Raw genomic sequence first — 71,503 nt, forward strand, 5'->3', positions numbered from 1 at the left:
TTTTCCCTAAAAGTCGTCTTGTCGAGTCTCATTGTCTGCAACTGTTTTTCACCTAGCACACAGCTTACAATGGCTTGTGTCCTTTATCATTGGTGCTTTTTTTGCATATCTCTCATTCATTTGTTCTGTATCTCTCCACATCACCGTCTATATCTCTCCTTTCCCTCTCCCCTGACTCTCAGTCTGAAGAGCGGCCTCAACCCAAAACGTCTACCCATTCCTTTTCTCCAGAGATGTTGTCTGACCCGCTGAGTTACTCCACCACTTTGTGTCTATCTTTTGGTTTTAAACCAGCATCTGCAGATGTGCTTCTGACACAGTTGTCCTCGCCCTCGACAACTTCTCTTTTGACTCCTCTCACTTCCTCCAAGTTAAAGGTGTCCCCATGGGCAATCGCATCGGCCCCAGTTGTGCCTGCCTTTTTGTCGGTTACGTCAAACAGTCCTTGTTTCAGGCATACAATGGCCCCATCCCCCAGCTCTTTCTACGCCACATTGATGATCGCATCGGGGCTGTCTCCAACACCGTGCAGAACCCGTGCATTTCATTAACTTCAACACAGGGGCTGCACAGTTGCACCGCATTAGAGTTGCTGCCTTATTGTGCTGGATTCCCCCTGACTACGGGTGCTGTCTACTATAAGCCTACCGACTCCCACAGTTATCTGGACTGCTTCCTCCTTCCCTGCCTCTTGCAAAGTCTTTATTCCCTATTCTCAATTCCTCTGTCTCTGTCGCATCTGCTCCCGAGATGAGGATTTCTATTCTAGGGCATCCGAGATATCCTCTTTTTTTAGTGAACCCATGTCTCCTCTGTGCCCGTAGTTCGGCCCTTAAGGAATAGCAAAATTAGGCCATTCAGCCCACCAAGTCTACTTCACCATTCAATCATGGCTGATCTATCTCTCCCTCCGAACACAATTCTCCTGCTTTCTCCCCATAACCTCTAACACCCATACTAATCAAGAATCTATCTCTGCCTTAAAAATATCCACTGTCTTGGCCTCCACAGCCTAATGTGACAAAGAATTCCACAGATTCACCACCCTTGCCCACACAGGTGAGTGGTCCTCACCTTTCACCCCTCCAGCCTCCGCATCCAACACATCATCCTCCATTTCCGTCACCTCCAACGTGATCCCACCCCCAGTCACACCTTCCCATCTCCACCCCTTTCTGCCTTCCGCAGAGACCGCTCCCTCCGCAACTCCTTGGCTCACTCGTCCCTTCCCACCCAAACCACCTCCTCCCCAGGTACCTTCCCCAGCAACCGCAGGAGATGTCCCTAGACCACCCCCTCCCAGGAAATTGGGATGCTTTTAAAAGTGTGCTGACAAAGATCCAAGGCATGAATGTCCCTGTTAGAGCGAGAGAAATTGAGGCTCTGGTCAAGAGTAAGAAGGGGGCATGTGGCAAGAAAAAGCAACTGGGATCAAGTGTATCCTTGGAGGAGTAAGTAAGTTACTACATCAGTAAGGGCATTCAGTATAGGAGATGGCGCATTATGCTGCAGTTATATGGAACGTTGGTGAAGCCACAACTGGAGTGTCGTGCACAGTTTTTTGTTACCCTGCCATCATAGGAGCCAGTATAGAAGGAGGTCCCAAAGCAGTTGTGCGGGACCCTGGTGAGACTGCACCTGGGAGTATTGTGTGCAGTTTTGGTCTCCTAGTTTGAGGAAGGACATTCTTGCAATTGAGGGAGTTCACCAGGTTAATTCTCGGGATTGCAGGACTGAGATATGATGAAAGAATGGATTCACTGGAATTTAGAAGGATGAAAACATATAAAATTATTCAGGGATTGGACGGGCTAAATGCAGGAAAAATGTTTCCGATGTTGGGGGAGTCAAGAACCAGGGGTCACAGTTTAAGAATAATTTTTTTTAGGACATTTAGGACCGAGATGAGGAAAAACATATTCACCCAGAGAGTTGTGAATCTGTGGAATTCTCTGCCACAGAAGGCAGTGGAGGCCAATTCACTGGATGTATTCAAGAGAGAGTTGGATATAGCTCTTAGGGCTAACGGAATCAAGGGATATGGGGAAGAAAGCAGGAACGGGGTACTGATTGTGGATGATCAGCCATGATTATATTGAATGGCGGTGCTGGCTCGAAGGGCCGAATGGCCTCCTCCTGCACCTATTTTCTATCTTTCTATAAGAAAAATGTAATTGAGCTGGAAAAAGTGCAAATAAGATTCACGAGAAAGTTGCCTGGGCTTAAGGGACTGAGTTATAGAGAGAGGGTGAGCAGGCTAGGAGTTTATTGCTAGGAGCACAGGAGGCCAATATGTGATCTGATAGAGGTGTCTAAAATGATGAGGGGAACTGATAGGGTGAATGCTTTTACTCAGAGTAGGGGACTCGAGAACTACAGGACATAGGTTGAAGATGGGGTGGGGGGGGGGGGGGGGGGGAGAAGATTGGAAAAAGGGACTGGAGGGGCAACTTTTTCCCACTTAGTGGGTGGTGGGTATATGGAACGAGCTGTCAGAGGAGGTAGTTGAGGCAGGTACTATAATAACATTTTAAAAGATATTTATACAGGTACGTAGATTGGAAAGGTTGCAAGGGATACGGGCCAAATGCAGGTACATGGGACTAGCTTAGATGAGCATCTAGGTTGGTGTTAACGAGTTGGGCTGAAGGGCCTGGTTCCATGCTGTATTACCATGTGACTGTCTTCACCCAAGGCAAGAAACCAACGTCTTTCAGAGAATTCATGAGGCAATTCACCGATGTACATCTCAGGGAGGGATGGGGAGAGGGGTGGGGGGAGAGAGGGGAAAGAGTGGGGAGGGAGAGTGGAGGGGAAGGGGGAGAGAAGTGGAAGAGTGGGGAGGGAGGAGGAGAGGGGTAGCGGGAGTGATGGAAGAGGGACAGAGGGATAGGGGGAAGGGGGTGGGGGGAGAGAGGGAAGGGGGTGGGGTAGAGAGGGATGGGAGAGGGGGAGGAGAGAGTGGGAGAGAAGTGGAAGAGTGGGGAGGGAGGGAGGGGTAGAGGGGTAGCGGGAGTGGTAGAAGAGGGACGGGGGAGTGGTGGAAGAGGGACAGAGGGGAAGGGGTGGGGGAGAGGGGAAGGGAGCGGAAGAGAGAGGGGTGGGGAGGGAGAGGCGTCGGGTAAGGGGATAGAAGTGGAAGAGTGGGGAGGGAGGGGTAGGGGGAGTGGTGAAAGAGGGACAGAGGGGTAGGGGTAAGGGGGTGGTGGTAGAGAGGGAAGGGGGGTGGGGGAGAGAGGGATGGGTGGGAGAGGGAGAGCGGTGAGGAGAGGGAAACAGAAACATAGAAATTAAGTGCAGGAGTAGGCCATTCGGCCCTTCTAGCCTGCACCACCATTCAATATGATCATGGTTGATCATCCAACTCCGTATCCTGTACCTGCCTTCTCTCCATACCCCCTGATCCCTTTAGCCACAAGGGCCACATCTAACTCCCTCTTAAATATAGCCAATGAACTGACCTCAACTACCTTCTGTGGCAGTGAATTCCAGAGATTCACCACTCTCTGTGTGAAAAATGTTTTTCTCATCTCTGTCCTAAAGGATTTCCCCCTTATCCTTAAACTGTGACCCCTTGTTCTGGTCTTCCCCAACATCCGGAACAATCTTCCTGCATCTAGCCTGTCCAACCCCTTAAGAATGTTATACGTTTCTATAAGATACCTCCTCAATCTTCTAAAATCTAGCGAGTACAAGGCGAGTCTATCCAGTCTTTCTTCATATGAAAATCCTGACATCCCAGGAGTCAGTCTGGTGAACCTTCTCTGTACTCCCACTACGGCAAGAATGTATTTGAGCATTGGGCATTGTGACATCACACGATGGAACGTTCACCAGGGGCTGGGGCTCCTGCAAAGGCATATGTAAATGAATCCATTCCAATTGGACATATGTGAACATTGGGCATTGTGACATCACATGATGGAACGTTCACCAGGGGCTGGGGCTGGGGCTGATTCTATGGGTGAGAAGCCAGTTTATTTTTGAAATATTATGGTAAGTAAAGATCTATTAAAAATAAGTCTAATAACTTTCTAATCACAATGCCCAATGCTCGCAGATGTCCAATCGGAATGGATCCATTTACATGTACGGTTTCCGGCTGCATTTCTTCCTTTGATTCACTGCAACTCCGAAACCAGACGAAGAATCGCCGACATCTTTTCCATTTCGGTAGAGATTTCACGTTTCTTTCTAAGTATCCGCTCTTCATTACATTTCGTCGTGTTTAAGTACACGTTTTTAATCAAATCCTTTCCCTCCCCCCCCCCCCCAATATTTCAAAAATAAACTGGCTTCTCACCCATAGAAGCAGCACCAGCCCCAGCCCCTGGTGAACGTTCCATCGTGTGATGTCACAATGCCCAATGCTCACAGATGTCCAATCGGAATGGATTCATTTACATATGCCTTTGCACCAGCCCCAGCCCATGGTGAACATTCCATTGTGTGATGTCACAATGCCCAATGTTCACATATGTCCAATCGGAACTTAAGAGCAAAGATTATAGAGGAGCAAGATAGACCACTCCTCGAAAAACGCGTAGTATGACGCGTGTGATTGTCGACGCCATTTTTTGAGGCATTTTATTGGGCTTCCCCCACACTGTCATGGCGTCCTTATCTAAATCAAAGATTTTATAGCAGAGATCTTTGATCTAAATCTTCACATCACTGCTCTGCTATCAATTGTTCTAATCGTAAATCTAAACGACCCGACCTGTCGTTCTTTAGGTTCCCCAATAAAAAAGAAAGGTGAGAAAATATAATTATTATTTTCAGTCGATATTCTGTCGTGAAAATGTTATTTTCTGTTCTCCCATCAACGGCCATTGGGAAACTAGGTTTGTCGGTACATTAGAAAGTTATTAGACTTATTTTTAATAGATCTTTACTTACCATAATAATAAAGACAATTTTAACACTTCTGTACGTTTTTGGTTTTGTTCTTGTAAGGGATTGGTCTCCAAAATATGGCCAGTGGGACACATTAGGCCCAGTGACCACGAGATTTTTCGAGCTCAGATTCGAGTCCGAGAACGCGGCGGCTGTTACCCGTTATATCCCTCGAATTGTCACAAGCAAAGATCACAAGCCCGCCTTGAAGAAGGGTGCAATCAAATATTATACAACTCTGCTCTATCATCTTTGGGTGCAATGGTGGGCCGGGGGGTTCAGCGGCGGCCGCAATCAAAGATACGAGAGGAGCTCTGCTCTATAATCTTTGGTCGGAATGGGACGGCTGCGCGTTATAATGTGCTATCGTTCCACTCCCTCTCCCCCTCTCCCCCTTCTCCCTCTCCCCCCTTCTCCCTCTCCCCTTCTCCCTCTCCCCCTTCTCCCTCTCCCCCCTTCTCCCTCTCCCCCCTTCTCCCTCTCCCCCCTTTTCCCCTTCTCCCTCTCCCCCTTCTCCCTCTCCCCCATCTCCCTCTCCCCCCTTCTCCCTCTCTTCTCTCGATCTCTCTCTCCCCTCTCTTCTCTCGATCTCTCGCTCCCCTCTCTTCTCTCGATCTCTCTCTCCCCTCTCTTCTCTCGATCTCTCTCTCCCCTCTCTTCTCTCGATCTCTCTCTCCCCTCTCTTCTCTCGATCTCTATCTCCCTCTCTTCTCTCGATCTCTCTCGATCTTCCTCCCTTCCCTCTCTCCCTCCCTTCCCTCTCTCCCTCCCTTCCCTCTCTCCCTCCCTTACCTCTTTGTGAGAGTTGGCAGCTCTGCTATGCTTTGGGTCCAAAAGAGGATAGAAAGAAAATACTTAATGGTCTTTGTAAGAAGATTTTAATAAGCTCTTCTACATTTAAGGTAAATTGACATATTAGAGGCAAAAAGCATCTTCAACATACAGGTCTCTCCACACAACTGAAAACAATTGCATTTAAGTGATATATCATCCATTGTTCAGGCATGTAGTTATGATCATCTTTTTTCTTATTAGTTAATCCTAAATGATATCTCCTGTAATTTCAGATGTCAACAGTGGGTCCAGAATACTCGTCGACAAGATCTCCTGCACCGAACTGCAGAGTATTTGTCAAATAACTGCCGTCTTATGTACATTGTGTGAAATTGTGATTTGTTAACTGCACAAAACTAATGCAAATGGCGATATATTATTATTGTATCTACGTTGGACATTTTGCTCTTTGGTGTCAGAACGCGGGGTGGGAGATTGCAACCTTCACGTGGTCCGCCCTGTTTCGACAAATGCAATCAACCCGGTGTGCACAGTCAAATAAGATCAAATAGAATAAGTTGTCCTACAACTGTAGGCTGTGCACGCCATACGCAAGAAGAAGAAGAAGTAGTGTCAGAACGCAGTCTGAAGAAGGCTTCCGACCTGCAACGTCACCTATTCCTTTTCTCCAGAGATGCTGCCTGACCCACTGAGTTACTCCAGCATTTTGTGTCTATCTCTGTTTAGATTGGGCTCGTGGGTGGAGATTGCGGCTGGTCTGGTGATCTAGAACGAGGGCCAAAGTCTCAGAATATGGGTCATGATATTTAGTAATGAGACAAGGAGCAGTTTCTTCACTCAAGGACTGGGAATCTTGGAATTCTTGATCGCGTGAGATGGTGGAAGTCGAGTCCTTGAAAGGAGAGATATTTTTTTTCAAATACGAAAAGGATGAAGGATAATGGAGAGAATGTGGGAATAAGGTGTTGAGTTGCAGGATCAACAATAATCTTACTGATGGTGGTGTGAACTTAGATGGCTTATCCTTGCTTTTATTTCTTACAGAGATACAGCGCGGAAACAGGCCCTTTGGCCCACCGCGTCCGCTTTGACCAGCGATCCCCGCACACTAACACCATCCTACACACACTAGGGACAATTTACACTTATACCAAGCCTACAAACCTGTATGTCTTTGGAGTGTGGGAAGAAACCGAAGATCTCGGAGAACACCCATTCAGTCACGGGGAGAATGTACGAACTCTGTACAGACAGCACCCACTGTAAGGCAGCAACTTTACCGCTGCACCACCATGCCGCCCTTAATCCACTAGGGCACTAGGTTACAATAAACTTCCTACATATTCCAGGAATGCATCCCATAAAAATGGGAGAGGTTTAAATGCATTGTAAAATCTGCTCTCAGTTTCCTAGATCGGTATTGCTCTAATGGCCTCTTTGTATCATTTTCTTTGATTTAAACCATCCATTGTTCTGCATTTAGATTTTATTTTTTCCCCTGTGGATCACAAGGCACTGTTTGTTTCAGGGGGTGACTCTAATCTCCAGCGTAATTTGACAAGACAGCCAAGAGGGCAAACACAGGCAGTTCAGAGCTGCTGCCTGTATCGCATGAGAGAACAAGAATGAGACCAACTTGTTTTTTGCAGATCATCAACCCCTGACTGATGTTATCAATGCCGATGGTGACTCAAGGAGACTCAACCAGGTGGTGGTTTACAAAGGTCCATGCCCATTGTTCCTCATGGCATACCACCAGCCTCAACAGATCACCTAGTCATAGAGTCTCACAGCGTAGAAGCAGGCCCTTCAGCTCAACTTGCCCACGCTGGCCAACATGTCCCATCTACACTAGTCCCACATGCCTGCATTTGGCCCATACCCCTCTAAACCTGTCCTAACCATCAAATAACCTAACAGAACTGTCATATGAGGAAAGATTTAAAAGACCAGGCTTGAATTCACTGGAGTTTAGAAGGATGAGGGGATATCTTATCATATTGTTTACAGTGTACTATGTTTACAGATTCTGTTGTGCTGCTGAAAGTAAGAATTTAATTGTTCTATCTGGGACAAGCTAGATGCAGGAAATTGTTCTACATGACAATAAAACACTCTTGTTAGATGCAAGGGGGTCTTATAGAAACATATAAATGAATAAAAGGACTGAACAAGCTAGATACAGGAAAAATGTTCCCAATGTTGGGCGAGTCCAGAACCAGGGGCCACAGTCTTAGAACAAAGGGGAGGCCATTTAAGACTGAGGTGAGAAAAAACTTTTTCACCCAGAGAGTTGTGAATTTGTGGAATTCCCTGCCACAGAGGCCAGTGTAGGCAAAATCACTGGGTGGATTTAAGAGAGAGTGAGATAGATCTCTAGGGGCTAGTGGAGTCAGGGGATATGGGGAGAAGGCAGGCACGGGTTATCGATTGGGGCTGATCAGCCATGATCACAATGAATGGCGGTGCTGGCTCGAAGGGCCAAATGGCCTCCTCCTGCACCTTTTTTCTATGTTTCCAGAACACTCATCCAGCAATCCTCGAGCCCACCAGCTCATCCCATAGTCAATTCATCAGCTTTTCCATAAGAACTTCCATCAGTTCTTCCAAAAGAATGACAATCAGACAATCTCGATTACCCTCAGCCCATCAAGCAGCCCCTTAATTCACCCAGAAGTCTGAACTATTGAATGCTCACTGCATCTCTTTCCATGTCGGCAAGTTAATATCCAGCTGCATGAACCATGTGAAAAGGGAATAAATAGATGCATGTGGTGCAGTGATTTGTGCAGCACTATAGGCCTGGAGACCAAGAGGAGTTCACCATTGAACGGAGTTTGAACGGGGGGCTTGAGGCCCCCGACCGAGGAAGAACAAAAGGAAGGGACTTGAACTTTATTTCGCCTTCCATCACAGTGAGGAATGTGCAGGAGTCACTGGTGAATGTCCGTATTAAAATGTGTTTTTGAGTGCTGTTGCTTTTAATTGTATGACTGACCTGGCCAATGAAATTCCTTGTATGTTGCAAAACATACTTGGCAAATAAAATCTGATTATGATTCTGAAAAGCCTTTCCCTTCCATACTCTTTCCTCTCTTTGATCTTTTTGCAGTTGACTACCTTTCTGTACTTGTTGCAAGAGATTGTCGCGGCATCCAGCATCCTCAGAGAATGTAGAATTAAAGGCAGAGGCAATGCCAGTTTTAAAGATGGTTATTTGCCTCAAGATTGGATTATTGTACTCCAGAATCTCCCCAGAGGCTCTGGGAGACACAAGGTTCAAGAGGGAACAGAAAAAGCCTAATTAGGAAGAATATTAAGAGTAAGATTTTCAATTAAAATACTGTAATTGATGGAACCTTGCCTTTAAATTGGTTCTTGGATGAAACCCTGATGGTTCTCACATTGTCTCTTTAAATTTACTCTCCTTTTCACACTTGCATTAAAACACACAGCCACCGCCATTCACAGTGATACTGCCTGGCAGTCTCATAATTACAGTCAACACAGCCACCTTGACAGCCACACAAAATGATGTAAATAAAAATTGTTTTCCTTGTTTAAGAAGTTCAATTTAGAATTATTTGAAATTGTGGGGGTTGGTACAAAATACTGCTGACCCACAAATGTGTTGCTATGAGACATTCACATTTAAAAAATCCATGTCTCAAAAAAAGCAAGAAGGTGCCCATGTTATTTGACCAACTTATCAGATGAATTTAAATATGTAGGTATGTATGCATTAGTTTTGCTCCTAATTCCCTTTTCCAAATCCTTAATATATATGGTAAACAGTTGCGGCCCCAACACCAAGCCTTGCGGCAAAAAAATACCTTCGATTTTCCAGCATCTGTAGTTCCTTCTTAAAGACAGAGACTGTGCACGGTAAGGGAATGAGGAGGGAGAGGGGGAAGAGTGTGGAGGGAGGGGGAGAGTGGGATGGGAGGGGGAAGGGGTGGGAGGGAGAGAGGGGAAAGAGTGTGGGGGGGGGGAGGGAGGGGTAGCAGGAGTGGTGGAAGAGGGACAGGGGGAGTGGTGGAAGAGGGACAGAGGGGTAGGGGAAGGGGTGGGACAGGGAGGGAAGAGAGAGGGGTGAGGGAGGGAGAGGGGTGGGGTAAGGGGAGAGAAGTGGAAGAGTGGGGAGGGAGGGGTAGAGGGACTGGTGGAAGAGGGACAGAGGGGTAGGGGAAGGGGGCGGGGGGAGAGAGGGAAGGGGGTGGGGTAGAGCGGGAAGGGGGGTGGGGGACTGTGCACGGTAAGGGAATGAGGAGGGAGAGGGGGAAGAGTGTGGAGGGAGGGGGAGAGTGGGAGGGGGAGAGGGGTGGGAGGGGGAGAGAGGGGAAAGAGTGTGGGGGGGGAGGGAGGGGGAGAGGGGTAGCAGGAGTGGTGGAAGAGGGACAGGGGGAGTGGTGGAAGAGGGACAGAGGGGTAGGGGGAGGGGTGGGGGGGAGAGGGAAGGGAGGGGGAGACAGGGGTGGAGGAGGGAGAGGGGTGGGGTAAGGGGAGAGAAGTGGAAGAGGGAGGGGAAGGGGGAGAGAGGGAAGGGGGTGGGGTAGAGAGGGAAGGGGTGGGGGAGAGAGGGATGGGAGAGGGGTGAGGAGAGGGGGAGGGGGAGGAGAGAAGGGGGAGTGAAGTGGAAGAGTGGGGAGGGAGGGGTAGAGGGACTGGTGGAAGAGGGACAGGGGGTGGGGTAGGGGGCGGGGGGGGATAGAGGGAAGTGGGTGGGGTAGAGAGGGAAGGGGGGTGGGGGAGAGAGTGATGGGTGGGAGAGGGAGAGGGGTGAGGAGAGGGAAACATAGAAATTAAGTGCAGGAGTAGGCCATTCGGCCCTTCCAGCCTGCACCACCATTCAATATGATCATGGCTGATCATCCAACTCAGTATCCTGTACCTGCCTTCTCTCCATACCCCCTGATCCCTTTAGCCACAAGGGCCACATCTAACTCCCTCTTAAATATAGCCAATGAACTGGCCTCAACTACCTTCTGTGGCAGAGAATTCCACAGATTCACCACTCTCTGTGTGAAAAATGTTTTCCTCATCTCGGTCCTAAAAGATTTCCCCCTTATCCTTAAACTGTGACCCCTTGTTCTGGACTTCCCCAACATCTGGAACAATCTTCCTGCATCTAGCCTGTACAACCCCTTAAGAATTTTGTAAGTTTCTATAAGATCCCCCCTCAATCTGCTAAATTCTAGCGAGTACAAGCTGAGTCTATCCAGTCTTTCTTCATATGAAAGTCCTGACATCCCAGGAATCAGTCTGGTGAACCTTCTCTGTACTCCCTCTATGGCAACAATGTCTTTGAGCATTGGGCATTGTGACATCACACAATGGATCGTTCACCAGGGGCTGGGGCTGATTCTATGGGTGAGAAGCCAGTATTTTTTTAAATATTGGGGGCGGGGGGGGGGGGGGGGGGGGGGGGGGGGGGGGGGGCTGTGGCATCACACTCACATTAACCACCCCCCTAACACACAGGTGGGGGGAGGGGGGGGGTGAGAAGAGGGGAGAGGAGGAGGAGGAAACGGGACAGATTTGGGAGAGAAAGGAGAGCGGGGTAGGGGGTGAGAGAGGGGGATGGGGAGAGAGATGTGGGGGATGGGGAGAGAGTGTGGGGGAGGGAGAGGGGTGGGGGGAGAGAGGGGAAGAGTGGGGAGGGAGAGTGGAGGGGGTGGGAGGAGAGAAGTGGAAGTGTGGGGAGGGAGGAGGAGAGGGGTAGGGGGAGTGATGGAAGACGGACAGATGGATAGGGGGAAGGGGGCGGGGGGAGAGAGGGAAGGGGTGGGGGAGAGAGGGATGGGAGAGGGAGAGGGGTGAGGGAGGTGAGAAGTGGAAGAGTGGGGAGGGAGGGAGGGGTAGAGGGGTAGCGGGAGTGGTGGAAGAGGGACGGGGGAGTGGTGGAAGAGGAACAGAGGGGTAAGAGGAAGGGGTGGGGGAGAGAGGGAAAGGGAGGGAAGAGAGGGGTGGGGGAGAGAGGGATGGGTGGGAGAGGGAGAGGGGTGAGGAGAGGGAAACATAGAAACATAGACAATAGGTGCAGGAGTAGGCCATTCGGCCCTTTGAGCCTGCACCACCATTCAATATGATCATGGCTGATCATCCAACTCAGTATCCTGTACCTGCCTTCTCTCCATACCCCCTGATCCCTTTAGCCACAAGGGCCACATCTAACTCCCTCTTAAGTTCCGATTGGACATCTGTGAACATTGGGCATTGTGACATCACACAATGGAATGTTCACCAGGGGCTGGGGCTCCTGCAAAGGCATATGTAAATCAATCCATTCCGATTGGACATCTGTGAGCATTGGGCATTGTGACATCACACGATGGAACGTTCACCAGGGGCTGGGGCTGGTGCTGCTTCTATGGGTGAGAAGCCAGTTTATTTTTGAAATATTGGGGGGGTGGGGGGGAAGGATTTGATTAAAAACGTGTACTTAAACACGGCGAAATGTAATGAGGAGCGGATACTTAGAAAGAAAAGTGAAATCTCTACCGAAATGGAAAAGATGTCGGCGATTCTGCGTCTGGTTTCGGAGTTGCAGGGAATCAAAGGAAGAAATGCAGCCGGCAGCCGTCCATGTAAATGGATCCATTCCGATTGGACATCTGCGAGCATTGTGCATTGTGATATCACACGATGGAAACTAATCAAAAGGAAGAAAGGCAGCCGGACGGACGGCAGGCGACAGGCACACAGTTTTATATGATAGATAGATAGATAGATAGATAGATAGATAGATAGATAGAAGAAAGATAGAAGAAAGATAGAAGAAAGATAGAAGAAAGATAGAAGATAGAAGAAAGATAGATAGAAGATAGATAGAAGATAGATAGAAGATAGATAGAAGATAGATAGAAGATAGATAGAAGATAGATAGCAGATAGATAGCAGATAGATAGCAGATAGATAGCAGATAGATAGCAGATAGATAGCAGATAGATAGCAGATAGATAGCAGATAGATAGATTCTTGATTAGTACGGGTGTTAGAGGTTGTGGGGAGAAGGCAGGAGAATGGGGGAAAGATAGATCAGCCATGATTGAATGGCCGATTCTCCTCCTATCACTCGTGAACTTATGAAAATGAATTGTAAAATAACTGAGACAACCTTGTGTTATCAAGCTTTATTTCACATTTGGTCCCAGGAGTGGGAATAAAATCCTTCATAAACCCTCATTCTCTCAATCCTTTAACAATTTATCAATAAAGACTTAAAATGCAAGACATTAAAAATGATTGAAATGACCAGACATGACTTGGAGTCAAACACAAGGACTTCATCTTCTTTGAAAAGCGGATGACTCGGAGAGTGTCTTCCCATCCCTGGTCTCGATCGTCTTAACGATAAGGGATTTGTTTGCGAGACTCTGCTCCAGTCCACCACGGAGGGAGGTCTCAAACTGCATCGCCGGATAGGAGTGACCTGTGGACACATTCTCATTTTAATCGTATGGAAGGAGAGGGAGCAACGATTGTGTCGGAAAGCACAAAATCTACTAATTTATTAATTGAACATCAAGTTGCCAGCAATAGAGGAAGGAACTGCAGATGCGAGTTTACACCAAAGATAGACACAAGATGCTGGAGTAACTCAGGCAGCATCTCTGGGGAGAAGGAATGGGTGACGTTTTGGGTCGAGACCCTTCGTCAGTCTGTGTCTATCTCTGATGGAGTTTTCCACTTATGAACACACAGAAGTTCGTGGACGTTTTTATTATAAAGGTTGTTGCCCTGCCAATTCTGCATGATGTAGTCAAACAGAGGGAAGAAACAAAGAACTGCAGCTGCTGGTTAATACACCAAAGGACACAAAGTGCTGGAGTAATTTAGCAGGACAGGCAGCATCTCTGGAGAGAAGGAATGGGTGACGTTTTGGATAGAGAACCTTCTTCAGAGATTAATGGTTGGCCAACATCTGCCATTGAACCAAGAAGGGAAACTTTGTCCTGCCTTTGTGGAATTGGGTTAGATTGGTCCCATTACTAACTTTCAGTGAAAGGGCACAGCCTTGACCCATCATTTGCTCAAGGCTCACACAAAGAGACAACATCTTGTACAACTGCAGCATAACGTCCCAGTGTCCCAGATGGAGAGAACTGGATTTCTGCTCCCATTCCCCCACACTTCCAAACGGACAAACAAAGAAAAAAAGTTGAGAGGCACAGGCCCACTGAGTCAACACCGACCAGCGATCCCCGCACACTAACGCTATCCTCCACGCACCAGGGACAATTTACATTTATACCAAGCCAATTAACCTACAAACCTGTACGTCTTGAGTGTGGGAGGAAACCCACGGGGAGCACGTACGTGCAAACTCCATACAGGCAGCACCCAGTCACTGGTGCTGTAAGGCAGCAACTCTACTGCTGCGCCACCATGCCGCCCACATATATAATGTCGAGACAGTGTTCCCTCAGATTAAAATGCTCGTTAAATCCCTCCAGGTCTCACTTTCTAAGCTCAGGGGGCAGGGGCCCTTCCTGTGAACACACAGACTGCCCAACCCAGCCCTGCCGTAGATCTAGTTACAAGATGTTGAGAGCTTTGGCCACCCGGCAACTGAAATACAGCCACAAGATTTTCTTTTGAATTGAAAACACATTCAGTACTTTACTTACTTTTTACCGATTGGTGATAGGTGACATTCACTGGTTTTGACAACCTGCATTCAGAAAGGAGAGGAACAGTGATTGGAAAGGAAATGTACAGTGGTAAATAAAGACACAAAAATACAGTGGAGCCCATAGCTTGTGCAGCATTCAAGTGTACGTAGAATAGCCTTAAATGTCTTGGCTTCTCACCTTGCAACCCATAAATCTGCTGAGTTCCAGAGCAAGCAAGTACAGAAAAGAGTGGCAGCGCGACTCTGTGTCACAGCGGCCCCTACAGCCTGTCTGTCTTTTTTTTTAATTTTTTGTCTAGTTAAATGTAGTTGTTTGGGTTTTTTAATAGTGTTTTTAACTGTGTATATGTGGGGGGCGGGGGAAGGGGGAATTTTTTTTTAAATCTCTCCGCTGTACAGGAGACCCGACCTTTTCCCTGTCGGGTCTCCGTTGTCGTTGGGGCCTAGCACCGTGGAGGGGCCTAGCACCGTGGAGCGGCCTCCAGCCTGAACGACCTGGGGGCTCCAGTCACGGAGCTGCGGTCTTACCATCGTGGGGCTGGCCGGCCTCGGAGCGTGGGGAGCACTGGTGACTCGCTGCTGCGGCCCGACCACGTAGCTCGGAGGCTCCAGCAACGCAGCCGCAGGTCCGGTGGACTGTCGGGGTATCGGGAGCTCGCGGGTCCGGGTGAGAGAACGCTTTCCGGAGCTCCCGTAACGCAACTTCTCCAGCCCGTGTCGCGGGGTTGGAACTACCCGGAGCGGGGCCGTACATCACCCGGAGCGGGACCGTACATCGCCCGGCGCGGCTTAATGGCCGCAGGATATTCCAGCGCCCACCTGGGGCTCCAACTTTGTGACATCATCCGGAGCGGGGCCGTACATCGCCTGGCGCGGCCTAAAATGGCCGTGGGACTTATCATCGCCTGCCTGGGGCTTCGACATCGGGAGAGAAATGGAGAACAGGGGAGAGAAAAGACTTTGCCTTCCATCACAGTGGGTTCACTGATGGATGTTTCTATAAATTGAATTGTGTGTATGTCTGTAGGATATTGTCTTTGTTTTTATGGCTGTGGAAACGGAGTTTCGTTTGAGCCTCACTGAGGTTCAAATGACATGTAATAAATATAGTATTGTATTGTATTGTAGAAATCAGTCTGAAGAAGGGTCTCGACCCGAAACGTCACCTATTTCCTTCGCTCTCTAGATGCTGCCTCACCCGCTGAGTTTCTCCAGCGTTTTTATCCACCTTCAAGCAAGTATAGAAGACAATTCCTGGCACATTTCCAGTTGGGTAGCGGGAGAATCTCTGGAAATACCGGATGTTCCGTTGCTTTTTATTTGTATGACTGGCTTGGCAAATGAAATTCCTCATCTGTTGCACAACATACTTGGCTAATAAAGTATTATTGTGACTGTGATATTAGGTATAGCTAATACCTGAACTGAACTAAACACCTCTGCTGTTAATACCCAAATATCCTCAAGCAACTGATTGTTTCAAATTTGTGCCCTTCTTATATACACTTGGAAACAATTCCATCTCATCCAGTGCTACAGGTTGCAAAAAGGTAATGCTCCACTTTAATCAATCTAGAAGTTGGGGTTTCATATATGTTTTCCGAGCTCCAACATTGCTCAGCAGGTGAAACATACACAAGTCCTTTCAGCAGGGAGCGAGGAATGCAGCCCAGAATAATCATGGACTTGGATTCCAACAACTAGGGCGGCACGGTGGCGCAGGTGCTGCCTCACAGCGCCAGAGACCCGGGTTTGATCCGGGTTATGGGTGCTGTCTGTACATTATCCCTGTGACCGCGTGGGTTTCCTCCAGGTGCTCCAGTCTCCTCCCACATCCCAAAGATGTGTTGGTTTGTAGGTTAATTTGCTTCTGTAAATTGGTGTGTGTGTGTGTGTGTGTGTGTGTGAGATGGAACTAGTATGTGGTGATTGCTGGTTGGCACAGATTCGGTGGGCCAAAGGGCCTATTTCAACGCTGTGTCTCTAAACTAAACTAAACTAAATTAAGATCATTGCCACAGGGTTTCCTGTCAGCTCATATTGATACAATATGGTACTGCCAGGCTTACAGACACAAAAAGCTGAAGTAATTCAGCGGGACAGGCAGCATCTCTGGAGAGAAGGAATGGGTGACGTTTTGGGTCGAGACCCTTCCTCTTTCAGTGGCTGGTTGCCTTGCCCAGAATATCATGGCAGTGGTTGCGTCCCAGTCCAACTTGCCTGCTGGCTGCGAATTAACTCCAGGCAGCTACATTCATTACTACTTACAATATTGTGTGAAAATGCTCAGCTTCACACTACATTGTCACAAAACAGCCCAAACGTGGGGTCAAGGAAAGAGCGTTCACGTCGCAGCAACTGTTTCCACCAATCTTTCCACCACCACGCACAAGAAGCAACAAGACAGACACCATTGTCTGCCGATGCAGAGAACTGTGTGCAGCTCTGGCTGAACAACTTCTAATCTTGTATGTGGACTCGATAAGAAGAAGAAGCCCAAAGGTGGAAAGACATTCTTGCCATAGAGGGAGTACAGAGAAGGTTCACCAGACTGATTCCTGGGATGTCAGGACTGTCTTATGAAGAAAGACTGGATAGACTCGGCTTGTACTCGCTAGAATTTAGAAGATTGAGGGGGGATCTTATAGAAACTTACAAAATTCTTAAGGGGTTGGACAGGCTAGATGCAGGAAGATTGTTCCCGATGTTGGGGAAGTCCAGAACTAGGGGTCACAGTTTAAGGATAAGAGGGAAATCTTTTAGGACCGAGATGAGAAAATCATTTTCTACACACACAGAGTGGTGAATCTGTGGAACTCTCTGCCACAGAAGGTAGTTGAGGCCACAGTTCATTGGCTATATTTAAGAGGGAGTTAGATGTGGCCCTTGTGGCTAAAGGGATCAGGGGGTATGGAGAGAAGGCAGGTACAGGATACTGAGTTGGATGATCAGCCATGATCATATTGAATGGCGGTGCAGGCTCGAAGGGCCGAATGGCCTACTCCTGCACCTATTTTCTATGTTTCTATGTTTCTAACCCACATTTGCACGTCATTAGTTGGACTAAATCCCACAGCAAGAGACACTCAAGTAAACAAACCTGCTCTCTTCGCCTTCAAGCAGTTTCTTGTAAGTGGCAATTTCAATGTCCAGGGCAAGCTTGGTGTTCATCAATTCCTGGTACTCGCGCACCTGGCGGAGCATCTCTTGGTTACCCTTGTCAATGGCATTCTGCAGTTCAGCAATGCGGGCTTTAGCGTCAGCAATAGCCATTCCTCCACGCTCTTCTGCCTCAGAAATTGCGGTCTCCAGCTGCTCTCTCTGTAACATACGGAAAGTTGTTAGTCCCCCGAGTGAGCCAACACCACCACTTGGGAATTAGTAGGTTAAAAGGAGAAAGCATTCGATCAGGACGCATCCCCACGGTTTGGGAACAGCTCCATCCAAGACCGCAAGAAATTGCAGAGAATTGTGGACGTAGCCCGGACCATCACACAACCCGACCTGCCTTCCATTGACTCCATCTACACCTCACGCAGCCTCGGCAAGACCAGCAGCATCATCAAGGACCAGTTGGAACCCGGCCACTCCCTCTTTCCCTCCCCCCCCACCCACCAAGCAAAAGGTATAGAAGTGTGAAAACGCACACCTCCAGATTGAGGGACACTTTCTTCCCGCTGTTATCAGATAACTGAACCATCCTCTCACCAACTGGAGGGCAGTCCTGAGCTACTATCTACCTCATTGGAGACCCTCGGACTCTCTTTGATCGGAGTTTACTGCACGCTATCATGCACTACACGTTATTCTAAACGCCGTACCCCCCCACCCCCTCTCGCGTTGGGGACGGGACCCAACGGGTCCCACTTGGTACAATGTTTACACATTCTGTTGTGCTGCAGCAAATACGAATTTCATTGTCCTATCTGGGACATATGACAATAAAACACTCTTGACTCTTATTCCTCTTTATCTTAATTCTTGACATGGACTTCACGTTTGCAAAATTGCTTTGATTATGAATTATTTGCCCAAATGCAATGTGTCACAATCTCACTTGTATAATGATAGGAAAACCTTAACTTAGAGTCAAAGAAGATGAAGGAGCTCTTTACAAGCACACCTGACAAGTGTGGAATCAAACATATGTAGCCAGGGGTGGCTCCTGGTTGAGTTTGTACTGAGTAAACTGCTCAGTCAAGGGATGACAGAGAGAGTACACGAGTGTTTGTATCAGAGCTTCCCACAGTGGAGACTGCAGGCCCTTTTTTGTTTGAAATGTTTATTGAGAGATGAGGGTTAACCGACCTGGCTCACCACAACCAATGTAAGTGCGGCATGGTGACGCAGTGGTAGAGTTGCTACCTCACAGTGCCAGCGACCCAGGTTCGATCCCGACTACAGGTGCTGTCTGTATGGAGTTTGTACATTCTCCCTGTGACCTGCGTGGGTTTTCCCCTAAGATTTTCGGTTTCCTCCCACACTCCAAAGACATATAGGTTTGTAGGTTAATTGGTTTGCTGTAAATGTAAAAATTGCCCCTAGTGTGTGTAGGATAGTGTCAGTGTGCGGGGATCGAAGGGCCTGTTTCCGCACTGCATCTCGAAACTAAACCGATTATCCTTTCCATTCAGTGGGGAGTTACAAACCCATCATCCAAAATAGCCCGTTGATTTAGAGACACAAGGACAATTGGGACTTGATGAACCAGTCAAGGGGAAGGAGATTGAATAGGAGGATATTTACAATAACAACAACAAACATTTTATAATTATCTTACTTGTTGTTTCAAAGCCTGGATTTCAGAATTTAGTCTTCCATTTTGTCTTTGCATATCTGTGATCTCAGTCTTCACAATACGAATCTCATCGGCACATTTCCCAGAATTTTTCTTCATATCGGTGAACTACGTCAGAGAAATATCAATACAAAGCTTATTATCATCCGACAAACAGCCTAAACTGCAATGGCTGGTGTGCCCATTGCTCTGGCAGTTCTCGTGAACTGCATACAACGACCTAACATTGTGGAGGAAGGAACTACAGATGCTGGTTTAAACCGAAGACAGAAACAAAATGCTGGAGTAACTCAGCGGGACAGGCAGCGTCTCTGGATAGAAGGAACAGATTACATTTCGGGTTGAGACCCTCCTTCTGAAACCGCTGAGTTGCTCCAGCTTTTTGTAACTCGCAAACATTGATATGTTTGTTTCACTCTTTATAGATACCAATGGCCCCAGTTTATCTGGAGATACCAGGAACTGCAGATGCTGGAATCTTGAGCAAAACACAAAGTGCTGGAGGAACTCTGGGTCAGGCAGCATCTGTGGAGGGAAATGGACAGGCGATGTTTCGGGTCATGACACTAATTCAGACTGAGGCCTGCTTGAGTCGGTCCAGTACATTGTTTGTTCCAATTTATCTGCTGATTAAGTATTTGTTGAAGAAGGAACTGCAGATGCTGGAAAATCGAAGGTAGACAAAAGTGCTGGAGAAACTCAGCGGGTGCAGCATCATCTATGGAGCGAAGGAAATAGGCAACGTTTCGGGACGAAACCCTTCCGGGTTTCGTCCCGAAACGTTGCCTATTTCCTTCGCTCCATAGATGCTGCTGCACTCGCTGAGTTTCGTCTACACTGGACTTGACAGGTAGAAGTGGGCGGGGACTCAAAGGCTATGTTTCATTCATCTCTGTCCCCGACACCGCGCCAGTGAGAGAGATGTCTTCGCCAACTAACGTTAACTTGTGCAGCAAGGACCCGCAGATGCTGGTTGAAACCGAAGATAGGCACAAAATGCTGGAGTAACTCAGCGGGACGGGCAGCATCTCTGGAGAGAAGGAACGGGTGCGAAGAAGGGTCTCGACCCGAAACGTCACCCATTCCTTCTCTCCAGAGACGCGGCCTGTCCCGCTGAGTTACACCAGCTTTTTTGTGTCTACCACCAAGTATTTGTTCAATGTTGATTAAGGTTTTCAGGTTAATTGGCTTTGGTTTAAAAAAAAAAATTATTAAAAAAATTGTAAATGTAAATGGTCTCTGGTGTGTAGGATAGTGCTCGTGGGCTGGTGCGGACTCGGTGGGCCGAAACGCCTGTTTCTGCACTGTATCTCCAAAGTCTAACGGTAAAGGTCCTTACAGAGGGCCCATTGGTAGCACGAGACAACTCTTACCTTAGTCTCACATGTATACATGTTGTCTTGGCGCATTTTGTTCACCATCCCTTCATACTGAGCCCGCACATCGTCGATGATGTGGCTCAGATCCAGGTTGCGGGAAGTGTCAACTTCCAGAGTGACAGCAGTGCTCTTGATCTGGGATTGCAATTCACGGATTTCCTGGGTGGCAAAACAAAGAGATGTCGCTCAGCTACGCAGTCTCTACGTCCTGTTTTAGCAGTTACAGCTATGGCTTCATCGGAAACACTAAAAAGCCAAGCGTATTTATATTGTACACATGCAAGAAATTATGTCAATAAGATCAAATGGAAAAAAATGATTTGAAAGTCATTTCATATAACAGGAGCTCTTTGCTGCTGTAATGTATTTACACTGATCACATGGAAACAGTTCATACCCATTGAATAGTTTATAGAATGCAACATAACTGAGGCACCCAGAGATTCCAGGGTGCTCCGGTTTCATCCCACATCTCAAAGACGTGCGGGTTTGTAGGTCTATCGGCCCTCTGCAAATTACCCCTAGTGTGTAGGGAGTGGATGAGAAAGTGGGATAACACGAAACTCGTGTGAACAGGTGATCGATGGTCGATGCAGACTCGGTGGGCCGAAGGGCCTGTTTCCACGCTGTGTCTAAAGCCTTACTGCCATTTGCATTGGTTAATTAAATACAGCGCGGGATGAATATGGGCAGTCACAATCCTGATCATCATGGGCATGCTCATCATTAATGGTTTTGGCACTGAAGCAATGCTTCTAAGAAGGATCAGTCATGCTTAAGAAAAGATCTCAACTTTTGAGTGTAAACGTGCAAGTTTGGTCATGACTTGGTCTCAAGTCATGCATTTCCGTTCAATTTGGGTTGAGACATTCGACAAGGACAGCAAGTTACAGTCAGGCTATTCAGGGAAGGAGTTGGGAGGCCCATGGACATTTGGAGGTCACATCTCCCAATGACAACTGATGCCAGGTCAACTGCCAGCTATAAACCCCAAGATTGGTGGGGTTCCTCTTAACCCATGTTATCCAAGGATAGGGAGAAAGGGTGGAGTTCGGTCACGGGTCAACAACGATCTCACTGAATGCAGACCCGCAGAGTTACTCCAGTATTTTGTATCCATCTTCGATGTAAACCAGCATCTGTAGTTCCTTCCTTCACATTGCATCACTGATGCTCACCACACTCTGGCTGCAGATCTACTTCCATCTCCTTTCAGAACCTCAGGATTTTGGACCCTACATTTGTCCTTCCTTGTCTTCATTTGCAATTAACTTGAAGCTCTCCTAATTCTTGCCATGCATGTTTAACCAGAGGCCTGTCTGTGGACTGTGTAAGAAGGAACTGCAGATACTGGTTCACACCGAAGAGACACAAGATGCTGGAGTAACTCAGTGGGACAGGCAGCATCTCTGGAGAGAAGAAATGGGTGACGTTTCGGGTCGAGACTGAGAAAGCACTGTGTCCCTTTTGTCGGCCCTGACTTACTGTATCTACCATCCTTACAGGCTCTGGTTCCAGATCATAGTCCTCAAATCCTCCTGTACATTTGGTCCAAAACTTCATATCATGCCACCTTGACTTTGAAACTCCCCTCCGTCTAAACTCAGCGTGATTTGGTACACTTCTATCAAATCCCCGAGCTTTCTTACGCCAAATATACCCTCCGCTTCTCCATTCCAACATTGTGGCTGAAATGCCTCACCCCTGTATGTAGCTCTCTAATCATCTCTCCTTTCCACCCTGAAGAAAGGTCCCAAGCCAAAACATCATCAAGCCAAAGGATTTGAGTATAGGAGCAGGGAGGTTCTACTGCAGTTGTACAGGGTCTTGGTGAGACCACACCTGGAGTATTGCGTACAGTTTTGGTCTCCTAATCTGAGGAAAGACATTCTTGCCATAGAGGGAGTACAGGGAAGGTTCACCAGACTGATTCCTGGGATGTCAGGACTTTCATATGAAGAAAGACTGGATAGACTCGGCTTGTACTCGCTAGAATTTAGAAGATTGAGGGGGGATCTTATAGAAACGTACAAAATTCTTAAGGCGTTGGACAGGCTAGATGCAGGAAGATTGTTCCCGATGTTGAGGAAGTCCAGAACAAGGGGTCACAGTTTAAGGATAAGGGCAAAATCTTTTAGGACCGAGATGAGGAAAACATTTTTCACACAGAGAGTGGTGAATCTGTGGAATTCTCTGTCACAGAAGGTAGTTGTGGCCAGTTCATTGGCTATATTTAAGAGGGAGTTAGATGTGGCCCTTGTGGCTAAAGGGATCAGGGGGTATGGAGAGAAGGCAGGTACAGGATACTGAGTTGGATGATCAGCCATGATCATATTGAATGGCGGCGCAGGCTCGAAGGGCCGAATGGCCTACTCCTGCACCTATTGTCTATGTTTCTATCACCTATCCATGTTCTCCAGAGATGCTGCTGAGTCACTCCTGCACTTTGTGTTTTTTTTTGTAAAACGACCATCTGCGGTTCTTTGTCTCCCCACCTGTCACCTTGCTTGCTTTGTCCAGCCTGGACTCACCCAGTTCACAGGAAAAACGTTCAACATCCAGAACAGTATGGCCAATTGTATTGAACTAGTCTCAGGATATGGGGTTGGTTGGATAAGATTAAGATAAAGACAAGTTTCTTCCATTAGAGAGCTAAGAATCACTGCAATCTCCTGTTTTGGATAGAAGGGGGGAAATGAGGAGGCTAATTCATTGGAGAGATTCAGGTTGAGATAGACACATTACTTGGTGTAGGGTTATTGAGGAATAAGTAGGATTAGTGGGGTTTGGGTGAAAAATGGGGCGAACTAAAGAAACAGAAGTGGACCATTCACCTCCTAATGCTCCCTGTGAGAGATCGGAGCCTAACTGTCCTCTCCTAATCCAACACCAGCGATTTCCCAGCGATTTCCCAGTTGAAAGCGGAGAGTTCTTCATGACAACTCCCCACACCGTGTCCATTACACAAGACAATATTGTTGTTACCTCATCAAAAATTTCCTTCAGGAAGTTGATTTCATCGATCAGGCTCTCGAGCTTTGCCTCCAGCTCCACCTTGTTGAGATAGCTCTCGTCAACATCCTGCTAGGAGAAGGAAGAGACAAGTGTGAAGTGTGTGGAAACGTAGAAAATAGGTGCAGGAGTGGGCCATTCGGCCCTTTCGAGCCAGCACCGAGTCAAGATCTCAGTGGAAATCTTGCCTGGCTCTTTGTCCACTGCAGTCATGCTACCTGGCGTTTTATGCTTCGCTGTTCAGGCGACAAGCTGCATGCTGCAAGACAAGATCCTGCTGGGACCCTCAAAACCAAGCTGCCCCTGGTCCATCACTGGGGTAGGCGGGTGCATATCTTGCTGGGCCACACTTGGTGCCAGCGGAGAGAATCCAAGCATGTCCAAAGTGGGTGTCACGGCGGCACAGCATTAGAGACCCGGGTCCCATCGTAACTACGGATGCTGTCCCTACCTAGTTTGTACGTTCTCCCCGTGACTCTGCGAGTTTTCCCTCGGGTCTCCAGTTCCCTCCCACACTCCACTCGGTAAAATTCTCCCTAGTGTGGAGGATAGTGCTGGGGTACGGGGCGACCACTGGTCGGCGCGGACTCGGTGGGCTGAAGGGCCTGTTCCCGCGCTGTATCTCGAAACGAAACTAACAAACTAAAATGGCCACTGTGCCAAAGTACCGGAAATGGCTGGTGATTAGTACACTGGTCAATGACAACATAGAAGAAGAAAAAAACCCAATGGTGGCAATTTGAAATGGCAGACCGACTTCCACCCCAACTTCCTAACACAAAGTAGGAATTCACTGGAATTTAGAAGGATGGGGAGGGGGGAGGATCTTATAGAAACATATAAAATTCTTAAGGGATTGGATAGACCAGATGCAGGAAAAAATGTTCCAATGTTGGGGAAGCCCAGAACCAGGGGTCACAGTTTAAGAATAAGGGGTTGGCTATTTAGGACTGATATGAGGAAAAACGTTTTCACCCAAAGAGTTGTGAATGGGTGGAATTCTCTGCCACAGAAGGCAGTGGAGGACAATTAATTTGATGTTTTCAAGAGAGTTAGATTTAGCTCTTCGGGCTAACAGAATCAAGGGATATGGGGAGAAAGCAGGAACGGGGCACTGATTTTGGATGATCCCGGGGAAAACCCACGCAATCCACGGGGAGAACGTACATATCATTGGCTCTGACCTCCCCACCATTGAAGGGATCTATCGCAGTTGCTGCCTCAAAAAGGCTGCCAACATCATCAGGGACCCACACCATCCTGGCCACACACTCACCTTAACCATATAACCATATAACAATTACAGCACGGAAACAGGCCATCTCGACCCTTCTAGTCCGTGCCGAACACATAATCTCCCCTAGTCCCATATACCTGCGCTCAGACCATAACCCTCCATTCCTTTCCCATCCATATAACTATCCAATTTATTTTTAAATGATAAAAACGAACCTGCCTCCACCACCTTCACTGGAAGCTCATTCCACACAGCTACCACTCTCTGAGTAAAGAAGTTCCCCCTCATGTTACCCCTAAACTTCAGTCCCTTAATTCTCAAGTCATGTCCCCTTGTTTGAATCTTCCCTACTCTCAGTGGGAAAAGCTTCTCCACGTCAACTCTGTCTATCCCTCTCGTCAATTTAAAAACCTCTATCAAGTCCCCCCTTAACCTTCTGCGCTCCAAAGAATAAAGCCCTAACTTGTTCAACCTTTCTCTGTAACTTAGTTGCTGAAACCCAGGCAACATTCTAGTAAATCTCCTCTGTACCTCTCCGCTGCCATCAGGTAGAAGGTACAGGAGCCTGAAATCCATACAGACAAGCAACCCTTGGTCAGGATCGAACCCGGGTCTGGCACTGTAAGCGCTGTAACTCCCCTCCTCTCCACAAATGGGACTGACATCTCACACAAACCCACCTTCTTGATCATGACAAATTCATTCTCTTTCTCTGTGCGCATGTTAATCTCATCTTCATACCTGCGGAACAATAAATGCTGGAATTAGCAATTTCATGGCAAAAGCCACATGTAGAATATCCACAAAAGCCGATTATGACAGGCATAGATAGGGTAGACAGTCAGAAGCTTTTGTTCACAGAGTGGGGAATATCAAAGACTAGATTTCAGGGCCAAGTTTAAAGGAGATAATAATAATAATAATACATTTTATTTATGGGCGCCTTTCAAGAGTCTCAAGGACACCTTACAAAAATTGAGCATGTAGAGGAAAAACATGTAAGGGGAATGAAATAAATAGTAGAGACATGACTAGTACACAAAGTAAAGACAGAATTCAATACAAAACACAGTATGAGGCAATTAATGCACAGATGAAAAGGGACGGGGACGTGGGGCTAAGGATAGGCAGAGGTGAAGAGACGGGTCTTGAGGCGGGACTGGAAGATGGTGAGGGACACGGAATTGCGGATCAGTTGGGGGAGGGAGTTCCAGAGCCTGGAAGCTGCCCTGGAGAAGGCTCTGTCCCCAAAACTGCAGAGGTTGGACTTGTGGATGGAGAGGAGACCGGCTGATGTGGATCTGAGGGACCGTGAGGGTTGGTAGGGGGAGAGGAGGTCAGTGAGATATGGGGGGGCCAGATGGTGGAGGGCTTTGTAGGTGAGGACCAGGATTTTGTAGATGATCCGGTGGGAGATGGGAAGCCAGTGAAGGTTTTTGAGGACTGGAGTGATGTGATGCCAGGATTTGGTGTGGGTGATGAGTCGGGCAGCTGCGTTCTGGACCAGTTGGAGTCAGTTGATGTAGGTGGAGCTGATGCCAAGGAGAAGTGAGTTGCAATAGTCCAGTCGGGAGGAGATGAAGGCATGGATGAGTCTTTCAGCAGCAGGCGGTGTGAGAGAGGGTCTGAGTTTGGCGATGTTGCAGAGATGAAAGAAGGAGGTTTTAATGACATGGCGGATGTGAGGCTCAAGGGAGAGGGTGGAATCAAAGATCACGCCAAGGTTGCGGGCCTGGGGAGATGGGGAGACAGTGGTGCCGTCGATGGTGAGAGTGGGGTTATTGATTTTGCTGAGTGTGGCTTTGGAGCCTATGAGGAGGAATTCTGTCTTATCGCTGTTGAGTTTGAGGAAATTATGTTGCATCCAGGTTTTTATAGCTGGCAAACAGGAGTTGATATGGGAGAGGAGGGGGTTGTGGGGGGATTTGGTGCCAAGGTAAATCTGGGTGTCATCAGCGTAACAGTGTGGGGGCAGGTTTTTTTTAATTTATTTTTTACACAGTGGGTGGTGAATGCCTGGAACACACTGCCAGTGGGTGGTGGTGGAGGCATATACGATAGTGGCGTTTAAAAGGCTTCTAGATGGGCTCATGGATATGCAAGGAATGGAGGGATATGGATCATGTACACAGGCGGCGATTAGTTTCACTTGGCATCATGTTTGGCACAGACATTGTGGGCCGAAGGGCCTGTGCCTGTGCTGCACTGTTCTATGTTCCATGATCACCTCAAGAACACTTTTTCAATAAAACCAGCCTAGAATCGTTTTTAAACACATCTTCCACACGACACTGCTGGAGGGAACTGCAGATGCTGGTTTAAACCGAAGAAAGACACAAAAAGCTGGAGTAACTCAGCGAGACAGGCAGCATCTCTGGAGAGAAAGAATGGGTGACATTTTGGGTCGAGCCTCTTCTTCAGACTGGTTCGGGATAAGGGAAACTGGTCCTTACCTTCCACCCCATCAGCCGCTGAATCCGAAATTACCGCCACCTCCAACGGGATCCCACCACATTTTCCCATCTCCACCCCTTTTCCGCCTTCCGCAGAGACCGTTCCCTCTGCAACTCCCTGGTTCACTCATCCCAAACCACCCCCTCCCCAGGTACCTTCCCCTGCAACTGCAGAAGATGCAACACCTGTCCCTATACCTCCTCCCTCGACTCATGCAGGGACCACGACAGTCCTTTCAGGTTAGGCTGAGATTCACTTGCACCTCCTCCAACCTCATCTACTGTGTCCGTTGTTCAAGATGTGGACTCTTATTCATCGACAAGACCAAGCGCAGACTGGGCGATCGTTTCACTGAACACCTTCGCTCAGTCCACCTGAACCTACCCGATCTCCCGGTTGCCAAACACTTTAATTCTCCTTCCCATTCCCACACAGACCAGTCTGAAGAAGGGTCTCGACCCAAAACATCACCCATTCCTTCTCTCCAGAGATGCTGCCTGTCCCGCTGAGTTACACCAGCTGTTTGTGTCTATCTTCCACACGACATTGTTCAGTAAAATAGTGTGCTTCTGGTATCAAAATGATGTATGCTGAATGTTAAATATTTACAACTTACAAACTGACCTTTTAAACCCAGCCTGTCCAACAGATTCAGAAGTTTATGTTTCCAGTACTTAACACAGGCTCCCCGGAGACAGATTGAAGTGCTGATAACAGTGTCCCGTTATCAGGGCCAGATTTAGATAGAGAGGCCCTAAGCTATTTCACTTGTGAGCCCCCCCCCCTCCCTCCCAATCCCCCACCCCCACGACTAGAGGACCATGACTACCCGACAGTGACAGTGTGACATTTTTAGATCCTACTGTATGTTGTCATTAAACAGTTGGTTTTAAAATACATATTGGATTCATCGCGGAGCAGGCGATGCTTTACCTGGATTGCCGTTTGAAGCTGGAGTGTTGGGCCTGTGGCAGGGATTGGGGCCGGAGGAAGGCAGGTGAGTGGACTGAGGCCGAGGCAATGTCTGGTGGAGGGGTGGTGGGTGGTCAGGGGGGAGGGGGGGTATGAGGACTGTAGTGTGGGTGGGGAAGAGCTGGGGTCACATGGTTTGAGGGGAATGGGGAAGACCCAGAGGAACAGCCACTGAGATTACCAGGGTTAGGGGGCCTAGCACTAGGACCCAGTGCAGTCAAACACGGGGCAGTGGGAGTTAGCAGCGTGGAAACTTCAGGCCCGGTGCTGAGTCCAGGCTGCAGGTAAGGCGATGGCTGCGGGCTGCTGGAGGGCGATGGAGTGGCCAGGGTCAGCGGGCAAAGAGTAGGAGGTCCCGGTGGGTGGATGGCCAGTGAGGTGAGTCGGCCCCCCTAGATCTCGAGGCCCTAAGCTTAAGCTTGTCCAGTTTATACGTAAATCCGGCTCTGCCCGTTATAAGTGATGGGAGCAGAATTAGGCCATTCAGCCCATCAAGTCTGCTCCGCCATTCATGGCTGATCTATCCCTCCCTCCCAACCCCATTCTCCTGCCTTCTCCCCATAACCCCCGACACTCACACTAATCAAGAATCTATCTATCTCTGCCTTAAAAATAGCCACTGACTTGGCCTCTGTGGCAAATAATTTTACAGATTCACCACCCTCTGACGAAAGAAATTCCCCCTTATTTCCTTCCTAAAATTAGAGTTATGTTCAAAAGTGGGTGTTGAATACACTGTTTAAGAAGGAACCGCAGATGCTGAAAAATGGAAGGTAGACAAAAATGCTGGAGAAACTCAGGAGGTGAGGCAGCATCTATGGAGCGTAGGAAAAAGGCGACGTTTCGGGGCGAGACCCTTCTTCAGATATTTGGATTCAGACTGTTGGATAAACTGATGCCCTGTGGTTCATGAGACACTTCGGACTGAGCCATCACGTTACCTGTCCGTTTCCCTCCACAGATGCTGCCTGAGCCGCTGAGTTTGTCCAGCTCTGTACCCAGGGTTTTTCTTGTGCAATGTTTCCATTTCAGAAGGGACTTACCCTTGTGTCAACCGTCAATGGGACCGTGACAGTTTGCCTTCAGGGCAGGGGCGGTGACACAGAGTTCCTTCAGCTTATTACCATACAAGAGATCCTGCTGTAAAGTGGATGTAGAAATCTGTGTGTGCAGCAAAGGGCCAGTACAGGATCAAACAACCTGCCCAGTCAGTCAACACTCACTGGCCCGACACATGCACGAAGGATGCCATTTGGCCAAGAGTCAGGGATACCAGCTACACTCTAGCACCAGTCACTGCTTTTCACTCTCATCGGGAAGAAAGTACAGGTGTCTGAAAACTAACGTCCAGGTTCAGGAGCAGTTTCTTCCCCACAGCCATCAGGCTATTGAACACTACACAACACTAACCTCTATGGACTTCAGTTTGTATTTTGCACTTGAAGTTTAAGTCATTATGTGTAATATCTATCTCTCCCCCCTAACCCCATTCTCCTGCCTTCTCCCCATAACCCCTGACACCCAACTAATCAAGAATCTATCTATCCCTGCCTTAAAAATATCCACTGACTTGTGGCCTCCACTGCCGTCTGTGGCAATGAATTCCACAGATTCACCACCTTCTGACTAAAGAAATTCCTCCTCATCTCCTTCCTAAAATTAGAGTCTCTCCCCATTGAGTTATGTTGAAAAAATCTGTCAAATCTCCCGCCTTAATAATATCCATTGACTTGGCCTCCAGGGCCGTCTGTGGCAATGAATTCCACAGATTCACCGTCCTACTATAGAGGCAGCTTTCGGAATTTGGACCACGTACTTTGTCTTGTAGTCTTCCACCAAGCCCTGCACGTTGTCCAATTCGACTCCCATGCGCAACTTCTCCTGGGCCAGGCCGTCTATCTGCAGCTTGAGGTTGTTGGCGTAAGCCTGGTACAGGGAGTCGATGTTGGACGTGCGCGACCCCCTCTCTTGCAGCAGATGCCAGTGAGTCTCCAGCTGCTTGTTGCGTTGCTCCAGCGACCGCACCTGAAACACACACACCAGCGCGCTTGGGCAAGATGGACACGAAATGCTGGAGTGACTGAGGCAGCATCTCCAGAGAGAGAGGGAAACGAACGGGTCGAGACCCTTCTTCAGACTGGGGGTCAGTGGGGAGGGAGGCACGGACATACGGAAGAGCAAGGTATCTCCTCGCCCCGTGTACACGCGTGGAGCCGGTTCCACTTGAAGACAGGCAGCATCTCTGGAGAGAAGGAAAGATGTTTCAGGTCGAGACCCTTCTTCAGACAGAGTCAGGGGAGAGGGAAACGAGAGATGTACACGGTGATATTGAGATATAGAACCTTATGCCACAGACAGCTGTGGAGGCCAAGTCAGTGGATATTTTGTAAGGCGGGGATAGACAGATTCTGGATTAGTACGGGTGTCAGGGGTTATGGGGAGAAGGTAGGAGAATGTGGTTAGGAAGGAGAGATAGATCAGCCATGGTTGAATGGCGGAGTAGACTTGATGGGCCGAATGGCCGAATTCTGCTCCTATCACTTATGAATGAAATATATACAAAGTAGTAAGGATGATTAAGGGAAACAGGCCATTGTTGGCTGTGGGGAAGGCGATAGCGAGTTCTACAGACACTGAAACTCAACTGGACGACAGTGAAACTAGTACAACGGGGGAGGGGATGGAGAGAGAGGGGGTGCAAGAGAGATAAGTCAATGTTCATACCGCTGGGTTGTAAGCTGCCCAAGCGAAATATGAGATGCTGTTGCTCCAATTTGGATATGATCCGTGCTGTTGCCAGGGTAACACACTCACCGATTTTTTTTAGTTTCCTAACACTCAATCTAATACAAAATAGAGATTAACCTTTGGACTTTTGTGGCGCAGCGCGTTTCAAATTAACGCGGCTCCGTTGTACGATGTTAATGCAGGTAGCCGACACGTTCGGTTTTATAGAAAGCCTATCCGGAAAATGTACTTTAAATTCTAATGACCCTAACTACAACAAAACGGCGGAACCCCGAGCAAAACGCAAATTAGTGGAGTGTTCGGTTTGAAGAAGGGTCTCGATCTGCCCATGTCCTCCAGAGATGCTTCCTGACCGGGCTTGTACACTCTGGAGTTTAGAAGGATGGGAGGGGATCTCATTGAAACATGTAAGATTGTTAAGGGTTTGGACACACTAGAGGCAGGAAACATGTTCCCGATGTTGTGGGAGTCCAGAACCAGGGGCCACACAGTTTAAGAATAAGGAGTAAGCCATTTAGAACGGAGACGAGGAAACACTTTTTCTCACTGAGAGTGGTGAGTCTGTGGAATTCTCTGCCGGTTCTCTGGATACTTTCAAGAGAGAGCTAGATAGGGCTCTTAAAGATAGCGGAGTCAGGGGATAGGGGGAGAAGACAGGAACGGGGAACTGATTGGGGATGATCAGCCATGATCACATTGAATGGCGGTGCTGGCTCGAAGGGCCGAATGGTCTACTCCTGCACCTATTGTCTATTGACTCTCCGCGCTCTGTGTCTTTTGGAAGTGTTGGAGGAACTCCGCAAGACACGACTTTTAGGGTCGGGGTTCAGTCTGAAGAAGGGTCCAGACCCGAAACGTCGCCTGCCCATTCCTCTCCAGAGGCGATGCCTGGCCCGCTGAGTTCCTCCAGCACTTTGTATTTTGAGTAATCTCGTGTAGGCGTGTTGGGTTTTATTTTAATTCAAGGAATCAGACTTTTAAAAAAAACCGGAACGTAACTAGATTCAAGACAAACAAAGCAATAACATTTTTGAGTCCGTCACGGTGGATTGACTTTGTCAATCGCCGCCCACACGGTGAAATAGCGGGCCAAGCTCTCACCTCTGCAATCGCCAATAAGGTACAGGAGCCTGAAAACTGTGACGGCCAACGATAGCTTTTCCCTTACAAACAAGCTCGTCACAAAATGCTGGAGTAACTCAGCGGGACAGGCAGCATCTCTGGAGAGAAGGAATGGGTGACGTTCCGGGACGAGACCCTTCTTCAGACTGCTAAACGCTACACTCCAAAAATAAACTCCGAACCACATACACTTGGGGCCATTGTTTTTTTGTATATACTGAACTTTTTTGTCGTTTAGTGTTCACTGGAAGTTAGAAGAGCGAGAGGGGATCTTATAGAAACATATATAATTCTTAAGGGATTGGACAGGGTAGATGCAGGAAAAATGTTCCCGACGTTGGGGGAGCCCAGAACCAGGGGTCACACACAGTTTAAGAATGAGGGGTCGGCCATTTAGGACTGAGATGAGGAAAAACATTTTCCACCCAGAGAGTTGTGAATCTGTGGAATTCTCTGCCACAGAAGGCAATGGAGTCAAGTCAAGCCACATTTATTTCTATAGCACATTTAAAAAACAACTCTCGTTGGCCAAAGTGCTTTACATTTGTTATAAGAATAGTATAAACAAACAAACTACATACATATATACATATAGCCCTCGCTCAGTGGACGTCAGGAAAGTTTTGAGTCTTGACTTAAAGGCCGATTCACTGGATGTTTTAAAGAGAGAGATTTAGCTCTTAGGGCTAACAGAATTAAGGGATATGGGGGAGAAAGCTGGAATTGTGAATGTGTTCAAAAGGGAACTGCAGATGCTGGAATGTCGAAGGTACACAAAATTGCTGGGGAAACTCAGCGGGTTTCGGCCCGAAACGTCGCCTATTTCCTTCGCTCCATAGATGCTGCTGCACCCGCTGAGTTTCCCCAGCAATTTTGTGTACCTTGGAATTGTGAATGATCAGCCGTGATCATATTGAATGGCGGTGCTGGCTCGAAGGACCTAATATTTCTCTATCTATTCCCCCCTTTTTTTTTTTTACCTTGTCGATGAAGCAGGCGAACTGGTTATTCAGCCCTTTGATCTGCTCCTTCTCCTGGTTGCGGAGTTCTTGAAAAGCCTGCCCATCCTCGAAGTGCGGCACCTCCAGCGACAGGGGCTTGATGCTGACCCGCGGCGCCGCCGCCGACGTCAGGTAACCGGCGGATCGCACCGAGCTGGCCCGCTGCATCGCCGAGCCGGGGGTGTAAGACTGGCTGCTGAATCTCTTGGTGTGGTACAAGTTGCGGCCGGCCATGTCAGCGTACGGGGGGAAGAACTCTCGCGAAGAAAAAGAAGAAGGGAAAAAAAAGAAACAAACTTTTTTTCTCTCTAAAAAGACTTTTTCTTCTTTGACTTCGAAGCGGTCTCGAACTTGCTTTTCGCCCGAGGATACTGCGCTCCCGTTAGTCGGGACAGGTATTTATTCAATTCTGGCTCCCTTATTGGGCAGAGATTGAGTCAGAGGCTGTTTGCCACCCATTATTGGTCGTGCCTCTCACCCAATCGCCCAGAGGCGGATGGTATATAAAGTTTACAAACTTCCTTGCGAGTTGCTTATTGTTTCTCTCAGTTGTTTTGTCAACTTCTTTCCAGTTGCCACACCACACCACACCTGCGCCGAGATGAACACATCAAGATATTCCTCCATGTCGTCCTACGGCGGCCCGACCTACAGCCAGTCTGTGCGGAGATCCATGCCTCTGCAGTCCAGCGCTAGCAGTGTTAGCGGCTTCGGCAGCCGCTTAGCGGTCAGCCGAGTCTCCAGCTCCCTCCACCGCTCCGGCTCCTTCGGCAGCGGCGGCAGCGGCAGCGGCAGCGGCATGGGTGGCATCGGCATGGGTGGCATCGGCATGGGTGGCATCGGGGCCGGCTCCAACCAGAAGGAGACCATGCATGATCTGAACGACCGGCTGGCCAGCTACCTCGACAAAGTGCGCAACCTGGAAAGCGCAAACGCCCAGCTGGAACTGCAAATCCAGGAGCACTTGGACGCCCGGGCGCCCAGCAGCCGCGATCTTAGCGTCTACGATAAACCCTTGAACGATCTTCGTAAAGAGGTAAGAAGGAACTACAGATGCCGGTTTAAACAAAGTGCTGGAGTAACTCAGCGGGACAGGCATAGCTAGTTTTGTTTATAGAGTTAAGCATACACGTTACTGCCAAGTGCAAGCAACCGTAAGGTATTAAGAACATAGATGTGTGGGAAGGAACTGCAGGTGCTGGTTTAAACAAAATGCAGCGGGTCAGGCAGCATCTCTGGAGAGCAGGAATGGGTGACGTTTTGGGTCGAGACCCTTCTTCAGACTGAGAGTCGGGGAGAGGGAGATACAGAGATAATGAAGTGTAAGGTGTGAAAATAGGACAAAGGGGATGAAGATCAAGGATCATGTAGAATAGATCATTGTAAGCTGGGAGAAGCAAACAACAAAGCAAACAGCGATGCATGTCTAACTATCGGCGAAGAGGGAACCGCGAACAAGCAGGAAAGGGGCGAGGGGGTGGGTGGGCGAGGTGTGTATGGTGGGGGGGTTTGCCAGCGAGGTTGGCCGAGTAACCACAGATGCCAAACGCTCTGACCCGGGTCTGCTTGAAACCCCTCCAGGTCTTTGATATGACTGTGGACAACGCCCGCCTGATCCTGCAGATTGATAATGCCCGGCTAGCGGCTGATGACTTCAGAGTGAAGTGAGTGTGGCTCCATACAACGCATTCCTCTCTCCCCCCTCCCTCGCCCTCTCCCTCCTGCCTATTTTATCCTTGCATTGATTTGAACACAAAGTGCTGGAGGAACTCATCTCTTTCTCTCTCTCTCTCTCTCTCTCTCTCTCTCTCTCACACGCACACACTCCTCGCTACCTGTGCAGGTGGGAGTCAGAGCTGACCATCAGGCAGTCTGTGGAGAACGACATCAATGGTTTGCGCAAAGTCATCGACGATACCAACATTGGCCGCCTGAACCTGGAGACCGAGATCGAATCGATGAAAGAGGAGATGATCTACATCAGGAAGAACCATGACGAGGTGAGTGAGCTCCACGCTGGCAGGAGAGAGGGGTGGGGGGGGGGGGGGGGGGTGGAGGGAAACAGGGGGGGGGGGGCGGTGGAGAGGGATCACACCTTACACTTGGACCACCAGCTAGAATATCAGCAACACTGCTTTTGATGGAGAGTGAAAAATAGACCATTGAAAAGCCCAGTTTCGACACATAAATCAGAAATAAGTCTCAGCCCTGGCCACTCTCTCTTCTCCCCTCTCCCATCGGACAAGTGTGAAAAAAACACACCTCCAGATTCAGGGGCAGTTTCCTCCCGGCTGAACTGAACCATCCTCCCACCAACTAGAGAGCAGTCCTGAAGCCTCATCTACCTCACTAGAGATCTTCAAATTATCTTTAATTGGACTTATCTTGCACTAAAATTTTTACCCTTCATCTTTTATCTGTAACACTGACTGTACCCATGTGTAGTCAGTCTTTCCACTGACTGGATAGCACGCAACAAAAAAAGGCTTTTCACTGTACCTCGGTACACGGGACCACTTTAGCTCTCTCCACCGTTATTCACAACTAGACACCTTGGCAAGATGGCGTGGAGACATGTGCAAGGAGGAACTGCGGATGCAGGTTTAAACCAAAGACAGACACAAAAAGCTGCAGTGACTCTGCAGGGCAGGCAGCATCTCTGGAGAAAAGCAATAGGTGACGTTTCGCGTCGAGACCCGAAGACGGGTCTGAAGAAGGGTCTCGGCCCGAAACGTCACCTATTCAAGAGTCAACTGTGTTTTATTGTCATATGTCCCAGATAGAACAATGACATTCTTACTCGCAGCAGCACAACAGAATATGTCAACCGAGTGCACTCCAGAACCAGGGGGTCACACAGTTTCAGAATAAGGGGTAGAACTGAGATGATAACAAACTTTTAGGACATTTCGGACTGAGATGAGGAAAAACATATTCACCCAGAGAGTTGTGAATCTGTGGAATTCTCAGGGCTAATGGAATCAAGGGATATGGGGAAAAGGCAGGAATGGGCTACTGATTTTAGATGATCAGCCATTATCATACTGAATGGTGGTGCTGGCTCGAAGGGCCGAATGGCCTACTCCTGCACCTATATTTCTATGCATCTACTGGAACTATTCCGCTTCCCCAGAGATGCTACCTGGGCTGCTGAGTTACTCCAGCTATGAGTGGCGTTGGAAACATAGAAACATAGACAATAGGTGCAGGAGTAGGCCATTCGGCCCTTCGAGCCTACACCGCCATTCAATATGATCATGGCTGATCATCCAACTCAGTATCCTGTACCTGCCTTCTCTCCATACCCCCTGATCCCTTTAGCCACAAGGGCCACATCTAACTCCCTCTTAAATATAGCCAATGAACTGTGGCCTCAACTACCTTCTGTGGCAGAGAATTCCACCGATTCACCACTCTCTGTGTGAAAAATGTTTTTCTCATCTCGGTCCTAAAAGATTTCCCCCTTATCCTTAAACTGTGACCCCTTGTTCTGAAACATGTCCGAGTTACTCCAGCTATGAGTGGCGTTGGAAACATGTCCGATTTTCTTTCCACAGGAGGTCAAAGCCATCCGCTCTCAGATCAGCGACTCGACCGTGCATGTGGAGGTGGATTCCCCTCGCGGCCCGGATATGACCAAGATCATTGCCGAGATCCGGGGTCAGTACGAGAAGGTGGCTCAGAAGAACAAGGAAGATGCCGACAACTGGTTCAAGACCCAGGTGAGTGGAACGCCGGCTCTCGGCAACAGCGGTCAAGTTGCCGCCGCCCCGTAGCGACCGCCCGGTGACGCTCACGGACATTACCTCCCTCCGATGCTTCTCTTTGCAGATGGATTCCTACACGGTGGAGGTGCTGCAAAACAACGACGATCTCGACGGTGCCAAGGGCCAACTGGGTGACCTGCGTCGCCAGTACCAGAGTCTGGATGTTGAACTGCACAGTCTTCTGAGTGTGGTGAGAACTGGCGCCGTACCTTGCCCTCATACTCTTGGCGGCTTCAGAAAATGGAGCATTACAGCACAGGAACAGGCCCTTCGGCCCGCAGTGTCTGTGCCGAACATGATGCCGAGTTCGCCCAGAGAGACATTGCCCATTTGTGGAAGTCTCTGCCTCACAAGGCAGTGGCGGTCGATCCACTGGATGCATTCAAAATAGAGTTAGATAGAGGTCTAGGGGCTAGCGGAATCGAGGGGTCTGGGGAGAAAAGGCAGGCATGGGGTACTGATTGTGGATGATCAGCCATGATCACATTGAATGGCTCGAAGGGCCGAATGGCCTACTCCTGAACCTATTTTTTATGTATCTATAACGGAGAATATCGAACAGTACAGTACAGCACAGGAACAGGCCCTTCGGCCCACCATGTCTGTGCCAAACACAATGCCAAGTTCAAATGATTCCATCTGCCTGTGTCCAAGCACCTTCCATCCATATCCCTGGATATGTGACCTTCCCAGTCGGGACTGCTTCTCCAGTCTGACGGGAAGAACATGTTTGCCAAGACCAACTCTTACCTGCCTATACCTGATCCATTGCCCTGTAATATCCATGTGGCCATCTAAAAAGCCTCTTAAACGCCGCCATTGTCTCTCCCTCCACTGCCACCCCTGGCAACGAGTTCCACGCCCCTGATACTCTGTGTTAAAAAAATTGCCTATCCGTCTCCAATCTGTGGAATTCTCTGCCACAGAAGGCAGTGGAGGCCAATTCATTGGATGTTTTCAAGAGAGAGTTAGATTTAGCTCTTAGGGCTAACGGAATCAAGGGCTATGGGGAGACAGCAGGAACGGGGTACTGATTGTGGATGATCAGCCATGACCATATTGAATGGTGGTGCTGGCTCGAAGGGCTGAGCGGCCTCCTCCTGCACCTATTGTCCATGTTTCTATTCCACTTTCCCCTCTCACCTCATTACCAAGTGTTGGGCCTATCCACACTGTGGGGGGGGGGGGGGGGGGGGAGGTTTTAACTGTCAACCCCCCCTCCCCCCTTATTCTGCACAGGTGTCATGAATCGCCCAGAGAGAATCGGGTTCTAAGTGGCAAAATATATATATTTTTTATCAATTGCAGAAAAACTCGCTGGAGGGCACCCTGTGCGACACAGAGCAGAGGTATGAGATGGAGCTGCAGAAAATAAATGCGTTGATCACTGCACTGGAGTCTGACCTGATGCAGGTGCACCTTGAGATGCAGGCCCACGCGAATGACTACGAGCAACTCTTGAACATAAAGATGAAGCTGGAGGCAGAAATTGCAACATACAGACGTCTGCTGGATGGCGAAGACATTGGGTAAGCGGGGCCTTCAACTACAGTCCCCCTCCCTCCACGTCTGCCCTCCCCCCTGCCACCCCATCCCACCTTTACTTTAGACTTTAGAGATAGAGTGCCCGAGCCCGTGCCAGCCACAGATCACCCCGTACACTAGCACTATCCTACGCACAGCCGGAACAATTTCACAACTTGCTGCTGAGGCCAATTGACCTACAAACCCGCACGTCTTTGGAGTGTGGGAGGAACCCGGAGCATCCGGAGAAAACCCATGCGGGTGGGTGGTGGGGAGAACGTGCAAACTCCATACAGACAGCACCCGTAGTCAGAATTGAACCCGGGTCTCTGGCGCAGTGAGGCAGCAGCTCTACCCGCTGCGCCACCGTGCCGCCCTATTCTACCACCTTTATTCTATTTGCATGCGTATAATTGCCGTGGGCGGTTTGAACTCACTGACCTTTGCTTTCTCCTTGTTTTTACAGTGGACTCGTTGAATCCACAAAAGGTGAGACCATCTGATTGCCTTCAGGAACTTTGGGAGTATAATTGTGTCCATGAGATGAACATGCCTGACCATGTTGTTTTGTCATCGTGGTACCAGTATTTCCCTCTGTGTGTGTGTCTCTCTCACCCTCTCTCTCTCTAGCTAGCAGCCTCCTCCTCCCAGAGTCTATTGGGATACTTTACATCAAAGTAAGGGGTACAGAGAAGATTTACAAAGATGTTGGCAGGACACGAGGATCTGAGCTATAGGGAGAGGTTGAGCAGGCTGGGACTCTATTCCTTGGAGTGCAGGAGGATGAAGGGTGATCTTATAGAGTTGTATAAAATCATGAGAGGAATAGATCGGGTAGACGCAGAGTCTCTTGCCCAGAGTAGATGAATCGAGGACCAGAGGACATAGGTTTAAGGTGAAGGGGAAAAGATATAATAGGAATCTGAGGAGTAACCTTTTTCACACAGAGGGTGGTGGGTGTATGGAACGAGCTGCCAGAGGAGGTAGTTGAGGCTGGGACTATCCCAACGTTTAAGAAACAGTTAGACGGGTACATGGATAGGACAGGTTTGGAGGGATATGGGTCAAACGCAGGCAGGTGGGACTAGTGTAGCTGGGGCATGTTGGCCGGTGTGGGCAAGATGAGCTGAAGGACCTATTTCCACGCTGTATCACTCTGTGACTATAAGTATCCAGCTGTACTTTAAGGCCCATCTCCTCTGCCCAAGCACCTTGTAGATGCCATAATCAGTCTGAAGAAGGGTTTCGGCCCGAAACGTTGCCTATCTCCTTCGCTCCATAGATGCTGCTGCAACCGCTGAGTTTCTCCAGCATTTTTGTGTACCTTGTAGAACCTGCCTGTTTAAGTTGCATTGGTGCGAATGGGATGAGCATTCAACTGAGGGTAGGCGTAGATGCAGACCTGTTACGTGGGCAAGCATGCATTGCCGGCTGCGCATCTCCGCTCATCGCATTATTTCATTGCATTTACAGGCGTTTCATCGCATACCATCAAGAAGACCATGACCACCACCCAGAAGCTGGTGGACGGCAAGGTGGTGGCCGAGAATGAGCTGGTCGTCATCAAGTGATGTCGCCAATGCCGCAAGCAGCGCCTCTACGCCACGCCACGACAGCCCGAGCACACCTGGCCTCTTGCAGCTTATCCGCCTTCTGTAGCTCGGCTCAATAAAGACATGGCTTAAATTTCACATTTCTCTCTCGTCGCTTTAATTCAGAGAAAAGGGATAATAATCCCAGCAAATGCAAGTGATGGTGTTGCAAATGCTTTTCATTTGTGCAACGGGTTTAGCCTCAGGTTTATTCTTGTCACAGGTACCGAGGGTCCCTATTCCCTGGAGCGCAGGAGGATGAGGGGGGGGGGGGGGATCTTATCGAGGTGGATAAAATCACCAGAGAAATAGATCGGGTAGGGACGCACAGAGTCTCTTGCCCAGAGTAGGGGAATCGAGGACCAGAGGACACGGTTTTAAGGTGAAGGGAAAAAGATCTCATAGGAGGTTGACAAAAGTTCTGGAGAAACTCAGCAGGTGCAGCAGCATCTATGGAGCGAAGGAGATAGGCAACGTTTCGGGACGAAACCCTGAAGGAAATAGGCAACGTTTCGGGCTGAAACCCGGAAGGGTTTCGGCACGAAACGTTGCCTATTTCCTTCGCTCCATAGATGCTGCCGCACCCGCTGAGTTTCTCCAGCACTTTTGTCTACCTTCGATTTTCCAGCATCTGCAGTTCCTTCTTAAACAAGATCTAATAGGAATCCGAGGGGTAACTTTTTTCCACACAAAGGGTGGTGGGTGTATGGAACGAGCTTTCGGAAGAGGTAGTTGAGGCAGGGACTATCCCAATATTTAAGAAACCGTTAGACAGGTACATGGATAGGACAGGCTTGGAAGGATATGGACCAAACGCGGGCAGGTGGGAGTAGTGTGGCTGGGACATGTTGGCCGGTGCTGGCGAGTCTATCACTCTTTGACTCTTATGATGTACAATGCATAGCTTTTCATGTTATGCAAAATTGGGTAATACTATACAAAAATATAACCCGTTTAGCTGGGAAATAGAGTGGGGGAAACCGGCCCTTCAGCCCATCGGGTCCGCGCCGACCAGCGATCCCCGCTCACTAACACTATCCTACACGCACACAAGGGACAATTTACAATTTTACCAAAGCCAATTAACCTACAAACCTATGCCTTGGGAGTGTGGGAGGAAACCGGAGCTCCCGGAGAAAGCCCACGTGACCATGGGGAGAACGTGCAGACAGCACCCGTAGTCAGGATGGAACCCGGGTCTCTGGCGCTGAGAGGGCCTGTCTCCATGCCGCAAGACAATGACACTCTGACAACCCAATGCGATGGTCCTGTCTTTCCCTCAGCCGTTTGTTGCTGTCATCTGTGCATTAAAGCTGTAAACCTGCGGGCTATACCAGTGTGATGAACACTACAACAATAGACAATAGGTGCAGGAGGAGGCCATTCGGCCCTTCGAGTCAGCACCGCCATTCAATGTGATCATGGCTGATCATCCACAATCAGTACCCCGTTCCTGCCTTCTCCCCATATCCCCCGACTCCGCTATTTTTAAGAGCCCTATCCAGCTCTCTCTTGAAAGCATCCAGAGAACCGGCCTCCACCGCCCTCTGAGGCAGAGAATTCCACAGACTCACAACTCTCTGTGAGAAAAAATGTTTCCTCGTCTCCGTTCTAAATGGCTTACTCCTTATTCTCAAACTGTGTGTGGCCCCTAGTTCTGGACTCCCCCAACATTGGGAACAACTTCATTGCAACTCCACCCAAAAATAGTTTTTCTGCCTCCATTTTAGTTTCAATCTCTCTCTCTGGGTCTCCGCCAACAACATTCAATCATGGCTGCCTTCTCCCCTTATCTCCGCTTTAAATACACAAAGGCTTGGCCTCCACAGCCGGCCTGTGGCAATGAATTCCACAGATTTGCCACCTGAGGCAGAGAGTTTGGACATCAAATGGGCTGCTCATTTGGTATTGTCTGAGCAGTTTTTCACTGGCTCTGACTCCCCTTCAAGCATGAAAAGAGACGTCGAGAACTCATCGGAACCCGGGCTGATAGAGAATCTGCATTTACTAGTTATTAAAAAGCTCAGTTAAGGGCCTGTCCCAACCTTGAAGAAATGAGAATCCCTCCTAATACATAAACAAGACCAATTCTTAACGAGTCGGTCTCCATTTATTGATTTCTTGGACTCATGTGGTGCAACTGTATTGTAAAAAGCAAATGTTTCAGGTTTGGGTGAAAGATGATCAAGAATATAAAAACTCATCTCCTAGTGTCTATTTGCTAATCTCTCTCCTGCTCTCTCTTCTTTACTTCTCTTCCTCAATATCTCTTTGTTTTATACACACTACACTTTTCTCTACTCTCTACTATCTCTTTCTTTCTTATTTCTCTCTTTAAAAAAAAATGAAAATGAGAATGTATCAGGTCAACATATATTTGGCATCTGAAAAAAGTATTGTACTTACTTCTAATAAAAATTTTTTTTAAAAAGGGCCTGTCACACTTGGGCGCCATTGGCGCGTCACGTAGGTGGCGCGCGAAGATTTTGTGAATCACAAGATCCTGGGGTGCCGGGCGCGACTGCGCGTCATTGTCTACGCCACCACGCAGCATGCGCGCGTAATGCACGCCATGCGCGCTTCACGTGCACGTCCTGAAGCGTAAATTATGTCGCGCAAATGACGCCCAAGTAGTGGCAGCAGGTAGGGAGACTGACTAAAACCTCCGGGAACCGCACGGAAATCTTGGGTGGGGCGCAAAGTCTCCAGAGGTTTCCGTTCAGGTTTCCTAAGTGGGACAGGGGCATTATGGAACGCATTAAATCCAGTCTACCCAGCGGCCTTGACCCACTGCAGTTCGCCTGACGCCACAACAGGTCCTACACCCATCTCTGGATAAGAGAGACACCAATGTCAGACTCCTATTCACAGACTACAGCTCTGCCTTTAATGATGTTATCCCATCCAAGCTCAACACCAAACTCACGGGACTTGATCGACCAGGTTCAGGAATAGCTACTCCCCCACAGCCATCAGGCTATTAAACCTGGCTCGGACAAAACTCTGAACATTAATAACCAATCATCTGTTATTTGCACTTTACCAGTTTATTTATTCATGTGTGTATATATTTATATCATGGTATATGGACACATTTATCTGTTTTGTAGTAAATGTCTACTATGTTCTGTGTGCTGAAGCAAAGCAAGAATTTCATTGTCCTATCAGGGACACATGACAATAAACTCACTTGAACTTGAAGGTCATGAACTGACTGAGTCTCTCACGGGGCCACTTTAAATGGCTCATTCAATCAAACAGGTGAATGCAAGACAGGCAAAGATAGTGTCAGAGCTTCTGCTTCACCCAACATCTGATCAGCGGGTGAACTGATGAAGGGGCCATCGCAATGGTGATGTATTATTTAATGAGACTGCCAATAACCCCTGTGTTACAGATAGAATAACACACACTTAGGATTGAATTACATCACTCCAACAAGGTTTTGAATGGCATTCAGCTGCCAAGTTTAGCTCGACAGTTTAATCTGGGTGGCTCAGCGGGTAGAGACACTGCCTCGGAAGGCACGCTGACCCCGCCACTTCCTCAGGAAATTCGGTGACTCTCACCAACTTCTACAGATGCGCCACGCACATCCACGCTGTCGGATCAGCATCGTGGCCAAGATGGCGAGGAATGGCAGAGAGTGGTGGATAATAATAATAATGGATGGGATTTATATAGCGCCTTTCTAATACTCAAGGCGCTTTACATCGCATTATTCATTCACTCCTCAGTCACACTCGGTGGTGGTAAGCTACTTCTGTAGCCACAGCTGCCCTGGGGCAGACTGACGGAAGCGTGGCTGCCAATCTGCGCCTACGGCCCCTCCGACCACCACCAATCACTCACACACATTCACACACATTCACACACAGGCAAAGGTGGGTGAAGTGTCTTGCCCAAGGACACAACGACAGTATGCACTCCAAGCGGGATTCGAACCGGCTACCTTCCGGCTGCTAGCCGAACACTTAGCCCATTGTGCCATCATGTAGCCCGGTCCATCACACACACCACACTCCCCCACCATCGACTCCGTCTACACTTCACACAGCCTCGGGAAAAGCAGCCGACAATATCAAAGACTTGTCCCTCTCCCACCCCCGGTCATTCCTTCTCCCCCTCCCCCCAGCTCCCGTCCGGCAGAAGGTACAGAAGCTTGAAAGCCCGCACCACCAGCCTCAGGAACAGCTTCTTCCCCTCTGTTATCAGGCTTCTGAACGGTCCTTCCACAAGCTCGGGTACTGTCCGATTCACCTCTACCCCATTGTGGACATTGGACTTTGCCTGTGGAACTGATGCGTTACAATGCTGAGATTCTGCACTCTGTATCTTCCCCTTTGCTCTGCCTATTGGACCTGAGTTTGACTGGATTGTCTTTAAGTGCGGTATATCTGATCTGATTGCAGGACACTCGTATCTCAGCATTCGTGACAATAAGAAAGCGAAACATAAACTTAAAGCTCCAGACCTCGGGTGCTGTCTGCGTGTGTGGAGTTTGCACGTTCTCCCTGTGACCTGCGTGGGTTTCCCCCGGGTGCGCCGGTTTCCTACCACATCCCACAAAGACGTGCGGGTTTGTAGGTTAATCGTCCCTCTGTAAATTGCCCCCCTGGTGTGTGTGGGAGTGGATGCGAAAGTTGGATAACATAGAACTTGGCTGAACGGGTGACGGATGGTCGGCATGGACTCAGTGGGCCGAAAGGCCTGTTTGAATGCTGTATCTTTCAGTCCAGTTCAATGCACAGTCAAATCCACACGTGCCAGTGGATTGGAAAAACCTTCCTCGAACAATAATGAATAATCGGTCAGCTGTCAATTTAACATCTGAGATTGTTAACCTAACATTTAGTTTTTAGTTTTAGAGATACAGCGTGGAAACAGGCCGTTCGGCCCACCGAGTCCGTGCCGACCAGCGATCCCCGCACACTAACACTATCCTACACACACACTAGGGAATTTTTTTAAATATTTACACCAAACCAATTCAACTAGAAAGCTGTACGTCTTTGGAGTGTGGGAGGAAACCGGAGCACCCGGAGAAAACCCACGCAGGTCACGGGAAGAACGTGCAAACTCCGTACAGACAGCGGCCGGAGTCAGGGTCTCTGACGCTGTGAGGCAGCAACTCTACCGCTGCTCCACCGTGCCGCCTTGAGATGGTTGGAGGTCCGGGCTAAATGTGAGAGGAACCCTTGAACTGATCGAAGGCAGGGGTGTATCAAGAGGCCAGGTTGATTGACTGACAACTAATCCCTCTGCATTTATCAGCCTTCTTATCAAGAATTCATTAGTTTGCCAGACTGAGCAGGAATTTAGGATTATCCAAATATTTATGGTCAGAAATTTCGAAAAACACATTTGCGCTGATGTCTGGAATAACTCCAGTACCAGCCCTACAGTGATAAGGGCACTGTCTGCATCTGTAACCAGCAGAGACATAGAAACATAGACAATAGGTGCAGGAGTAGGCCATTCGGCCCTTCGAGCCAGCACCGACATTCAATATGATCATGGCTGATCATCCACAATCAGTACCCCGTTCCTGCTTTCTCCCCATATCCCCTGACTCCGTTAGCCCCAAGAGCTAAATCGAACTCTCTCCCAGTGAATTGGCCTCCACTGCCTTCTGAGACCCATGCAGAAGCTGCTGACAAGGGTGAGCTGTTCACAAATAGATTGCAACGTGTATCGGTGCGGCAGTAGAGCTGGTGCCTCACAGTGAAACAGAGGTCCGGGTTCGATCCTGGCCTCGGGTGCTGGGATTTGCATGTTCTCCCTGTGGCCGCGTGGGTTTTCTCCGGGTGCTCCAGCCAGCGGCGGTGGTTATATGGAATGCACAGTGTCTTTTGCCCAGAGTGGGGGGATCGAGAACCAGAGTTCATAGGTGTAAGGTGAGAGCGGGGACAGATGTAATAGGAACTTGAGGTGCAACTTTTTTACACACAAGGTGGGAGGTATACGGAACGAACTTCCGGGATAAGGTAGTCGAGGCAGGCACATTCTTAAAACATTCTTAAAGATAGCGGAGTCAGGGGATATGGGGAGAAGGCAGGAACGGGGTACTGATTGGGGATGATCAGCCATGATCACATTGAATGGCGGTGCTGGCTCGAAGGGCCGAATGGCCTACTCCTGCACCTATTGTCTATTGTAATCGATTATTATTATCTGTTCAACATGATCATGGCTGATCATCCAGAATCTGTACCCCGTTCCTGCTTTCTCCCCATATCCCTTGATAAAGAGATCAGGGGGTATGGAGAGAAGGCAGGTACGGGATACTGAGTTGGACGATCAGCCATGATCATATTGAATGGCGGTGCAGGCTCGAAGGGCCGAATGGCCTACTCCTGCACCTATTTTTATATGTTTCTATGTTTCTATGATTCCGTTAGCCCTGAGAGGTACATGGATAGGACGGGTTTGGAGGGATATGGGCCAAATGCGGGCAGGTGGGTCTGGTGTAGATGGGGCTTGTTGGTCGGAATGGGCGAGTTGGGCCGAAGGGCCTGTTTCCACGCTGTATGACTCTATAAGGCTCACAAAGGAACACATTATACGCGGACGACAGGATAAGGATGATTCATGCACCTTCCTCATTCGAACCTGAACTCCCCTTAATTGAAGTAACCTGATATTAGGTAATGATTAATTCAAGAGGGATATTTTGGTAGTGTGTTAGGTGGAGTGTGGTGAGCAGGCTCGATCTGTGCAACTACTCACAGGCGGACAGCTTGCAGAAAGCCTTCGAAACAAAAGAAACCCTAGTCAGGATTTGTTTAAAAAAAAGTAATGGATCGGACGGGTATAGAGGGATTAGATGGATATGGGCCAAACACAGACAATAGGCAATAGACAATAGGTGCAGGAGGGGGCCATTCAGTCCTTCGGGTCAGCACCGCCATTCAATGTGATCATGGCTGATCATCCCCAATCAGTACCCTGTTCCTGCCTTCTCCCCATATCCCCTGACTCCGCTATCTTTAAGAGCCCTATCTAGCTCTCTCTTGAAAGCGTCCAGAGAACCGGCCTCCACCGCTCTCTGAGGCAGAGAATTCCACAGACTCACCACTCTCTGTGAGAAAAAAGTGTTTCCTCGTCTCCGTTCTAAATGGCTTACCGCTTATTCTTAAAGGGTTTCGGCCCAAAACGTTGCCTATTTCCTTCGCCCCATAGATGCTGCCGCACCCGCTGAGTTTCTCCAGCATTTTTGTCTACCTTCGGTTTTCCAGCATCTGCAGTTCCTTCTTAAACTGTGGCCCCTGGTTCTGGACTCCCCCAACATTGTGAACATGTTTCCTGCCTCCAGCGTGTCCAAACCCTTAACAATCTTATATGTTTCAATGAGATTCCCTCTCATCCTTCTAAACTCCAGAGTGTACAAGCCCAGCTGCTCCATTCTCTCAGCATATGACAGTCCCGCCATCCCGGGAATTAACCTTGTAAACCTACGCTGGGCTCCCTCAATAGCAAGAATGTCCTTCCTCAAATTAGGGGACCAAAACTGCACACAATACTCCAAGTGTGGAAGACAGGGTGGAACTGGTGTAGATGGGGCACAGAATGCTGGAGTCACTCAGCGGGACAGGCAGCATCTCTGGAGAGAAGGAATGGGTGACGTTTCGGGTCCTCGACCCGAAACGTCACCCATTCCTTCTCTCCAGAGATGCTGCCTGTCCCGCTGAGTGACTCCAGCATTTTGTGTCCAACTTCAGTGTAAACCAGCATCTGCAGCTCCTTCCGACCTCACCGTGTAGATGGGACCATGTTGGTCGTCGTGGGCAGGTTGGGCCAAAGGGCCTGTTTCCATGCTGACTCTGAGAGGGGGTTGACTTTGTTTTACACACAGAGGGGTGGTGGGCGCGTGGAACGAGCTGCCAGAGGAGGTAGTTGAGGCAGGGACTATCTCGGCTTGAAATAAAACTGGATTTGGAGCATGGATAGAAAAACAATCGTGCAGGAAATAAATGCGGAAAAAAAACCGATTGGTCCAAACGACTAAAGGTGGCCTTCTGAGAATTTAAGGCCAGTGATAAAAGAGAATAAAATCCTTAAAGCCACCAGAGTGCCAAGATTACCGTAATTTAAAGTGGCAAAAGGCCAGGTTTCTCTTGAGTTGTTCTTGGGGTGGAAAAGTCTTTTAATTGAAAAACAGAAAGCAATTAAATTGAATAATGGCCTGCAATAAGATCTGCAGGAGTGAACTGCTTCAGACGCTTGTTTGAGACCCGGAGAGCATTCTTTGAAAAGCGCCATTACCTCGACACAAAGGGACAGGTATAGCCTTTCACAACACCGTTTACCTGGGATGGGCTCAATCAACAGGTATTTCTTTACTCAGAGGGTGGTGAACCTGTGGAATTCTTCGCCACAGAGGGCTGTGGAGGCCAAGTCAGTGGATATTTTTAAGACAGAGATAGATAGATTCTTGATTCTGGATAGACTCGGCTTGTACTCGCTAGAATTTTACTGGATAGACTCGGCTTGTACTCGCTAGAATTTAGAAGATTGAGGGGGGATCTCATAGAAACTTACAAAAGTTCTTAAGGGGTTGGACAGGCTAGATGCAGGAAGATTGTTCCCGATGTTGGGGAAGTCCAGAACAAGGGGCCGGTCACAGTTTAAGGATAAGGGGGAAATCTTTTAGGACCGAGATGAGGAAAATATTTTTTACACAGAGAGTGGTGCATCTGTGGAATTCTCTGCCACAGAAGGTAGTTGAGGCCACAGTTCATTGGCTATATTTAAGAGGGAGTTAGATGTGGCCCTTGTGGCTAAAGGGATCAGGGGGTATGGAGAGAAGGCAGGTACAGGATACTGAGTTGGATGATCAGCCATGATCATATTGAATGGCGGTGCAGGCTCGAAGGGCCGAATGGCCTACTCCTGCACCTATTGTCTATGTTTCTATGTTTCTATGATTAGTCCGGGTGTCGGGAGTTGTGGGGAGAAGGCGGGAGAATGGGGTTGGGAGGGAGAGATAGATCAGCCGTGATTTACGAACGGCGGAGTCGACTTGATGGGCCGAATGGCCTCATTCTGCTCCTAGAACAAGCTCGGAACGGAATTTGAGGCGGATTCGTTCACAGTTTATGGTGGGTGGGCGGTGGTCCGGTCAGATGGATGGTAATGGATTGATTCATCGATTGAAAGATACAGCGAGGATACGAACCCTTCGGCCCACCGAGTCCATGCCGGCCCTCGATCAGCCGTTCACACCAGTTATCCCAATTTCTCATCCACTCCCTGCACACAAGGGGGGCAATTTACAGAGGGGCCGGTAGACCTGCAAACCCGCACATCTTTGGGATGTGGGAGGAAACCGGAGCACCCGGAGAAAACCCACGCGGTCGCGGGGAGAACCTGCAAACTCCACACAGACAGCACCCGAGGCCAGGGTCGAACCGGGGTCTCTAGTGTGGTGAGGCGGCAACTGTACCAGTGAAAGGAGTGGGGAGTGGTGGGTGGGGGCTGTGGGGGGAGGGGGATTGTCGGGAAATATCCAATTAGCCACTTTCACCAAAGGACTTCTGTGATGCGTTGAGGACCTGAGGGCTGTGATGGGAATAACGCCAACAACAGCAACAATTCCCCACTTTTTCTTTTCCCCTACAAAATGCTTTTATTCAGAACAAACAAAAATACAAAGTAGTAACACGATCAAGGAATGCCTATATTGGCATTTTACAGACAAAGTCATCAAATTAAAATATTAACATTTTTATCAACAATACATGCGACCCCCCCCGCGGTGACTAGCGTTCACGGAAGGCCCCCAGAGTCCCCGTGGACACCGCGTGCGTGCTCCCTCTCCAGGGACGCGCGTACACGGACGTAACCCCCGGAAAAGGGGCGGGCAGCCGACCGCTGTACGCCCATCGACTGCCCGCTGCCTGGACCCGCCAACGGCCATCTTGGCCAGGCCCAGGAGCAGACCGACAGGCTCAAACGGAATTTCGTTTGAGCCTCTCTGAGGTTCAAATGACATGTAATAAATATTGTATTGTATTGTATTGAGACCAACAATTTCCCACTGTGTGCAGGAAGGAACTGCAGACGCTGGTTTGCACCGAAGACAGGCACAACATGCTGGAGTAACTCAGCGGGACAGTCAGCATCTCTGGAGAGAAGGAATGGGTGACGTTTCGGCTCGAGACCCTTCTTCAAGATTCCTTCTCTCTGCTTCGAGCAGGATGGCGGATCCTGTAAGTCCTCCTGCAGGACGACCAAATGTATAAACTGCACCGGCATCAAGGTGCAGGAGTAAGTAACTCAGCGGGACAGGCAGCATCTGTGGAGAACACGGATAGGTGACGTTTCACAGAGTGCTGGAGTAACTCAGCGGGTCAGGCAGCATCTGTGGAGAACATGGATAGGTGACGTTTCACAGAGTGTTGGAGTAACTCAGCGGGTCAGGCAGCATCTGTGGAGAACATGGATAGGTGACGTTTCACAGAGTGCTGGAGTAACTCAGCGGGTCAGGCAGCATCTGTGGAGAACACGGATAGGTGACGTTTCACAGAGTGCTGGAGTAAGTAACTCAGCGGGTCAGGCAGCATCTGTGGAGAACACGGATAGGTGACGTTTCACAGAGTGCTGGAGTAAGTAACTCAGCGGGACTGGCAGCATCTGTGGAGGACATGGGTGGGCAACGTTTTGGGTTGGGACCCTTCTTCAGACTGGCACCTCTGCAGTGATGTGGGGAAATTTCCAGCGGTCAGCATTCACACCGCAGTTTCCCGCAAACCCCGCGATGATAATGGAGAGACACGGCGTGGAAACAGGCCCTTCGGCCCACCGTGTCCAGGCCGACCAGCGATCACCTGTCCACACTAGTCGTGTGATATCCCACTCCCGACACACCGGGTGTGATGTACAGCCGGCCAATTAACCCGCAAGCCCGCACGTCTCTGGCATGTGGGAGGAGACCGGAGCACCCAGAGAAAACCCACGCGCTCACAGGCCGAACGTGCAAACTCCACACAGACAGCACCCGAGGCCATGACACAGCATCAGAGGTTCGATCCTGACTACGGGTGCTGTCCGTCTGTGTGGAGTTTGCACGTTCACCCCGTGACCTGCATGGGTTTCCTCTGGGTGCTCGTTCCATACACCCACCAGGGTATGCTTGGAGGGATATGGGCCAAACGCAGGCAGGTGGGACTAGTGTGGATGGGACATGTTGGGCAAGTTGGGCCGAAGGGCCTGTTTCCATGCTGTGTCACTTTCTGACTCTAAACATGGTGTGTTTACCAGCTGCTGGTTCCAGCCAACAACAGAATCCACAGTGCCCTTTGCCCAATTGTGCCCACTCCACCCTGGGCACAGCGGGCTGGCATCACCTGCCAAGGGAATGAGATGGCACAATGGAAAAGGTGATCTTTGGAACTGGATGTGAATTAATCCTGGACCTTTGAAGATCTAAGCAACGAGAGGCTTTGAACTGCCTCCTGTTGCACAGAGTGCAGTTTAAAGGATAATATTCTCACATTAATAACACAGGTTGTATTTCAGAAGATTAGATTGCCATCTCTTGCTTTACAACAGAAAGGATTAGCACTCACAAGTGTTGGTTCAAGCTATAGGTGATTTAAAACCCTGCCTATTATCTTTCCGCCCAACAATGTGAGCAAGACTGGTTTGGGGCACAAACTCCTACTTCCTGGTGCAATCGTAGAGTCACACAGTGTGGAAACAGGCCATTCGGCCCAACTTGTCCATGGTGACCCATCTACACTAGTCCCACCTGCCCTTGGCCCATATCCCTCTAAACCTGTCCTATCCATGTACCTGTCCAAGTGCCATTTAAATGTTGGTATTATACCAACCACCTCCTTTAGTTTAGATTAGTTTAGTTTAGTGATACAGCGCAGAAACAGGCCCTTCTGCCCACCGAGTTCGTACCGACCAGTGGCCCCCGCACATTAGCTCCATCCTACACCCACTAGGGACAATTTTTATATTCACCAAGCCAATTAACCTACAAACCTGTACGTCTTTGGAGTGTGGGAGGAAACCGAAGATCTCGGAGAAAACCCACGCAGGTCACGGGGAGAACGTACAAACTCCGTACAACAGCACCCGTAGTTGGGATCGAACCCGGGTCTCTGGTGCTGTGAGGCAGCAACTCTACCGCTGCACCACCATGACCGTCTCTATGATAGTTTAGTTTAGTTTAGTTTAATTGAGTTGAGGAGTTGAGTTGAGTTGAGTTGAGGAGTTGAGTTGAGTTAAGTTAAGGAGTTGAGTTGAGGAGTTGAGTTGAGTTGAGGAGTTGGGTTGAGGAGTTGAGTTGAGGAGTTGAGTTGAGGAGTTGAGTTGAGGAGTTGAGTTGAGGAGTTGAGTTGAGTTGAGGAGTTGAGTTGAGGAGTTGAGGAGTTGAGTTGAGGAGTTGAGTTGAGGAGTTGAGTTGAGGAGTTGAGGAGTTGAGTTGAGGAGTTGAGTTGAGGAGTTGAGTTGAGTTAAGGAGTTGAGTTGAGGAGTTGAGCTGAGTTGAGTTGAGTTGCGTTGCCATTATTACGGTTGGCGTGGTGTTTGCTGACAGCGCTTCCCCCGCGTCTGTGTATGTGCACAAACCTGCACGCCGCCACCTCTGTGTTGATTATATCAACACCTCCAATGTAAATCCAACAAGGTAGCATCATGGAACAACGCTCAATGACATCTCTTTGAAATATTGATGCTGTGAATTGTTTTTAATGTGTTCCCTCTGATCTCCGTTATCATCACTAGTTGGCTCCAGTTACCGAGGACTGAGGGAGATTATTTTTGATTCACATTTCCATCAACATTGAAGTAACATCACAGTTTCCAGTGAGGCACAAAAGTGCTGCATCTCAGGCAACATGGAATCGTTGGGTGACGTTTCGGATCGGGACATTTCTCTGAAGAAGGGTCTCGACCCAAAACGTCACCCATTCCTTCTCTCCAGAGATGCCGCCTGTCCCGCTGAGTTACTCCAGCTTTTTGTGTCTATCTTCAGTTTAAACCAGCATCTGCAATTCCTTCTCACACAATAGGGAATTGTTGATTCGTTGAAAGTTCGGACGGCACGGTGGCACAGCGGTAGAGTTGCTGCCTCACAGCGCCAGGGTCCCGGGTTCGATCCCGACTGTGGGTGCTGTCGGTACAGAGTTTGTACGTTCTCCCCGTGACCTGCGTGGGTTTTCTCCGAGATCTTCGGTTTCCTCCCACACTCCAAAGACGTGCAGGTTTGTAGGTTAATTGGCTTGATGCAAATGTGTTTAAAAAAATGGTTCCTAGGGTAGGATAGTGTGTGAATGTGCGGGGATCGCTGGTCGGTGCGGACTCACTGGGTACCTGTACTAACCTAGAGACGCTGGAGTAACTCAGCGGCTCAGGCAGCATCTCTGGAGAAAAGAAATAGATGACGTTTCGGGTCGAGACCCTCCTTCAGACCTTCCTACACAAGCCTGTAGGTGAATTGGCTTCTGTAAATTGTCCCCAGTGTGTGTCGGATAGTGCTAGTGTACGGGGTGATCGGTGGTCGGCGTGGACTCAGTGGGCCGAAGGGCCTGTTTCCGCGGTGTATCTCTGAAGTATATGGAGTCCACGTGCAAGAGTCGCCAGGTTTTGCCGGCAATGGGACGAGCATAGATGGAGCACCGTGGGCGGCATGTGCCGAAGGGCCTGTTTCCGTGCCACGGCTTTATGACTCTAATTGCAGGAGGTTTACGACCCACTATCACGCACAGGGTGGGGCTCCACATCCTGCAGGCGAGATTGCGTGCCAAAGATCCATACAAGGTCATGTTCATAAGTCAAAGGAGCAGTAATAGGACATTCAGCCCATCAAGCCTACTCCGCCATTCAATCATGGCTGATCCATCTCTCCCTCCTAACCCCATTCTCCTGCCTTCTCCCCATAACCCCTGACACCCACACTAATAGTAAGATTAAACGAGAACTTACCAGTTTGAAGTTTGATCGTTATTTTATGAGGAGTAACGTTGAGGGATTACGTGAAGAACCCCGCCAGGACGCATGCGTGTCATTCTTCAAAGCAGCGGTGTGAAATCACAGATAACTGTAATGACTAAACATAGTAAGATTAGAGAAGAGATACCAGTTGAGTATATGATCAAGGGTGGGAGCGGAGGGCACGTAATCCCTCAACGTTACTCCTCATAAAATAACGATCAAACTTCAAACTGGTAAATTCTCGTTTAATCTTACTATTTTACTTCGGAGTCACGTGAGTGACTACGTGAAGATTTTAAAGCTCTGTGATTTCATGCCGTGGAAACGAGTCCATGCATCACATCTGCCTTGATTATGGGGAGAATAGTGCTAACATCATTAGACATCAATACGATATTGAAAACCCAACGATAAATATATTAACACCAAATTATAGCCCCTATTTATGGGTAAAATTATATTACAGAACTTAAAATTGTTTCTGCAAATGTTCCAGGTTCAATGACTGGTTTGTTATAAAATCGTTGGAAAGTTTTCTCCGTTGACCATCCTGCTGTCTTGAGGATTTGGTCCATAGGAACATCCAACTTCATAGCTGCCGATGTAGCTGCAGCCCTGGTGGAGTGAGATTGAAAAATGCTAGTGTCTACTCCAGCCTTTATTAGGACCTGTTTTAGCCATCTAGAGATGGTCTGGACTGTCACTGTTTTGAGTGGCTGTTTGTAGCTGATTAAAAGTGAAATTTCTTTGCCTCTGATGATCTTAGTATACTCCATATATAATAGTAAGTGTGTTATAATACAGAGACGATCATCTGTCGGGTAGGCCCTGAATTCTGTTTTTAGGCCTGCTGACCCCTGTCTGTTTTGTTTGACTAATTCATTGATGTGAAAAGTTAAATTTCCAGATGAAATAGTCATGTTGTCCAGCCTTAGTTTCTGTAGCGACTGGACCCTTTGTGCCGTGACCAAGGCCATCAGCATGCCTGTTTTCATAGTCAGTTTCTGTAGGGACAGAGCTGTAGCTGGAGACCAGTTTCTTAACATGGTCAGTACAATGCTCACATCCCATATTTGGGAGTACCTGGTTCTTGGGGGATTAACATTAAAAATGCCCCTCATGAGTTTGGTTACCAGGGTGTGTCCCAACAGAATGCCGCTCTGTTCCTTGCCACAGGTATGTTGACAGAGCACTTCTGGCGCAGTTGATGGCACTATGACTGAGTCTCTCATCGTAATGGAGGCTAGCCAGGAATTCCAGAACAGACGGGATGTTTATAGATCTGTGGGTGATGTCGTTGTTGTGACAGTACTTTTCCCATTTCTTGATGACACCAAGTACTGTTTTTTGGTGGACTGTCTGTGGGCCGCTGAAATAATATCCACTGTTCGGTCCGTCAGTCCCAGGTGTAGTAGAGGTGCTTTCAAACTCTACAAATTAATAGGTTTATATAATTATGACATGGGTAACTACCCTTGGTTGCGGGATGAACCAGTAAATTAGGTCTATGATGGATGGTGATGCATGGTTCTAATACCATGTCGAGTATCACCGGGACCCATGGTTGAGTAGGCCAATCGGGTACTATCAAAATACCAGACGCGGAGTCTTGCTGTATTTTCCTTAATACCCGACTGATGAGGCAGAAAGGAGGGAATGCATAAATAAACAATATCCCCCAATGCAGTGAAAATGTATCTGTTGCCGCTGCCCCAGGTTCTGGTTCCCATGAACATAATTCGATAACTGGTGTGAGCCTGGATGCGAATAGGTCGATATCTGGTGTTCCATACCGTGCTGTAATTTCAACAAATACATTTTTATCCAACATCCATTCAGTGTTTTCATTGAATTTGCGTGACCTGGTGTCTGCCACTAAATTTAGTTTACCTGGTAAGTAGGTAGCTGATATCCAAAACCTCTCTGGATACACTATTGCCAAATTGTGTTGGCCAGATTGTCACATGATGTCGATTTGTTTCCACCCATATGGTTGATATATGCTACCACGGTGGTGTTGTCAATTTGTAGTCTAACATGCTGGTGATATAACCCAGAACAATATGACTTAAGGCCATGGAATGCACTTAACATTCCCAGGTAGTTTATGCCCAGTGTTTGTAATAATGATGCCTCCTGTACATTCCATCTCCCCCACAGCTGGAGATGGAATTGGTAGCTCCCCAACCAAGTGCACTGGCATCAGTTTGTAGTACCATAGACGGGTTGCTGATAATGTTTGGATTGGAACAATGCCTAATGTTATCTTCCCACCATTTTAGTTCCATTATGGCCTCTGTTGGTAGCTTCATTGGTCTGTCAAAATGACCACCATAATTTTTGAGTGTTCGTATTTTGCCCTCTGTAATTTTTTGATAATGTAAAGGTCCGATTTGTGTGGCTGGAAACGCAGCCACTATTACCAATTATTCTTGCTACCAGTCTGATGGATGGTTTTGTGATGTCAATGATTTTGCTGCAAGCCTCCATTAAGGCTGCCTTTTCTTTCGGCAAAGTCACTGACATGTGAACTGAGTTAAGGGTGAACCCCAGATGATCTATTGTGTTAAATAACATCTGTGGTCACCTCTAATGGGTACTGTATAGTAAGCATCTTTAAATCGATGCTTGCCATGTAGTAACCTTAGGAAATCAATTGCATAGCAGTAACAAAGGTTTCCATCTAGTAATGAATATATAGTACGAAAGTATTCAAATTAGTCAAATCTATGATGATGCGGCAACCACCATCTTGTTTATGATAAAGATTTTGGACACGAATTCCTGTGATTCGTGTTGGGTTTCCTCCATTACTCCTTTTTATAAGGCCACTGTAGTTCAGCATGCGCTTTTGATTTTTCTTAGCCTATAAGCACGAACATTCGGTTCGGTACATGCTGAACTGGAGGGTTATGTTTTTTGTATAAATTCTATGGTATAACCCAATACTTCTGAAAATATAAGTATCGGTAGTTAATTTATTCCATGCATCCAGATAGAATTGTAATCTCCCACCAACCTCGTAAGGAACCAGACCCACCTACCTCCATGGTTACTATTGGTAGGTTTGTTACTTTTTCGGCATCCTCCGTGGACGTTGAGGCGCCGGTGTCTGGATCTGTAGTTGGGTCGGTGTTGAGGGTTAGCGCATTCCCCAGGAAGGCCGGTCTGGGCCATGGCCTAAAAAGACCGATGTTGAGTGTTCCTGGCCTTTGAGCTTTCACCAGTTTGTCTTGGCCGACTGGTGGTGCGTAGGGGTGCTGTTTCTGGCCGAAGTAGTTTTTAGACGTTGCTTTAATGAGCCCCAGGGTTTTACCCTCTTCGTCAAGTTCTTTTGCCTGTTTTGATAAGTTGCCTCCAAATAGTAATATTGGTGGTTTGGAGGTTCCAGGTTTGCATAGGCCTGCAAATTAGGGTCTAAAGCCGGTTGGATGGCACTCTTCCTAATGCTGTTTACTCATATTGGTAGTTGCAAAATAAAGCCAGTACATCCTGGTGATCTTGTGTCATGTCTTTTTCGTTTATTGTGCGGGCGAAAGCCATAATTCCCGCTGTTAGGACTTTCAGAACTTCCTGTAGTTTCAAGTCCCTGGCTCTGATTGAGGCTCCGACATGTTTTCAAACACACTGGTTGACACTGGGAACATTCAGTGATTTGCAGTTCCCTGGTGGTAAGTGTCTTGCTATGGTGTCCAATAATGCCTGTCCTTATAGCTGGTTGAATGACAAGTAGTCGATACTTGCAGCTATTTTAGGTTCCAGGTTTTGGCCAGTTTGGTCGGGTTGAATAAACTGGGACACCATATCCAATAGGTTTTCTTGCACCCCATGCACAGTAGGAGTATGTTCTGCACATCCCTCTTCAGGGTCAGCCCAGAATTGACCCCCTGTACTCCCCTCTGATGAGGGAGAAACACTGTGCAGCCCTACAAGAGGTACTGCTGTAGGACTTACTAGCTGCCCACTGTGACTAGTCTCCATCTCCCGGAGCCTGTCACTTTGGAGTATTTGCTCCAACAGCCGCTCCAACCGGCTCCAATGCTCTCGGGCACTGGCCGCTCGCGGCTGCTCCTGAAGCCGCTCCAACCGGCCCCAATGCTCACGGGCACTGGCCGTCGCGGTTGCTCCTGAAGCCGCTCCTGCTCCAGTTCCTGCAGTCGCTCCAACCGGCTCCAATGCTCACGGGCACTGGCCGCTCGCGGCTGCTCTAGTTCCCCGCTCCCAGCCACTCCAACCGGCTCCAATGCTCACGGGCACTGGCCGCTCGCTGTGACTCGTTGCAATGCGTGTAGCGATATGACACGCATGCGTCCTGGCGGGGTTCTTCACGTAGTCACTCACGTGACTCCGAAGGAAAATCAAGAATCTATCTATCTCTGCCTTAAAAATATCCACTGACTTGTGGCCTCCACAGCCGTCTGTGGCAAAGAATTCCACAGATTCACCACCCTCTGAATAAAGAAATTCCTCCTCATCTCCTTCCTAAAAGGTACGTCCTTCTATTCGGAGGCTATGGCCTCTAGTCCTAGACTCTCCCACTAGTGGAAACATCCTCTCCACATCCACTCTATCCAGGCCTCCCTCCACAGATTCACCACCCTATATAAAAGTTCCTGAACCACTCACCCCCCCCCCCCCCCCCCCCCCCATCCTGAATGACCCCTGTAACGTGCAGGAAGGAACTGCAGATGCCGGTTTACACCGAAGACAGGCACAAAGTGCTGGAGTAACTCAGCGGGACAGGCCGCATCTCTGGAGAGAAGGAACGGGTGACGTTTCGGGTCGAGACCCTTCTCAAGTCAAGTCAAGTCAAGTCAAGAGAGTTTATTGTCATGTGTCCCAGATAGGACAATGAAATTCATGCTTGCTACAGCACAACAGGATATTGTAGGCATTAATACAGAACAGATCAGTGTGTCCATATACCATAGAATATATATCTACACACATAACTAAACAGATAAAGTGCAATAGGTGGTCATAGTTCAGAGTTTGTTTGAGTTGAGTTTAATAGTCTGATGGCTGTGGGGAAGTAGCTGTTCCTGAACCTGGATGTTACAGATTTCAGGCTCCTGTACCTTCTACCTGAAGGTAGCGGGGAGATGAGTGTGTGGCCAGGATGGTGTGGGTCCTTGATGATGCTGCCAGCCTTTTTGAGGCAGCGACTGCGATAGATCCCCTCGATGGTGGGGAGGTCAGAGCCGATGATGGACTGGGCAGTGTTTACAACTTTTTGCAGACCTCAGAGGCCATGACGGGGGGGGGGGGGGGGGGGGGGGGGGAGGGTGGAAGCTGGGTTTGAGTGGTGGTAACACACAGTCTATCCCCACGCCACAGGGAAGTCAAACATCGGGTTAAACATTATACGTGGGGGAGAAAAATCGCTGTGTCGCTATGGACATTGGCCCCAGTTTAATCTGTTGATGACGGACCTGGTGGTGAAACATTTTATGGACATGTGAGTCAATGTGTGTTTGCCTTCGCCCTGCAGAAAGCACAAGGCCACAACCATACACAAAGCCAGCTTCACCCACCTATTTACAAGCTGCCATCCTGCCTCTTTGATTGAAGCATTGAAAAAGGTTTTATCAATGATGTTAGGGCGTTTCTCTGGACCCTTGCCTCCCCGCCCCGCCATGTCAAAATATTTCAACAGTTATATGAATGCAAAGTCATTAAGCGAAGGCTGAAGGTCGCGCTTTCAGCTTGATATGCGTTAATGGCGGGTTGACTAAGTTCACAAAGCAAACTCCTTTGTGTTCGGCCACTGGTAAACAAACAAGCCCTGATGAAGCCTGAATGTTACCACAGAGCAGGTTAGGGTAGGACAGGCTTGAATTGTTTCATCTGGAATGTCGGAATTTGCGGAGAGAACTGATCGAAGTTTATAAGGCATAATTAAGGTGGACTTGCGGAATCCATTGGAGGCCAAGTCATTGTGTATCTGTTACTCCAGGGATGGACACATTCTTGATCAGTAAAGGTTAATGATTATGGGGAGAAGGCAGGAGAATCCGAGACTATCTTTAATCAGATGTTATCTTGCACGAAACGTTATTCCCTTTATCCTGCATCAGTACACTGTGGACGGCTCGATTGTAATGATGTTAGATATTGTTTAGAAACTGTCAGAGAGAGCTCTTGTGGCTAATGGAATCAAGGGATGTGGGGAGAAAGCAGGAACGGGCTAGCGATTCTCGATGAGCAGCCATGATCATAATGAATGGCGGCTCTGGAGGCCAAGTGGTTTTAAGGCAGAGATAGATAGGTTCTTGATTAGTACGGGTGCTAGGGTTTATGGGGAGAAGGCAGGAGAATGGGGTTAGGAGGGAGAGATAGATCAGCCATGATTGAATGGGGGAGTGGCCTTGATGGGCCGAATGGCCTAATTCTGCTCCAATCACTTAAGAAATTATGAACCTTTTATTCCCCAGGGTGGGAATGTCAAAGAGTAGAGGGCATAGGTTAAAGGTGAGGGGAAAAGTTTAAAGGAGATGTGCGGGGCAGGTTTTTTTACACAGAGGGTGGTGAGTTACTCCAGCACTCTGTGAAATGTCACCTATCCATGTTCCCCACAGATGCTGCCTGACCCGCTGAGTTACTCCAGCACTCTGTGAAACGTCACCTATCCATGTTCCCCACAGATGCTGCCTGACCCGCTGAGTTACTCCAGCACTCTGTGAAACGTCACCTATCCATGTTCTCCACAGATGCTGCCTGACCCGCTGAGTTACTCCAGCACTATGTGAAACGTCACCTATCCATGTTCTCCACAGATGCTGCCTGACCCGCTGAGTTACTCCAGCACTCTGTGTCTCTTTCATCAACTAACCAGCATCTGCAGTTCTTTGTTTCTTTCTATCTTGTTTCGTACATATTTTCTATTCTGAATAAAGTTTATTTTTGGAAAAAAATAAATTAATTTCTCCTCCTTAGTTACCGCCCGTCACACTGAGTTCCCCCAGCAGTGTTGTTTTCAGTTCTTTAGCGAATATATTCCATATTGTGTATAAAATCATGAGAGGAATAGATCGGGTAGACGCACAGAGTCTCTTGCCCAGAGTGGGGGAATCAAGGGCCAGAGGACATAGGTTTTAGGTGAGGGGGGAAAGATTTAATAGGAACATGAGGAGTAACTTTTTAACTTAAGGGTGGGTGTATGGAATGAGCTGCCAGAGGAGGTAGTTTGGTTTGGTTTAGTTTACTTTAGTTTAGTTTAGTTTAGTTTAGTTTAGTTTAGTTTAGTTTAGTTTAGTTTGGAGATACAGCACAGAAACAGACCCTTTGCCCCACCGAGTCCGCGCCGACCAGCAATCCCCGCACACTAACACTATCCCACACACACTAGGGACAATTTTACATTTAAGCCAAGCCAATTAACCTACAAACCTGCACGTCTTTGGAGTGTGGGGGGGAAACTGAAGATCTTGGAGAAAACCCACTCGGGTCACGGGGAGAACGTGCAAACTCCGTACAGACAGCACCCGCGGTCGGGATCGAACCCGGGCATCTGGTGCTGTGAGGCAGCTGCGCCATCGTGCCGCACTAGTTGAGGCAGGGTCTATCGCAACGTTTAAGAAATAATTAGGAAGGTACATGGATAGGCAGGTTTGGAGGGATATGGGCCAAACGTGGGTAGGTGGGACTAGTGTAGATGGGGCGTGTTGGTCGGTGTGGGCAAGGTGGGCTGAGAGGCCTGTTTCCGCGCTGTGTGACTATATGTTGGTCGGTCTGGGCCAGTTGGGCCTGTTCCCGCACTGTGTGAGTCTATGTTGGTCGGTGTGGGCAAGTTGGGCTGAGGGGCCTGTTTCCGTGCTGTGTGAGTCTATGTTGGTCGGTGTGGGCAAGTTGGGCTGAGAGGCCTGTTTCCGTGCTGTGTGACTCTATGCCTCTATTGAAGGATGCAAGGTCAGGAAAACTGCCAGTGTGTTGAACAAACTCTGCCACAGTCAATATTATAAAGAGCTCTCTTCCAGTAAAAAATCCCTGCATTATCCCCTGCCAACCCGTACCACTGTAGCAACTCCCTTCAAGGTAAACAAGGCAGTGCGGACTGAGGCCATGTTACTATGCAAGGTGTGCCCTGGTTTCCCTGGCAACCAGCGCTCTGTTTGACTGCGGTGACTGAAGACAAAGCCCAGGTTTGTTTGTGTGAGGTAAATAGATGCACAAATTACTGCTTTCAAACTGATCCTTGGCAGTTTGGTGCGGTCGGTCGGTCGATGGGGGAGGGAGTGGGGCGTGGGGGGGAGGGGGGTTTGGGCCTCCTGTGACTTTATCTCCAACACAAAAATAATTACAAGTATCACAAACCTGGAGTCCACAACAGCCTGGGTTTTATCCCCGAGACCGACGTATCGATCTGTGCTGGGGGTCGGGCAGCATCTGTGGAGGCGAATGCTCGGTTTAGTTTAGAGATACAGCATGGAAACAGGCGCTATCGGCCCATCGAGTCCGCGCCGACCAGCGATCACCCGTTCACGCTAGTTCCATCCTACACACACTAGGGGGCACTTTACAGAAGCCCAATTAACCTACAAACCCGCACGTCTTTGGGATGTGGGAGGAAACCGGAGCACCCGGAGGAAACCCACGCGGTCACGGGGAGAACGTACAAACTCCACACAGAGTAGCTGTGGTCGGGTTGGAACCCGGGTCTCTGCCGGCTCTACCCGCCGCGCCACCGTGCCGCCCAACAGTTGCGTTGTCTCCTCAGTGGGAAGCCAGGCGCGGGCAAAGTCTGAACCGCTTGGAGTTGGAGCATGGCATCCTCGTGGGCTCTTTGGTCGGTTGTTTATTGGAAGAGCTGCCAACTGTGGCGGCACGGGGGCGCAGCTGGCAGAGCCGCTGCCACACAGCGCCAGAGAGGCGGGTTCGATCCTGACCTCAGGTGCTGTCTGTGTGAGGTTTGCACGTTCTCCCCGTGAAGAGTCTCGACCCGAGACGTCACCCAATCCTTCTCTCCAGAGATGCTGCCTGTCCCGCTGAGTTACTCCAGCATTTGTGACTGTCCCCGTGACATTCCTCTTCTTCAAGATTCAAGAGAGTTTATTGTCATGTGTCCCAGATAGGACAATGAAATTCTTGCTTTGCTTCAGCACCACAGAATATAGTAGGCATGAATACAGAACAGATCAGTGTGTCCATATACCAATGAATATATATACACACATAAGTAAGCATATAAAGTGCATTGGGCTATTAATGTTCAGAGTTTTGTTTGAATTGAGTTGAATAGCCTGATGGCTGTGGGGAAGTAGCTATTCCTGAACCTGGATGTTGCAGATTTCAGGCTCCTGTACCTTCTACCTGAAGGTAGCAGGGAGATGAGTGTGTGGCCAGGATGGTGTGGGTCCTTGATGATACTGCCAGCCTTTTTGAGGCAGCGACTGTGGTAGTTGTCACCTTTCCCTAGCCAACAATGATCTAATCCCTGGTCTTCATCCCCTTTGATCTCTTGTTTTCACACCTTACCCTTCCATATCTCTGTCTCCCTCACCCCCTGACTCTCAGTCTGAAGAAGGGTCTCGACCCGAAACGTCACCCGTTCCTTCTCTCCAGAGATGCTGCCTGACCCGGCTGAGTTACTCCAGCATTTTGTGTCTATCTTCGGTGTAGAAACATAGAAACATAGAAAATAGGTGCAGGAGTAGGCCATTCGGCCCTTCGAGCCTGCACCGCCATTCAATATGATCATGGCTGATCATCCAACTCAGTATCCTGTACCTGCCTTCTCTCCATACCCCCTGATCCCTTTAGCCACAAGGGCCACATCTAACTCCCTCTTAAATATAGCCAATGAACTGGCCTCAACTACCTTCTGTGGCAGAGAGTTCCACAGATTCACCACTCTCTGTGTAAAAAATGTTTTTCTCATCTCGGCCCTAAAAGATTTCCCCTTTATCCTTGAACTGTGACCCCTTGTTCTGGACTTCCCCAACATCGGGAACAATCTTCCTGCATCTAGCCTGTCCAACCCCTTAAGAATTTTGTACGTTTCTATAAGATCCCCCCTCAATCTTCTAAATTCTAGCGAGTACAAGCCGAGTCTATCCAGTCTTTCTTCATATGAAAGTCCTGCAATCCCAGGAATCAGTCTGGTGAACCTTCTCTGTACTCCCTCTATGGCAAGAATGTCTTTCCTCAGATTAGGAGACCAAAACTGGATGAAACTGTGTAAACCAGCGTCTGCAGTTCCTTCCTGCACCTTCAATCTCTCGTCCTGATGTAACCTTGTCTGGGCCGATGTCAAGTTACTGCCTGGAAGCACCCTGAGGCTGTTTTCTTTTCTTAAGAGATGCCTTGTAAACTGTTCTAGCCGTTGTCAGATTTACCAGCTCATTACAAATCATTCACTTTTTTTAAAAAGTCATCCCTTGGGTCACGGTAAAAAAAGAATGAAGGTGATGAGTAATTCCTGGGAGTCCTTTGTGGACACCTTTACTTCACACTTCATCGTACGGCGATACTTTAGCCCAACAAAAACGCATTTGTTAAACAGCAGATAGACACAAAATGCTGGAGTAACTCAGCGGGACTGGCAGCATCCCTGGAGAGAAGGAATGGGTGACGTTTCGGGTCGAGACCCTTCTTCAGACCCTTCCACATCTTGGCTCTGAGATGGAGTTTGGAGATGGCAGCGGCTCTGGAGATGAGTCTTATGCCCCTGTCCCACTTAGGAAACCTGAACGGAAACCTCTGGAGACTTTGCGCCCCACCCAAGGTTTCCGTGCGGTTCCCAGAGGTTTTTGTCAGTCTCCCTACCTGCTTCCACTACCTGCAACCTCCGGCAACCACCTGCAACCTCCGGGAACCTCACGGAAACCTTGGGTGGGGCGCAAAGTCTCCAGAGGTTTCCGTTCAGGTTTCCTAAGTGGGACAGGGGCATTAAGGGCCTGTCCCACTTCGGCAATTTTTTAGGCGACTACAAAATGGTCACCGGGGTGTCGCCTGTGTGGTCGTGAGTCGTCTCCTCAGTCGTCCGAAGAGTCGTAGCGTCTTTCTGGTCCCCGCTGGATTTTCAACATGTTCAAAAATGTTGGCGACAGTGGCGGCATTAGGTTTGGCGCCCATGAGCGTAGCTTGACTTCTCCTGACGTAGCCGCTGGCGTGGTTGTATACCAAAGATAGACACAAAAAGTGCTGGAGTAACTCAACGGGTCTGGCAGCGTCTTTGGTCTGAAGAAATGCCGCGACCCAAAACATCACCTATCCAAGTTCTCCGGAGATGTTGCCTGACCCGCTGAGTTACTCCAGCACTTTGTGTCTATCTTCGGTGTAAACCAGCACCTGCAGTTCCTCCTTATACAATGATACCGCTCCACCTGAGAACCTGAGGGGTAACTTTTTCACACAAAGGGTGGTGGGTGTACGGAACAAGCTGGCAGAGGAGGTAGTTGAGGCTGGGACTACCCCAACGTTTAAAAGACACTTGGACGGGTATGTGGATAGGACAGGTTTAGAGGGATATGGGCCAAATGCGGGCAGGTGGGACAAGTGTAGATGGGCGGTGTGGGCAAGTTGGGCCGAAGGGCCTGTTTCCACACTGTTTCACTCTGTAAACATGTTTGAATGAGTCTTCTTATCAGTTAGATGTAAGTAATTAATTTTATAGAATTCAACTTGCCTCCACCCAAAGTATTCAAGTAAACTATATCATTTGAACTAGTGAAACTGTATTTACTCATCTGCTGATAGCTTTGTGGTTACAGGGCATTAAATCTCAAAGTATTTTGACCGGATTAATTCTTTCGAGAGATTCTCTGAGGAGAATCGCCCTTCCGAATGCCTATGCCGATAACTATCTGTGACACCTACAGCTCTGATGTCTGGGTGGCTGAGTCAGTCAACATCAAACCTTATCTCAGTTCCTATCTTCACAGATGCCGCCCGACCTGCTGAGTGTTTCCGGCAATCTCCGCTTTTTATTCGGGATTGCAACGTCTGCAGATTGTTGCTTGTGGAATAGCCCGAGGGGGATGGAGAGCGTGGGTGCCCAGAGGACACCTATCGCTGCTGATTGAAAGTGTTCAAGGGGTGGCACGGTGGCGCAGCGGTAGAGTTGCTGCCTCACAGCGCCAGAGACCCCGGTTCGATCCTGACTACGGGTGCTGTCTGTACGGAGTTTGTACGTTCTCCCCGTGACCTGCGTGGGTTTTCTCCGGGTGCTCCGGTTTCATCCCACACTCCAAAGACGTACATGTTTGCATGTTAATTGGCTTTGGTTAAATTTGTAAATTGTCCCTCGTGTGTAGGATAGTGTACGGGGTGGTCGCTGGTCGGCACGGACCACAGTCTCATCGGGAACCCACCCGGGTCTCGGGTCAGGACCCTTCTTCAGTACCAAAAAAAGACACAGAGTGCCGGAGTAACTCAGCGGGTCAGGCAGCATCTGTGGAGAACATGGATAGGTGACGTTTCACAGAGTGCTGGAGTAACTCAGCGGGTCAGGCAGCATCTGTGGAGAACATGGATAGGTGACGTTTCACAGAGTGCTGGAGTAACTCAGCGGGTCAGGCAGCATCTGTGGGGAACATGGATAGGTGACGTTTCACAGAGTGCTGGAGTAACTCAGCGGGTCAGGCAGCATCTGTGGAGAGAAGGAATAGATGGCGTTTCGGGTCGAGACCCAAAATTTGAAGGTGGAAAAAATTTGTCTGTGGATAGGGCTCTTAAAGATAGCGGAGTCAGGGGATATGGGGAGAAGGCAGGAACGGGGTACTGATTGGGGCTGATCAGCCATGATCACATTGAATGGCGGTGCTGCCTCGAAGGGCCAAATGGCCTACTCCTGCACCTATTGTCTATTGTCTATTGTCTATTGAAAAAAGTGCTGGAGTAACTCAGCGGGTCAGGCAGCATCTATGGAGAGAAGGGATAGGCGAAGAATAGGCGAATAGGAAATGTTGCATATTCCTTCTCTCCACATAGATGCTGCCTCACCTGCTGAGTTTCTCCAGCATTTTGTTGTCCACCTTTGATTTTTTCCCAGCATCTGCAGTTCGTTCTTAAACATTATTGATACGTGAAATGATTTGAAGCAGTTTAACAGGCCCATTGTTTCGTCGCACAGTTGAAACGAAGAATCTAGTTGCAATATTATCTGCGCCTAGTGTTCCATAGCAAACTATTTGAACTGAGGTTACTCATTGAGGTGGAAGCAGTTAAAGATTAACTGCTCATTCATCACACTAATGTGCTGTTCGTTTCGAAGCGAGATAAGGCTTACTTCCCCCGCTGCCGAGAGAACACTGACGGGGTGGGAATGCGTGCTTCGTTCAGCTCGACGGTGAGACTGCAGGGAGTGGCAGGGTCACGGGAAGTGACTTATCTCAAAGCTCGTAGCATAATATCAGCATGCCCATTAACAAAAGCAATTATAAAACCGCTGATCACTGAATTGCCACATGTGATATGAGTCCCAACCCTTGAGCAGAGATAAAGCATTGGGAAACATCAAAGATACAAACACATAAACATGGCAAAATAGGTGACGTTGAAGGAATGGGTGACGTTTGTGGCTCGAGTCTGAAGAAGGGTCTCAACCTGAAACGTCAACCCATTCCTTCTCTCTAGAGATGCTGCCTGTCCCGCTGAGTTACTCCAGCCTTTTCCAGGGGGAGTCCAGAACTAGGGGCCACACACACACAGTTTAAGAATAAGGGGTCGGCCATTTAGAACGGAGACGAGGAAACACTTTTTCTCACAGAGAGTTGAGAGTCTGTGGAATTCTCTGCCTCAGAGGGCGGTGGAGGCCGGTTCTCTGGATGCTTTCAAGAGAGAGCTAGGTAGGGCTCTTAAAGATAGCAGAGTCAGGGGATATGGGGAGAAGGCAGGAACGGGGTACTGATTGGGGATGATCAGCCATGATCACATTGAATGGCGGTGCTGGCTCGAAGGGCCGAATGGCCTACTCCTGCACCTATTGTCTATTGTCTATTTTGAGTCCATCTTTAATTTAATTTAGTTGAGTTTACAGGCACAGGCCCTTCGACCCATGCCGACCAGCGATCACCTGTTCACGCTAGTTCTATGTTATCCCACTTTCCCATCCACTCCCTACACACTAGGGATGCGATTTACAGAGGGGCCGATTAACCTAAAAAATCCGCACGTCTTTGGGATGTGGGCGAAAACCGGAGCACCCGGAGGAATCCCACGCGGTTAGTCACAGGGAGAACGTGCGAAATCCACACTGACAGACAGCACCAGAGGTCAGGATGCACAGTCCCTTCGGCCCAACTCGCCCATGCTGACCAAGGTGCCCCTGGGATATCCCAAACCATCATTATGTGAAAATAAACAGATGGATTGAATATTAAAGGCACTTGGACAGGTACATGGATAGGACAGGTTTAGAGGGATGTGGGCCAAACGCGGGCAGGTGAGACTAGCCCAGATTGGGCATCTTGGTCGCATTGGCCAGTTGGGCCGAAGGGCCTGTTTCCGTGCTGTGTGTTACTATGGATCAGTAGAAGCTGCACTAGGTTGGATGGGGCTGCACCACAACCACAGTTACTCTAGTCCAACCTGCCAGACTACTCCTGGAGTCGATCCTCCTAATGCCAAGGAGCTTCTGTTAGTTTTTGCCTTCTCTCATCGTGCATGAAAACATACTGATAGTTGGAGGAACAGCACCTCATATTTCACTTGGGCAGCTTGTGACCCAGCAGTATGAATATTGATTTCTCTAACTTCAAGTCACCATTGCATCCTCCCCCCCCTCTCTCTCCACCCCTCCCCCACACAAGTCATTGTACCAATTTCAAAGTTGTCGTGTTGAGTTTCGTTGTCTGTAACTCATTTTCACCCAGCACACAGCTAACAATGGCCTGTTCCTTCATCATTACTTTTTTGCAGATCTTTCATTCAGTTGTTCTGTATTTCTCTACATCGGTGTCTATATCTCTCGTTTCCCTCTCCCCCTGACTCTCAATTCCGCCATTCAAACAACCCTGACCCCAGCATTCCAGCTCTAACCCTTGCTTAGAATAAACGAATTCCTTACTTTATACGTATTTGCAGCAGGTCTCAGGTGCACGGACACAGAGGTGAACAAAAGAACAAAACAAAACGAGAATCATTTGGGTCGTTTTTTTTTACTCAAATCCATTTGCAATCAAGGCCAACGTGCTGTTTGTCCGTCGAACTGTTTGCTTTGTCTCCTGCATTGAATTGTAGACATTTAAGAGGGTGCAGAGGAGATTACCACAATGATGCCAGGATTAGGGTGGTATTAGCCAAAGATCTTTGGTATTAGCGACAGGGAGAGGTTGGACAGACTTGGATTGTTTTACCTGGTCGAGGTGAAACTTGGTAAAAGTATATAAAATTATGAGAGGCGTGGACAATGTCGACAGTCAAAATGTTGTGGAAGTATTGATACGAGAGGACATAGTTTGGTTTAGTGTGTGTGTGTGTGTGTGTGTGTGTGTGTGTGTGTGTGTGTGTGTGTGTGTGTGTGTGTGTGTGTGTGTGTGTGTGTGTGTGTGTGTGTGTGTGTGTGTGTGTGTTTGTGTGGAAAAACAAAATGGCTGCCCGCTGCAAAGCACCCTTCCATTTTAAGTCAGCCAGTGTTAGTTATTCATCAACCGGTGACTGGAACAGTGGAACAGAGACATCTCTCATTCTTTGCATTCTTCCTAACTGCTAGTGGAGGGTAGCTGATAAGCGTTGAGTTGTTTACATGGTCAGAATGCTGCACCGTATCCACCTTGTCTCGGCGAGACCTTCACTGGCTGCCTTGTTCGTTATCCATCTGCCCTCCCACACTCAAGCAGACAGTCTGGGGGAGATGGGGAGGGGGCGGGCGTGCCGGCGGTGGGTTCATCCAGTTCAAACAGAAAATTAAATGCTTCAACTTAATTTACTTTAGTTTAGTTTAGAGATACAGTGCAGAAACAGGCCCTTCGGCCCACCGCGTCCGCGCTAACTAGAGATCCCCGCACACTTACACTATCCCGACACACACTAACGACAATTTTTTACATTTATACCAACCTGCACGTCTTTGGAGTGTGGGAGGAAACCGGAGAAAACCCACGTAGGCCACGGGGAGAACGTGCAAACTCCGTACAGACAGCACCCGTAGTCAGGAGCGAACTGGGTCTCTGGTGCTGTAAGGCAGCGACTCTACCACTGTGCCACCGTGACGCCGCTGATTGAGTTTAGTTTAGTTTAGTTTATTGTCACCTGCACAGTGAAAAGGTTTTGTTGCGTGCGTTCTCTCCTAATGCTAACTTCTCAATGCCCAGATTTATTGAACTAACTGAATTGCAGTTCAGCATTTGCTGCGCTGGGCATATACCAAGTCTACCCCTGCTATGTATGGGCAACATGCGGGTAGGTGGGATCAGTTAGGTTGGCGCTGTGGTCAGCAGGGACGGGGTGGGCCGAAGGGCCTGGCACTGTGCTGTACCGTTCGATGCACCTGCTCAACATCTCATTCGCCAGGTGGGAGGTGAGCCCACGCATGTCTCGAGCGGGTGGGCTAGTCTGCTCTGGGCAGCCCCCTGTGAACGGGGACCACTTTCACCCACGCTGGTGGCAACCTCAGAATTAAAGGACGTTCTTTCGGAAAGAGACGAGGAGACGATCTCTTTAGTCAAAGGGTGGTGAATCTGTGGAATTCAACTGTGGAGGCCAAGTTAGTGGGTATATTTAAGGCAGAGATGGATAGATTCTTGATTAGAACGGGTGTCAGGGGTTATGGGGAGAAGGCAGGAGAATGGGGTTAGGAGGGAGAGATAGATCAGCCATGATTGAATGGTGGAGTGGACTTGATGGGCCGAATGGCCGAATTCTGCTCCTACAACTGGTGAACTTTTGAACTCATGAGGGACACCGCTCCTCCTGAGGATGGGCAGGCAACACATTAAAACCTCACCCCACACGTACAGGGCAGTCGAGGCGATGAGATTAATTGCAAGAACCGTGAGCCAAGGAATGAAAGCATCATGTTATCAGACAAAGACGTTCTTTGAGGATATGGACAACTTACGATAAGCTGGCGAGAACGAAAATGAAATCATGGGCGAGGAATGCTATGTCGTTCGACCTTGCCCAGAACCTGAACTTGCAGGATAACTCACCCTCTCGAACCTTGCCGAGGCGAGCTATCACATAGAAACACTAATAGGTGCAGGAGTAGACCATTCGGCCTTTTGAGCCAGCACCGCCATTCAATGTGACCACGGCTGATCATCCACAATCAGTACCCCGTTCCTGCCTTCTCCCCATATCCCTTGATTCCGTTAGCCCCAAGAGCTAAATCTAACTCTCTCTTGAAAACATCCAGTGAATCGGCCTCCACTGCCTTCTGCGGCAGAGAATTCCACAGATTCACAACTCTTTGGGTGAAAAGGTTTTTTCCTCATCTCAGTTGTAAATGGCCGACCCCTTATTCTTAAACTGTGTGTGACCCCTGGTTCTGGACTCCCCTAACATCGGGAATATTTTTCCTGCATTTTTCCTCACATTTTTCCTCTCCTGCAGAGCCCGGACAAGGTCCGTGTTACCAGACAGAAGAAGGGTCTCAACTCTTTTGTGGGCAACTTGTGAGCACATTTGGGCCCCGTATCTGAGGAAGGATGTGCTGGCTCTGGAGAGGGTCCAGAGGTGGTTTA

General features: G+C 48.7%; 2 protein-coding genes across 2 annotated transcripts; one reads left to right on the plus strand and one right to left on the minus strand.

The window, feature by feature from the left end:
* Window positions 1-12,809: 12,809 nt before the first annotated feature.
* On the minus strand, window positions 12,810-33,432 carry krt8 (keratin 8). The gene is made up of 9 exons (XM_033015449.1): window positions 33,029-33,432; window positions 29,995-30,203; window positions 25,433-25,493; window positions 23,489-23,584; window positions 20,498-20,662; window positions 19,107-19,232; window positions 17,427-17,647; window positions 14,322-14,365; window positions 12,810-13,123 (listed from the first exon to the last, which is right to left on the minus strand). Exons 1-9 carry the CDS (start codon window positions 33,281-33,283, stop codon window positions 12,978-12,980), a joined length of 1,323 nt encoding a protein of 440 aa, XP_032871340.1. The 5' UTR covers window positions 33,284-33,432; the 3' UTR covers window positions 12,810-12,977.
* A 143-nt stretch (window positions 33,433-33,575) lies between these two features.
* krt18 (keratin 18) lies at window positions 33,576-40,031 on the plus strand. The gene is made up of 8 exons (XM_033015448.1): window positions 33,576-34,085; window positions 34,631-34,713; window positions 34,893-35,049; window positions 36,607-36,771; window positions 36,881-37,006; window positions 38,125-38,345; window positions 38,807-38,829; window positions 39,814-40,031. The coding sequence occupies exons 1-8, from the start codon at window positions 33,651-33,653 to the stop codon at window positions 39,909-39,911; spliced, it is 1,308 nt and encodes a 435-aa protein (XP_032871339.1). The 5' UTR covers window positions 33,576-33,650; the 3' UTR covers window positions 39,912-40,031.
* Window positions 40,032-71,503: the final 31,472 nt, after the last annotated feature.

This window comes from Amblyraja radiata, chromosome 46 (genome assembly GCF_010909765.2).
Source record: "Amblyraja radiata isolate CabotCenter1 chromosome 46, sAmbRad1.1.pri, whole genome shotgun sequence".
NCBI lineage: Eukaryota > Metazoa > Chordata > Chondrichthyes > Rajiformes > Rajidae > Amblyraja > Amblyraja radiata.

Excerpts from the sequence above, each read along its gene's own strand:
- krt8 (XM_033015449.1), bottom strand. The coding sequence starts at position 33,283 with ATGGCCGGCCGCAACTTGTACCACACCAAGAGATTCAGCAGCCAGTCT. Across the intron at positions 30,204-33,028 it reads TCGCCTGCTTCATCGACAAG|GTGCGGTCGCTGGAGCAACG; the intron begins GTAAAAAAAAAA and ends TGTGTGTTTCAG. Across the intron at positions 25,494-29,994 it reads GTGGAAGACTACAAGACAAA|GTATGAAGATGAGATTAACA; the intron begins GTACGTGGTCCA and ends ATTGTTCCGCAG.
- krt18 (XM_033015448.1), top strand. The coding sequence starts at position 33,651 with ATGAACACATCAAGATATTCCTCCATGTCGTCCTACGGCGGCCCGACC. Across the intron at positions 34,086-34,630 it reads TGAACGATCTTCGTAAAGAG|GTCTTTGATATGACTGTGGA; the intron begins GTAAGAAGGAAC and ends AAACCCCTCCAG. Across the intron at positions 34,714-34,892 it reads GCTGATGACTTCAGAGTGAA|GTGGGAGTCAGAGCTGACCA; the intron begins GTGAGTGTGGCT and ends CTACCTGTGCAG.